Source organism: Vigna umbellata, chromosome 7 (assembly GCF_029865625.1).
Source record: "Vigna umbellata cultivar VRB3 chromosome 7, Vumbellata_1.0, whole genome shotgun sequence".
Taxonomy (NCBI): Eukaryota; Viridiplantae; Streptophyta; class Magnoliopsida; order Fabales; family Fabaceae; genus Vigna; species Vigna umbellata.
The window spans coordinates 21,072,394-21,144,482 of NC_142171.1; the positions used below are offsets into that span (position 1 = coordinate 21,072,394).

The 72,089-nt window shown below is 36.9% G+C and overlaps 2 protein-coding genes and 1 pseudogene across 2 annotated transcripts; 2 read left to right on the forward strand and 1 right to left on the reverse strand.

Annotated features, from left to right (window-relative positions):
* Positions 1–2,032: 2,032 nt before the first annotated feature.
* On the forward strand, positions 2,033–4,714 carry LOC124847463 (craniofacial development protein). The gene is made up of 3 exons (XM_047324963.2): positions 2,033–2,703; positions 3,510–3,627; positions 4,150–4,714. Exons 1-3 carry the CDS (start codon positions 2,132–2,134, stop codon positions 4,363–4,365), a joined length of 906 nt encoding a protein of 301 aa, XP_047180919.1. The 5' UTR covers positions 2,033–2,131; the 3' UTR covers positions 4,366–4,714.
* A 29,540-nt stretch (positions 4,715–34,254) lies between these two features.
* Positions 34,255–37,242, reverse strand: LOC148195402 (uncharacterized; annotated as a pseudogene).
* A 24,814-nt stretch (positions 37,243–62,056) lies between these two features.
* LOC148195403 (uncharacterized) lies at positions 62,057–63,267 on the forward strand. Its single transcript, XM_088095192.1, has 2 exons — positions 62,057–62,581; positions 63,250–63,267. The coding sequence occupies exons 1-2, from the start codon at positions 62,057–62,059 to the stop codon at positions 63,265–63,267; spliced, it is 543 nt and encodes a 180-aa protein (XP_087951318.1).
* The last annotated feature ends 8,822 nt before the right edge of the window (positions 63,268–72,089 follow it).

Consider the following 72,089-nt stretch of genomic DNA (forward strand, 5'->3'; position numbering starts at 1 on the left):
AACCTTTTCTCTTTCTTAATTGAAATTACAAAAAAATGTTTTAAGGGTTTAGGCACATGTGTGATCGCACGCATCGTCCTTGTGCTAAAAACCTTTTCGCTTTCTTAATTAAAATTACAAAAAAGTATGTTTTAAAGGTTTATGCACATGTGTGATCGCACGCATCGTCCTTGTGCTAACAACCTTTTCTCTTTCTTAAACAAAATACAAAAAAAAGGTATAAAATCTTCAAAAAAAAAACCCGAAAACATCAACAATTTTAAACAACAAGTAGTCTTGCTACCCAGAACTACGTGATCCTTGATTCTCCATCAAAAGTGGAGATACGTAGGAGCAAGGCTAGTCCTTGTCAGGTTCACTTTCCCAAAAATCCAAATTTATCCATAATCATTTTCCAAACAAAATTTTATAAACAATTTTCAAACAAATTTTCAAGCAGTTTTCTAAAAGAACTACGTAACCCTGATTTCTCATTTTGAATGAGAATACGTAGGAGCAAGGTCAATCCTTGTCGGGCTCAAAAAACTAAAAAAATATATTTTGATTATTTAGAATTTTATTTTAGGGATAGTTAAACATTTTGAAAACCACATCAAATTCGCGTATTTAGTTAAAGGTACTGCCTTAGGGCAGGCGTTGTAGGGTGCTAATACCTTCCCTACACGTAACCGACTCCCGAACCCAGAATCTGGTTTTCGCGGACTGTGTCTTATCGTTTTTATGGTTTTTCCGTAGTTTTCCAAAATAAACTATGGTGGCGACTCCAAATCTCTTTTCCAAAACTCGTTTTTCTTTTTGGATCGTCGTCCCGTCGCGATTCCGGTTGCGACAGTAGCCAGAAGTCCTCATCTAAGGGCTTCACCTTGGCCAAAGATGTTCATCTAAGGGCTTTACCTTTAGCAAAAACATTAGTTAACGGAATGGTAGCTTGAGGTAGGCAAACTATTCCACTACATAGGTGCAAGAACCTCTATAACTTGACATTCATACTACATCTGAATGAGTCAAGTCTATATTTATGATATGTTTCTAGAAAGTTTGTTTACTTGGCTTGGATTTATGATATGTGTTGAAGTCTTAATTATTCTATGATATTTCTGTTTACACTAGCTTATCCTTGCTTTTGTCTTTATTAGTTTGTGTGTTTTCTCTTTTGCGATAACCACCTTAAAATGGTGTGAGCTTAAGGATCATATCTTTTCAGTTGTTTCAGCGAGAGATTGAGGGTGAAACAACAACATAGATAAATTTTGTTCTCTAGATATATAATCTTCTTCATAAAAAAACATGCAATTCCTTAGTAATTATTATCTTTATAACTATTATCTTTATAACTATTACTTTAATAATTTTTATGTTAGTAAAACGGGATGTTATAATATGTGTTATTGAAATCAAACACAATATTAAGAATTTGGATAAGAAAGAAACAAAAATATGTCTAAAATCTTAATTATATTTACCAAATTATATTTTGTTTTGTGTGTTTATATAATTGATATGATTTTAGTTTTAATATAGTTAATTTGAAAAAAAAATAAAACAATGTTTTCTATACTTATATAAAAGAAACTTCTTCTTTTTTGTGTATGCATTTATTTTTCAAATTTATCTTTTAAATTAATTTATTTTAATTAAAATAATTATTTCATTAATTTTATCGTTTCATAATTTTTTTTTAATTTAACTGATTTTTTAAACTTAACTATTTTTTAATTATAAAATTACCTATAAAATAAGTATAAATTATTTATAATAAAATTATAAAAAAATTTATATTTAATTTTATAATTATAATAAAAATGATAATAATAATTTTATTATTTTTTATTATCATAAAAAAATAAACATACATTGATTTTTATAAAGATAATTTAAGTTTTAGATGTTTATTTGTATCCTTGTTAAAGTTCTCTATATATGATTTAGAGATTACATTTAAATGGATAGTAAAACCAAAATGTGAAACTCAATATATAAATGTTAAATTTGGGAATACTTAGTAAAATAAAAAATTTAATAGAAAATTAATTCATAATACTCAGATTTACTAATGAATTAAAAACTCAATGAAGCCAAAGAAAAAGATGTAAACCGTTCCTTTCCATTTCGGCTTTAGTCGACTAGCACCATGCCTATCTCCACAGGCCTCTTCTCTCGCCGGAACCCTTACCTCCTCCTCAAAACCCCTCGCAGACTCATTGCATCTCAAGCCCAAGCCCAAGCCCAAGCTCAGCCCAGCACAAAGCCCCTCCGCGTCCTCTTCGACGAAGCCATTGGCCATTCCAAGAAAAGCAGCACCTCCGACTCCGACGAAGAGCGAACCGAATCAAAATCCGCAACCGAACTGAAGAACAATCTGAAGCAGTTGGAGCAAGACATTAAGACCTTCAAAGAGAAAACATCAGGGATTCCTAAAAGGATGACCTTGTTTGCTGCGTTTACGAATAAACAACCTCCAACGAAACCAAAGGAGAATAAGCAACCTCCCACGAAACCAAAGGAACCAGTGATTGTCAAAGAGCTTTCACCCGACATGAAGATGTTTGCGCAGCACTTGTTCGAGAAGGGTTATTTTAAAGACGCCAATTTCTCACAGTCGAAGAAAAAATTTGATCATGGTTGGTTTACCAGTTTCTACGCATTAGGGTATATCAAGTTTGCCGCCCAGAGATTCGCCAGAGATAACCAGGAAATTGCCAAGTAAGATCAAACGAAGCCGTTACAACTTATATTTTTAATCATAATTATTAATATCGTATACTGTTCCGCTCTCGATGATGAATGAACATATGGAGTTTTTTCAAGCTCGGGTTTTGTCCTCAAATTGGTTTTTCTTATTGTTTTGATTTGGGTTTGGTTCTAATTCGTAGAGGGAGGATATTTTTCGTTATTTTGATAATATAATGTATCTGAACTTCAACATTTATGGTTTGATGTGTTAGTTTGGTGCTTGTCGTTTTAGTTCCTGATTTTTTCTTTGTGTTGTCTCTTTTTTAAATTGCGAATAAAAATAAAAATAGAGTCTCTGAAAGTGTGAATCACTGTCAAATCAGTGCAAAAATAAAAAAGCGTGGGACTACAGCTATAATGTATTAGCTAAGCAACTAACACTTTCAAGGAGTGAAGTAACCATTTACTACAAGAAAATGCTTTTAACTATGAAATGTTTAGCTAATATTATATTGTGGTGGAAAGATTACTCATATATCTTATTTGAGGATTGAGTTTGTTTTTCATATTTATAGATGATTTGATGCCTTATGGAAGAAAATCCTTAGAATTATTTAGTGCCCATTTAGCTGACTTGCATTGCTGAGAAAATGATCAAATTTCGGATTTCACATCTTTTGCATTGTTTTTGCAATATTGCAAACCTTTGTATAATGAAATACCAACATTTGTTTTCAGAAGGAATTGGCAGAACGGTAAATTATTCTTTTCCTTGGTGTTTCTATTTCATAGTTTTCCCCAAATGACTTATATTTATCATGGAATTGGATTGACAGATGGTTATCAGGAAGTGCCTTGAAGCAAGTGGCTACATTTGGTTGCTCTCACACCAGTAACAGTGCTGTCTTTCCAGCTAAAAGGCTGCGGAAGTTTTTTGAGGTCCCAGAAAACACTGTAAGGTTTATGGCATGCATGAAAGGCATAGCATGTAGTTGTTTATGGCATTGTTCTTGAATCAGGATTTTAATGTCACTTTGACACAGTCATAATAAAGGTCTGGTTTATAGGTTAGTATAGGTCACCAAAGTGAACTTCAACTTTGATTAAAGAACAGCATTAAAAATAGTTAAGAAACTGCATCAGATGGTTTGTTTTATTAAGTTGCTTGATTGAAACCTTATTGAAAAAGTATGTAAGTGTATATGTGTATAAGTTGTTTTATAAGTGAAAACAAAATAAGATTAAGGTTAAATTGTTTCATATTACTCATAAGTTTTGTTCACAAATATGTTAGAGAACTTGTTGAAATAAGCTGGAAACACCTTATAACTTATGGAAAGATTATAAGCTAGTTTTAAGGTCTCACAAATCTTATACAGATGCTTATGTTATGAGTACAAATGTTTATACACCTGAAGTTTTACCCTGTATTATATGTATCTGCTTAGCTATACATATGTTTTCTTTTGCCATCAGGTTTGCTGTAAATGCACCCTGCAACAAACATGCAAGTTTAGAAATCAAAGTGTATGGAATGTTAGCACAAATAATTTGGAATTAGTGACAGTTATGAAGGTTATCACTTCATATGGTTTAGAGTCAGTTCACCCCCAGCTGGTAGTGCCTGATGTGGTAAAGAAGTCAGTGAGTCAATTGCTGAAGGAGATTGTGAAACTGAGTCCAACCACTTGAGATTGCTTCTGATTGACCACTTTTTTCTCTTCATAATCTTGTGAACATGATCTTCAGGCCTTGCAGACCATTTATTGAGATTACTCTTCTTGCTACCCAAGCTAAAAGCTTCCAAAATGATACTCTCCTAAATGCTCCATTTCTGGTGAGTGACAACGTTTTCATTGGATAAAGAGCTTGCTTGAAATAGGCACAAATGTATGGACTGGAATATGGTGTGACTTTCATTAGTTATAAGTTTTGGTTTGGGATAAGGTGACGTTTTATTAGAAAAAAAATATTAAGAAAAAGATTATTGAATTCTTTGGTTCATCTTAATTTAAAATAATAGTGATATATTTTTTCTTGATTCTATTTTTAAAAATTTAATTGATTATTAAACATGCACACTCAATGAACGACAACCACAAAATAACATGTCCATTTTTGGTTTAACATGTAATTTTGGACTTAAACAGGCAATCAGTTTCTGCAAACATGGTCTTTGAGATGCCCGTTAAACCCTTCACACATTTTTTCAACGTCACCTATTTGATGGCTCCGCCACGAAGGCACCACCGGCCCCACTCACGGAAGGGCAGTTTGCGATGACAACGGACAATAAAAAACATGAAAACCATGAGAAGGTCGCATTGACGTGAATGCAAATTTCCATTTTGTGGTAGGAGGGAAGGCGGAGTAGGATTGAATCAACGAGGAAGATAGGTGGGTCGCACAATCCGAAAGATATTATTTTCTACAATATATTTTGAATTATGTAATTTAAAATAAATTTTCAGATTTAAAATATATTTTGAATTATATAATTTGAAATATATTACTTTTTAAAATACATCTTGGATTGTATAATATATTTCTGAATCTGAAAATTTACACAATGGAATATTTTGTCTTTTTGAAATACATTATATACAATCTAGAAAATAATCTTTTATTAAGAATAAAATGGCTATTATATGATGTATATGGGAATGTAAGAAGCAGTTATCCTGAAAACATAAACAAATCGGTTCAGCCCAACCTACATTCAAATTCATGAAATCACCTTCATATGACAATAAAGATAAATCCATAAAAATAATGGGTGCACAAAGTTTCTCTTCCCTGCTTTTTTTTATAATAATGTAACTTAAGTTGAATTAAATTCCTATCTTTATTTTATTTTTTTGAACATAAGTTTTTTCTAATTTAGTAGTGTATAATAAGGATCGATTTATAGTAATGAGCCGATAGGTGTCGAACGGCCACCCCAAGTAGAATAAGCATGCAAGACCTAAAAGTGAAAAACTTAGTGCATAATAACGCGAGACAAAACATTGAATATTTAGTATTAATAGTTAGATGATTGATTGACTATTAGAGATATCGACCGGTCGAATGGTAAATGTGGTTTAATCAGTTTGGAAATAGGTTATTGTAAATCAGCTTAATAATCATGTTTAAGGTATGCTCGTGCCTTAATTAAGTAAGTGGCAAGTAAAAGTTCATTATAATTTATTTAAATAGGAGATTCAAACAAGATAGTTTGTTACCTTATGACTACATTTAATACCTTTGCATTCAAACCATTTCTAATTAAGCATCAAAGTATTTTTTACAAATATCATTGGAACGATTTTGATGAATGAACAATGTTGGAGATCGGACGGATCAATCATAGGAGCAGTTGAAGACAAGATACTTGGAGTTAAGAGTTCTCAAGTAATTCCACAAAAAACATTTTTGTGTCATGGGGCCAGACGAGCTCTTATTTACTCACATGGTGATCATAAGGAACATGACGAATAACATTGTTTTAGAGAAAATCTCAAACGAGCAACAGATGGATCCTATGGAGATTATGAGAAATATGTAAAGGCAGATGGATGCTATAAAGAGGATGTATGAGGGAGAGTTGAAAGCCTTGCGAGAAGAAAATGTGTTACTTAGGCAAGAAAGGGGAATGATGAAGCTTGTGCCTTCCACCCCTAATGATGGCATACCCCTTGCCATGACCTAGCACATTCATGAAGAATTGGAGGCATATATGGAAGATGGGCCTAGACTCTTTCTCTTGGGCCATCTTAAGTCATCTTAGATCAAGACTAGAGAAACCCATGAGGCCCCTTGATAACGATTGAAAATACCGTTATCTATGATGTAATTTTGACACTAAATGCACCCTTTTCTACTTAGAAACCTGCTTGGAATCATGTTTTTCTATTAAGTTGTGTGAATAAGAGAGTTGAGGTTGAACTTAATGATTTTATGACTAAATTCCCTTGTTTTAGTAGGTTAATGAAGTGATTTGGAAGAGGAGTCAAAGTATGAAGGAGTCGGAACTCAAGGATTGAGCAGAACTGTAGAAAAAGAGAAAAAAACGCAGTACTGAAAAAATCCGCGAGGCTTGGGCGTCCCTTAGGGGGCTTGAGCGCCCCTTTTGGATGCTTAAGCGCCAGAAAGTACCGTTTGACGCCCGGGCGCCCCACTTAGAGCACTTGAGCGCCAGCGACATGGGATGAACCTTGCTTTTGTTTTGATTCAACTCTATTTAAAGGACCCAGATGCCCTAGGTTTTGTATCTTTGGCAGGAGGAGTGCAGCAACACACTCTTTCACTCTTTGGAGGCGGATTTGGATGCGGGAGCTTCCATCTCCAAATTTTAGGGTTTTCCTATCTCATTCTTCTCCATTATTCATCTAGTTTCACCATATCTATGGTGAACTAACTTCTATTTGTTGTTGGGGGATGATGTAACCTTGTGAACTCTCATGTATTTGAATTCATTCTTGATAATATATGTTTTTTCATTAATTGTTAGAGTAATTCATCTGTTACAACGCTTACTTTGTTTAACTCATTAAATAGCATGATTTATGAATTGTGTGAGTGTCGGGAGGTTCCTTACAATTCATGTTCTTGTTGAATTACTCCCAAGAGTAATATTTCTCAGGGAGGAAGGTATGATTCTTGGTCGATTTAAAGCTCTTGATCTTCACATTTAATTACTAGGAATGCTAGGAATTGCATGAACTAGTGATTAAAGACATGCTTATTTTGTCGAGGGATCCGGTTTAAGTGATTTAGTGAGTGACGTTAACATTAATGCATAAAGAAGAATTCTTACATACATGAGAGGGAACTTGACGAAATCTAACCCCAACAACATACTCATCTCATCATATTAAACAACATTTGTTCATCATTGTGCTACTCTGTTATCGATCAACTTGCATTCATATTTAATTTTCTATTTTTGCATTTGAAACCAATGATCTCGTTTTCTTTAAGTCTTAATTAATCGAGTTATCACACGACTGTCTAGTGCCGAGAGTCCCTTGGGATATGATACTTGGTCTTACCATTTTATATTACTTGTGCGATTCGGTACACTTGCCGATCGATCAACACCCCTCTAGTAACCTTCCTCCAAGAGTTGGCCCGACCTCTCTTAGAAAACCTTAAACACATCTTCCCTCACCATACAACTCACTAAAACCATGAGCTATCAACACCTTTCAGCACCACCAAATTCCGCTATCTTCATCCATGAACTTATGGCTTGATTTGCTTCTAGATTTGCCTTATCCTAGCTAGAGCATTGCCATCACCTAACCTACCTGAACTGACCAAGCAGTAATGTAACAAACTGGATCTTCTGGTTTAAGAGAAAAGTATCAATGGAAGCAAGCATCCTTACCCGTATGCTCCAATCATAGTTAACATGTTGGGAATGCATTCGTTCAACAACTATATTATGGAAGCCCCTCTGCTTGTAATTGGAGAATGTTGTTGTTTGAAAAGTATGATGGGTCCACTGACCCAGACAAACATGAAAGCATGTTTTTGATTTAGATGGCATTGTATGCGACGAATGAAGACATTTAGTGTAAAGCCACCGACACTACGTGCACCAGTGCACTATACTCAACATGAGCCGAAGCCATTGGGCAAGATATCCCACCCTTTTGTTTCCTCTCGTAAGAGGAAGCGTGACACTCAAATCTTTGTTTCCACACAAGAACCAAACTCCTTAACGTGTCATACATAATCATTTACTTACATTACCAATACTAAGAAAACAAGTAACCTTAAGTAGACCCTACATGGGTCCACCAATGCACACCAAAATTTGCATCGTACATAACTAGAAATAACATGCACAGAACCTAATCCTTTGGGCCTCTCTTTTCCAGGAGAACTCTTCGTGCAAAAAGCCCACCCAAGCCACGTGTCTTCTATCTAAAACACTATCATCACTTATTTATGGTAACAACACATCTTCAACTCTGCACCTATGAATAACAATAGGTCAGGTCAGACACAGATAGTGTGATACCTGAACCCGACCCGCATGTAAGAAACTATACACATATCTGCTTCGCTACCCGCCGGATACCCATATAAAAAAACCCGTAGATTTTTTTCAAGAAAATGGGCCAAACCCAAACCCTTTTTTAAGGTTTCTTCCTCAAGTTCAGAGTAGTGGTCCTTTTCCTCCCCATCTCGTGTGGTTCGAAAGCAGAGGAAGTCCTTAGCAGCCTCGACGAGGGACAACTACTTCTTTCACGACATTACAGCGATGCTTCCACCGACGTCCCAAGCACCGCCATCGCATCCATTTGGGAGACCGAGAGGAGCAAAACCCTTTCTTTCCCTTATTTTTCAGAAACGACAAACCCTAAGGTTTCTTCACTTCAACAGATATGGACATGGCAGCCACCTCTTTCGACCCTTCTATTGCCGCTCTTGCGTCAATCATCGTCGGTCAGTCGATCCTCTTCTTCACTAGTGCAGAATTGGCTTTTAACGTCCCCCCATAGACGTTCGTCCACAAAAGCCCCAACATAAATAATTGACCGGTGGCATATTCGTAAGTAAGTGAAACTCTAGACGTCCGTTGGGGGGAAGAACGTCTATAATATTATAGACGTCTGTGGGAGGGGCACGGACGTCTAAGAGGCTGAACAAATGAACGCTTCAACTCTCCTGTCAGCCCACTAAACGTCCGTTGGGGAGAGGGACTGATGTCTGTAATATTATAGACGTCCGGCCCCCCATATCAGACGTTTAGGGTGCTGCTAGGGTGGTTGAAGAATTAATTGTCTTCAGCCCCTTAAACGTCCGTTGGGGAGGGGGACGGACGTCTATAATATTATAGACATCCAGGCCCCTCCCCAACGGACGTTTAGTGGGCTGACAGGGTGGTTGAAGCGTTCATTTGTTTCAGCCTCTTAGACTTCCGTCTTGGGGGGACGGACGTCTATAATATTATAGACGTCCGGGCCCCTCCCCAACGGACGTTTAAGAGGCTGAAGACAATTAATTCTTCAACCACCATGTTAAGACCCTAAACGTCCAATATGGGGGGCCGGACGTCTATAATATTATAGACGTCCGTCCCCCTCCCCAACGGACGTTTAGTGGGCTGACAGGGGAGTTGAAGCGTTCATTTGTTTCAGCCTCTTAGATGTCCGGGCCCCTTCCACGGACGTCTAAAACCCCCCGCGAATATCAATTTTAAATCCCCAAAGACGTCATATTAGTGATGGCCTGGACGTCTATAATATTATAGACGTCGGGGCCCTAGAGTGTCGGACGTTTAATAGTATTAATACTAAAACGCGAACCCGCGAGCAGTTGCGCTCACTGTTCATCGTCTTCCCCGCGAACTCTGTCTGCGCCATTGCTTTTCCAAGTGCGTTTTCTCTCTTTTGGACCGTTTAAATTTACTTTCAATCCGATTACATTGCTCTGTGATGAAATATCTTTGATTTGAACCGATTAAAAATCATTTTCGGTGCGTTTTGGTGCACTCTCTTGCGTGTTCTTGGGCAGCTTCTTTGACTGTTTTTGGGCTACGTTTTAGGCCGTTCCTTCCTCGATTTCCCTCCCTTTCATTTGGTATCTACTTTTTAGGTTAGCTTGTTCGTTGATAAATTTTTGTATGCATGTAATTAGGTTTTGTGTATGCATGTTTTTTATTCTAAGGTATGCATGTATTATTGGCTTTTGAATATGCATGTATTAGTTGTGCTATTATAAGTATCAAATCATTGATAAAATTTCGGTTCAGTATTTCTGTTGTTCTCCGGATGCATATTTGATTGTGGTCATCGTTGACTACTCTCATTTCGTGTATTTCGGAGACCAATGCGAAATGCTGCCGAAATCTTATCAATTTTATGATGTAGACTTCAATGCACGTGTCTGAGCAAATTATGAAAATTAATATTTTTTAATGGGTAGGGCCTAACCTTGTGAGAGTTCAAAAACTTCAACTGATGATTTTACGAACATAGTATGGATCGAAGCTGGATGAACGAACGTCGCATCAGTGAAGAATATGATAAGGGTGTTTCGAAGTTCTTGCAATACGTTGAACAAAATGCTAAGTCTGTCAACGGGACATATTTTTGTCCTTGTGTTTGTTGTCTTAATCAAATACGACAAGACTTAGGCAATGTGCGTGACCATCTATTCATGTACGACATAATGAGGACTTATACCGTTTGGACTTGGCATGGAGAAGTACTGGACCAGCCTACCACGTCACGAGGAACAGATTATGTGGAAGAATGGATGAGTGACCATTTAGAGGACATGATACGTGATGTCGGTGAAGATAATTTTGGAAGAGCTAATTTGGATGATTCTATTATTAATGATTCAGAGCAACCGTTGTTCCCATGATGCTCGAACTTTACACGTCTGTCTTCAACTTTAAAGTTGTTTAGTTTAAAAGCAAGGAATGGATGGACCGATAAAAGTTTCACCAAGTTGTTGGAGTTGTTGATAGTTTTGGTAATGGATTATATTTTACATTAAGTAGAACTTTGTTTATATGAAACACATATATATTATTGCAAAATTGTTCTAGGACAATTTTCTGCTTTTCAGGTGTGGTTTTATTGCAAAAATAAATTGATTTTTTAAAAAAATATGCCCACTAGACGTCGGTTAGTGCACTCTCCGACGTCTATAAACGTCAGGCAGTGCACAAACGGACGTCCAACCCCAGCCCTACCACAAAACAATCCAGGCAGGTGGTCGCCGGGGGATACACCTCGGACGTCTGTTTAGACGTCGGGGGAGGGAGGAGACGGACGTCTCTGGGGACGTCAAACGGGCACGTGGGGACGTCTTTATGGATGTCCGAGGGTGTACGCTGGACTTCTGGATAGGCGTCAGGCCTGACACATCGGACGTCTATATAGACGTCCGATGTGGACCCCCGACGTCTAAGTAACATCACCCACAAAGACGTCGGGGGGAGGTCGGACGTCAAAAGGCCAAAAGAACGGACGTCTAAAGCCCTTTCTGCACTAGTGCTTGCAGGTCGTTCATGGCATCGAACTGCCGTGACACGTTCACGGTCCAAGCTCAATCTCTCTTTGTGTGCCATCGTCCCTACCTCGATTTTGTACGGAATGGAACACATGTTGTATTTGGATCGAAGATTTGTGGAGAATGGCTAGAGGAAACCCTAGGATTGAACTTCATTTTTTTTCTCTCCTTTTGTGACATTAATGCGATTGAAAGGCGAGTGTTGGAGAAAAAAATTGAGATTTAGGGTTTGACAACAGAGATAGAATACAACAACTACTTAGAAAATAATTTAAAGGACAAAGGATAAAATTGTAATTTAATTTTTTAGATGGGTAGCGGGTATCCACAGGTACGGATAATGTGATACCCGAACCCGACCCGTTAACAAGCGGGTATTACAATACCGGTTACCCGCTACCTGCGGGTACCTCTTACCCGTAGGTACTAAATACCCGTAGCGAATTTCATCCGCAAGTTCCCATAGGTATGAGTTTTTATGCCATCCCTATCTACACCTAATATTTAAGCATCCTATTCCATTGCAGTTCTCTCTGTTTTAAACGAAAAGGGACCCACCACAAGAATATCTATCAACTTTCTTTTAAAAAGAACCAAACCACCCCAAAAGAACACTTTTCCCCTATGCCAACTAAAATTCGCTCACCACCCCAAGCCAAAGGAGCTCACCTTTCCCTTTTCCTCCACGTAGGTCCCATAAGGGCCCCCTATCACTCTCATAAACTTACTTTCGCTCTTCCACACACTAAATCACACAGCTCAATCCCATGCAATTTCATGCACCTTCCTTCTTTCTCTCTCTTTCACAATAACTACGTCCCTACAATCCAAGTCTAACAAAAAATATACCACCATAACACCTCCACTCTCTTTATCTTTCCCTTATTCTCTTTTTACAAAAAATTGAAACCCATCTTCCTCCTTTAACTCCCAGCCTCCATTACACCTCTCTAGCGAGTTTTTTCCTTACTGACAACACCCTTACCTTCTTCCAAACTTCAACCCCTCCTTTTTTTTCATTCCTCTATAACCACTCACCTCTTCTACCTTTCTCTCCCAAGCTCATATAACTTAAAAACCCCTTTCTTTACTAAGACTCACACCCACTCACACTCATACTTCTTTTACAATTGCTGGTTAAAACAACCAGTATCGTCGAGTCGCGTAGCGGAATAAAATAGCGGAAACCGTGTTCGGTCAATTTAAAATATGGTTCCTTTAATTTTCTTATAAACGTTTTATCAAACAATTGATGTGCAGAAAATGTAAAGAGTATAGGGAGTAGAAAAAATCACACAAATTATTTTTATCTTGGTTCGAATCAAAAGATTCTACTTCTAGTCGTTAATCACTATGGAATTGATTAACCTTTTTCACTAAAAACAGTTTCACAGTTTGTACAAATTACAAGATAGTGAATGAAGATTAAGAAACGAGAACACCTTTTGTTAGATAAACGAACGGAACAATCTTCCTTCAACAAATGAACCGGAAGCAAGAACACTCAGCCAACTTGAAGAGAATGCTCCGACCTTTGACATACAAAGCGCGAGCTTCTCCTTTTCACAAGACTTGACAAGAGCAAGAATTAGCACTTGAGAACTTCCTCAGATTGCACTGTATTCTCAAAATCGCAAAGTTCCCTTTTCACTCACAAAAAGCTTCCCTTAGGCACACAACTTTAATACTCTCAAAATGAAAAGTTAAAGTTTAAGAGTTGTGGAAAACACTATTTAAAAGCTCGGGTTTCTACAGAGTCAGAAAATGAAAAGACATCTCCCAATCGCCAGTGGAAATCGAATATTGTAAGTGATAATCGATCATCTCCGAGACTTGGAACAGTTAGGATATTAACTCTTCAACCGTTCGGCTCCAGTTCTTCACCTCCTTCCACTGTTTGGTTTTGAGCCCTCACAACCTTTTGTCGTTCGGCTCTATTCACTAGTGCAAAAATATAGTATTATATCCGTTATTTTTGGCTTTTAACGACAAATTGGAGACCGACGTCATAGCAGGTGACGTAACTTTTATGTCGAATATCATGAGGTGACGTTAATAGGACAATTTCACGTCGATTATATCGAGATTTGACGTAAGCCTAACGTCGACATTGTGCAACGACGTGAGGTTACGTCTGTTAGTAAAGAGATTGACGTTCAATATGTGAATAAATATTTATATTTATAGTACGTCTTATGTACGAGGGAAGTGACGTAAACTTAACGTCGTTGCGGAAGATAATGGACGTAATGTTCACGTCGAATTTCAAAGAAGACGTCAATTTTTGAGTAATATTTGAATAAATATTTATATTAAAAGGAATATTTGACGTCAAGTATAAGGGGATGGATGTAAGGTTAACGTCGAAATTGTCTATATGGGACATTATTGTCGATGTTTGAACGTTAAATGGTTTGTACTTCGACGTTACCTTTAGTGTTTTTTTTTGGATTTAATTCCGTTTAGCTCATTCAACCAAACTTGAAATACAGAAACCAGTTTTCCAATTCATATATATTCAATTAATTAATTTAAACCATGCTATCATCAATTCATCAATTCCAATTAAATAGTAAAACTTAAAGAGGCTAATGCTATCATCAAAACTTTAAAGAACCCAGTTTTCCATTCATCTATTCACAATATTCATCTATTCACAATAATCTATTAACAGTTTAAAAGTTGCACAAGTAAGCAAATGCTACTATCATGAAAGGAAAAACCTAAAGCTATAGCTATTTAAAATGCTTATTCAAATATCGTGCCCAATCCTCTCTTATCGTCGTTATTACGGAAGTGGACAATGGAGAGGTAGTGTTGAACCGCTGCATAATCAGAGCAACTTTACTATTATATTCATTTTAATGTCAAAAGTTTATTGATATTTGTAAGATTTTCAAATGTAAATTTTTACCTCAGTCCATTCCCCTCTGATTTCTACTCGGATGATTGCCTTCATCCATGACATGATGTAGTAGCCACATGCCCAGGAATCATTCTACTTATTACACTAAACATGTGAAAGAACTTAGTCAAATGTAATGGTTTAAATTTGACTACAAAAATTAAAGGTTAAAGATCAACGAATTCCAACCTTAGGATATATGATTTCAAGTTGTTGTCCTCTGGTCCTAGTAACAACTCTAAACAAATTTGAAACATTTGAAACAATAGAAACATACGTTAATATATTAATATCATAATGAATTGATAAAAATGAATGTAATACTTACGTTTGTATCAAGGACTTCAACTCCACTTTAATCTTCCTATGAAGAAAACAAAACCATACAACTTGTGCTTTTTTTTGGAATGATCAGCATGAGTTGCCAATGGCCCCTGTCATGTACCAACAACTAGTGAGTTAGTTTATTGATTAAAATTTGATAAAAGTTGACAATATTGGGAAACACATACACATCAATGTATGGCACAATATATATCTCTCTGTTAGACTCAGTCATCCATGTTTGAATATATGATTTTCTGAAATCTAATGTGTTTCCAGATGGTTGAATGGTCTGAGGTTCAAGAAAGCCATAAACTGACGCCCGACCTGATTCAACTACGATGGTGTCCATGTACCTGTAAGAATAAAGTTAAGTATATTTATTAAAAAGAAATAATACTAATATACTAATTGGAAAATAACAAATAAAAAACTTACATGCACCATAGTTGTATGCATGAAATGTTGAGCATTTTTTCTCCACCAATGATCTCATAAGCATCATCGAAATTAATATACAATGGAACATGGCACTCGAGGCCAAATGTTCTTAACTCCCACAACATCTCTACAGGTCCTTTTCTCAACTTATTTAATCTGGAGGTCAATATGGATATAACATCATGGTCTTCTGCTTCCTCACGAGCCTCGTTCACAGGTTGAGCAATTGGTTGTTTCTCAGGACGGTAGAACTGCAACTCACATTTACAAAAGTTAGGAATCGTTTAATTATAACTTGAAATTTAAGATAATAAAAAGAAGAATATAATATAGGTTTCGCGAGCTTGGTTTATAAGCTGCTCTCGAGTTGTACCTGGAGGAGCCGCGGCCATTAAGCGCCTCAAAACATGCTCTTCCATCTCACGACGTAGAACCAGTTCTTCCTGCGGCGGTTCCGAGGTTTTTTCTGGCTCTGTCTCATCCGTGGGAGGAAAATTGAGATCAATGGACGACCACTTAGAAGAGCTGGCACCGTCGGCACCTACGTATAAAGTAAGGTGGGCCAAAATATGGCATGATCATAGCCTTAGGCCAAGCTATAAATGTGCCTAAGGCCTCCCCCACGAATTGGATTTCAGATGTAGGCAATGGCACTCGAGCCTGGAGGTCTCTTGGATCATCAATCATTACCCGTGCATGAGTGGGTAATAAAGGAGCACCATGAATGGTCTGGCCTCCTACAACCTGTCGTCCCACAACCACTATGCGCGGAGGATCCTCATCAACCAAAAAATCATACTGAATATTGTAATCAGTACGATCTGCAGTAGAGCATGAGCCTTTGGTGCTCACACGAGGTGCAGTAGGATCATCTGTAGGGGCATCCTCCTGTTGTGACTGTTGTTGTTGCTCTTGTTGTTGTTGTTGCTGTTGCTGGTGATAGTCACAAGTTTTTCTTCGAGCATTCTGAAGCATTCACCCATGCTTTCCTCTAATTTGACTTGCACCTGTTGCCTGATGCTACTAACCATTTCCTGAGTCACGACTTCTGTGCTTCTTGGTTTAGGGCCAAAGTAGTCCCTTAATCCAATAGCTCCTCCAACACCACGCGCACGACCTAGACGGTCTAGCCGACCTATGGCTGCTACTAGGAGGTCCTCCCTACCTTGTGCCACAAATGTGCCTTGACTCTATTGGTCAACCAAGTCATCCTGCATATGATAATGAAGCTAAACACATTAAAAAGTTTGTTACCTAATTTTTTATGAACTATGGTAATCAGTTAATAGTTTCCATTTACGATTCTCTGGGATATCTCCTGAGTAGACTGGGATGTAAACTGGCCATTAGACTTTGTCCATGCAGCCTTCCACAATTCATGTCTGGCTGGTGGAGGTGCTAGATCAGGTGACTCAAGACTTAACTCCTCAGCGCGACGTTTTCTCATCTTTTTCTCTAATAACGCATAATCACCACGTGACAGTATGTGTGGTGTATCATTAAGCTTCTGCCTCTGTTGGACGGCTATCCTTTTCACCTATGAAAAAGTGAAAATCATTAAGCATAAATAAAAAATTAACATCTTGTGTGACTAGAGCAAAATATTAAAAAACATACCCGCCACTCAGGAGTAAGTCTAGATTTTTAAACTGCACCCACTCCTCCTCAATTATTTTATATTTTGTACAAGGAGTGTCATTCTGTTTAAAGCCAAAGACGTATTGACGTGTCATTCTCATCTTGAAGTCCCTCCACCGGACTGCAATGTGGGATAAAATCTTCTTCCTTATCCTCTCATCATTAGGGATATTCCAATTTTCCTATTAAAAACAAAATTAATGTTAAAGCATGATCAACAAAAATAGGTCAATGATGGAAGTAAAACATCTTAAACATACCAAAATATCCTGCCATAGTAGATTTTTGTCAACCTGTGGGACATCATCCCAACAGGTAGCAACAGTAGGGACATGTGCTTCTGCCATCACTCCCAAGTAACTTTTGAACGATGTTGCATGTGCCCTAATAGGCACAAATGTTTGAGGATCAAACTCCACCGTCACTAGTTTCTCATTAACCCGACGGGATGTGACATTAGGCATCTGAGTCACAGATATACCCTCTCCTCCCATCGGACCTGATCCAGAGCTCGTCATACCTCTTTACAAAGTGTTAGTACATTATAGTTAGAACAGACAAAATAAATAAATTGTACAAGTAATTAAAACAATGCTAAGACACCTATTTATCCCATATGCCTTCATTGTGATCACATCGAGTTGCATGTATTTCATCGAGTACATCATCGACCTTATTTTCAATGGTTCTTGATGAGAAGGAGCTTGTCTCAAGTATATTTAGAGAGTCTTCATCATCAGTTGTGTGCATGGATCTGCCTTCCAATACCATTGACCATTTATGATTCATTGGGTCATTGACAACATATTTAATAACAACATGTGTTGTTATGCGTTGTTAAATGTGTTACATGTTCATAACTTTCATGTTTATGATTATTTGAGAACATGTTTATGTTGATTCTGTCATTGCTGCAATTCACTGTGTTTTACATGAAATCTTATCTGTGAATGCATGACATATGTTTTAGAGAAGGAAAACCACATGCACTTTTGTTGAACTTATAATATGTGGCAAAACAACAGTTTTAAGTCGACTTCATTATGCAGTAAGTCGATTAAAACTCGTGGCTTTGCACAAACTTTTTCAAAGTGTGCTGTGTGTATTTTTGGAAAGAAAGTTTTTCAAAACTACATTGAAGTGTTACAAAGTGGACTGTATGTGCAAGCTACTCGACTTAGTTAGTTATGTTTTGAAGTTATGTTAATGCTTATGATGTCTAACGACTATATTTTATATCTTTGACTAAACATTGATTGTGAGTTGATAACGGTTGAAAATACCGTTATCTGTTATGTAATTTTGATACTAAATGCACCCTTTTTGACTTAGAAACTTGTTTTAACTCATGTTTTTGCTTTACTTTTATGAATGAGAGAGTTAAGGTTATACTTGATGATTTTATCACTAAATTCCCTTGATTTTGTAGGCTATTGGAATGATTTCAAAGAAGAGTTAAAGTACCAAATAGTTGGAATACAGAAAAGTCAACCAGAATGCAAAAAAGTCAACCAGAGTGCGGAAAAGTCAACTAGAGTGTAGAAAAGTCGACCAAAATGCAGAAAAGTCAACTAGAGTGCCTGTTTTCTTGCACACCACGCCCGGGCGCCCTTTCAGGGGCGCTGAGCGCCAGTTTCTTGGGCTTGGACCTATTTTCTATTATTTTTATGTTCTATTTAAGGACTTGGACGTCTTAGGGATTGTATCTTTTGATGGCTTAAGCATAAAAACACATTTTTCATCCCTTGGGGTAGATTTGAGGATGTGGCAGTTCTCCTTTTCCTTGGGGGTAGATTTGGAGATGTGACAACTCTCCTCTTCTCTTTCTAGGGTTTTTCTATCTCTTTCATTCTTTCATTATTCATCTAGTTTCACCATGTCGATGTTGAACTAAACTCTATTTGTTGTTGGGGAATGATGAAACCTTTGTAAACTCTCATGTATTGAATTGATTCTTGATTATATATGCTTCTTTCATTAATTGTTAGGGTAATTCTTCTTCGTGTATTACTTTCTTTGTTTAACTCATTCATTAGCATGATGTATGATTTGCATGAGTACTGTAAGGTATCTTACAATTCAGGATCTGGAGAATTATTCCCAAAAGCAGTATTGCTCAGGAATGGGGTATGAGTTCTGGTTGTCTTAAGCTTCTAATCTTCAAAATTAATTATTTGGAATGCTAGGAATCGTATGAACTAATAATTAGCTTTCTTCGCCGAGGAATCTGGTTTTAAGTAATTTAGAAAGTGACATTGACATTAATGAAGAAGATGAATTCTTATATGCATGAGAGTGATTAGGTGAAATCTAAACTCCGACAACATATTCATCTCATATTTTCAACTTCATCCATTCATTCTAGTGTTTAGCCTCAATTGATCAAATTGCATTCATGTTTATTTTTATTTCATTTGCATTGAAAGCCCCAAAAATTGTTCATAAGTCTTAATTGGTTAAGAAATTACATAACTATTTAGTGTTGTGAGTCCTTTAGGATACGATACTTGGTCTTACCATTTTATATTACTTGGTACGACTCGGTACACTTGTTGGAGTCTTAACATGAGTCAACTATATTAAATGCTACTAACTATTATAACTGTTTGAGTATAGTTGACTCTGTTAGTAGCATAGTCGACTTAGGAGCGTCAGTTTTGTAGAAAAAAACTATATATAGACGCGAATTTGATTTATGTAGAGACTTTTGTGAATCTAACATTTTTTATTGAATTGTTTCATATTATTGTTCTCTGGTAAAACATGCTAAATCTCCAAGAATCCATCAAGAAAGATTGAGGTGTTCATTCTTTGGTGATTGCTTGACGAGAAAGAATCTGTGTGCATTGACTGATTTATCAACCTACACTTGAGGTGTCTGATACGTGATCAACTTCTTCTCTCAATCTTGTGAAGATTATGGCTGCCCTGTTGTGTCTACAGGAAGAGAACATGCGACGTTTTGGACTTTGAGGATTGTTCAAAGTGATTAAAGACCGCAGGAGAGGGTACATCTTGCTGCTGTTCTTTGTTTGTATATGCCTATATTTTGATTAGAGGGGTGGTGTTTTATATTTTGACATGGAGGTCGCTATGAAAGCCTTGTTGTAAAAACCTTGATCATTATAGTGCATTTTCTTCCTGGGATTGGAAGGACACTGGATGTATGCAGTTTGGCCAAACCAATATAAAAACCTACGTTTGAATTCTCTATCCCTGCACTTTTACTTTTCTAAGTCGACTTTACTTTTCACATAGTCAACTATTTCTGCTGCACTTAAAAAATCTTATTCCTTGCGATTCAAGAAACTTTTGAAAGATCATCCTTTTGTGAAAAAGATTTTTAAAAGACTCTAATTTTTGCGTTTCACCAATTCACCTCCCCTCTTGGTATTGAAACTAAGCCATTCTATTTCAACAGTGTTAGTTGGACACAATATCGTTCGACTTGTGTTTGACGCTGTTCGGTCTTTAGTTGTGTTCGGCCTTCATCTGTTAGAGAACGTTCGTCCTTTTAGCTGCTGCATGCTGTTCGATTTTCCGCGCAAACCAATATACAAGAATGCTTTTAAACTTAATACAACAAAGGTCTTCATATTCTTCACTTTGAAACATCATCAAAATCATTATCTTCAAGTCACCAATGCTCCTCATTGGTAACATTCTCCCCATTTTTGATGATGATAAAAAAATCCCTTGCTTAAAAGCATCTTTGTGTATCTGCATAGAATACAAACTTACAAACAGGTTAGTAGTAACTGCCCTAGAAGTATGTTCAGTGTGTTCTTCTCCGCCTTTTTGATCATAATAAAAAAGCAAGCATAAGTACTCCCCCTTAAATTGTTCTCCCCCTCAAAATATTCTCCACCTCAAAAAAAGAGTTGATGCATTTTAAATATTATAAGGGGAAAAGAGTAAATAATCTAGAGAAAAAATAAATATAACAAGATATCAAACTAACTTATATATCTCCCCCTAAAAAACAAGTTACCTTGAAAATATTTTAGGTCCTTTAAAAATATTACTCCCCCAAATGTAATATTCCTCTTAAAATTAAAAATAGATTCTTAAAAAAAATTAACTTCAAAAAAAAACTTAAGATAATCGATTATCACTTTAAATAATCTATTATTTGCAATCCAAATTCTCAAAATTCATATTTTGGCACCGAGATAATTGATTATTACACCTTGGTAATCGATTATATACGTTAATTTTTGAAAAACGTAAATTTGGATCAATTTTCCATCCTAAGACACATCTAACATTCAAAAATTATTTCAAAGCTCTTAAAAGTTACCAGGATACCATAGAGCTTTCTTTTCCTATAAAAAATTTAACATGCAAAACAAAACAATAGAGTTTTTGATGGAAGCGACCTCCAGCTTCAAGAATGGAGTGGTTTCTCGGACCAGAAGTGGCAGCGGAATGAAGATTGGTATGAAGGTGTTTTGTGCACGCAAGGTGTTTGTGCTAATGTGTGACCGTTTTTGGATGAGTGTGGAGGTACAATTCTAACTCAGATGGCTTTCCAAAAGGGAAAGGAGCTAGAGGAAGAGCAAGCTAAAAAGGCTCTAAGTTTGAACTCGAGAGAATGGCTGGATTTCTGCAGCATTTCATTAACATCTCAAGTTGTTCTTACAAGAAGAAGAAGCTCTCTTTTATAGAATAAGAGAAGCTCGGCTTAGCAAATTACAACTTGTATGAAGCTACCAGCTAGGTGTGTTTCACATGGTAAGTATTTAAAATGTGCTACAAAGTAAGTAAGATGCACAATTGATTGTGTTGCACGTGGAAAATGTTTAAAATGTGCTTCGAAGGGAAGAAGTTGCACGGCTTGGCTGAAAATGGATTCTTCCTTGCCTCCTTTGTGCTTCCTTGCTCACTAAGCTTCTTTGGCTATTTGTTTATGGTTTCCAAGCTTATTTTTGTCCTACAAAACAATGTAAATGTATTTAGTAAAGTAAACATGCTAAGACTTAGAAAGAAAAGATTAAGTCCTTATTCAACTTCCCTTTCTTGGTCTTAGAGTGAAGCTGATACTTCTTTGGATGGAAAGTTCCTAAAGGGTTGCCATTAGTTTTGGTCCCCATAAACTTATTTGGTTCCTTTGAGGTTAGAGGCAAATCATTTTATAATAGGAATCCAAGCATATTTTCCATTAGGAACATCAAAATGTTTTATTCTACATTTATTTGAAGTATGCCCCTTTTTAATACAGTAGAAACATGTGTCAACATTTGAATTTCTATAACAGTCAGTTCCTTTTTCAACCATACCCTACAGATTCTTTTAATTTGGTTCCTACTTTTAAGAACATTTTTATTTTTATAAATCTTATTAATAGGTATAGGCATTTCAACATTATTATTTCCTGTTGCCACTTCAAGAAAATTTTCAAGAATATCAATATTAAGCATATGACTCTTACATGAAAGACATTCAACAGGATGTTCAATATTTGAAGACTCTTTCATTTCTAGATTGCAGATTTTATTCCTTAAAATAACTTCTTCATCTAATGCCTTCTCATATTTAATTTTAAAATCCTTAAACTCATTTTTCAAATTTTTATGAGCAACATCCAATTTTTCAGATTCATTTAGAAATTCAATAAAAGCTTTTTGCAAGTCAAATTCAGAAGTTTCAGAGCTAGAAGAACTTACTTGGCTTGTAGTGTCATCAATATTTAATGTCAAACACAAGTTGGCTTCTTCATTTGAAACACTTGAACTAGTTGAGCTTGAGTCATTTTCTTCCCAAGCAACGTAAGCATTCTTCTTCTTGAAAGACTTATTTTCTGCGACCCTTTTGAGGTTTGGACAATCCGCATTAAACTACCTTTTTTCTCCGCAACCATAACACCTACAATTTGAAGAAGATCTTTGTTTCTTCTTCTGGTCCTTTCTAATTTGTTCCTTGCCTCTAGATTTCATGAACTTGTTGAATTTTCTAAACATGTGAATCATATCTTCATCGTCTGAGTCTCCATCTTCAGATTCCTCATCCTTTTATGAACTCCTAGTTTTTGAATTTTCAATTTTGAATGCCAACGTTTTCTTCTTTCCTTGGACTTCCTCGGTACTCAGTCTATTCAACTCAAGCTCGTGCTCTCTCAACTTTCCAAAAAGAATGGCCATTGACATTTGAGAAAGGTTTTGTGACTCCGAGATGGCAGTCACCTTTGGTTGCCAAGTCTTGTCCAATGATTTAATAATTTTTACATTTAATTCATCAACATCAAAATTCTTACCCAAACCTGTCAAATGGTTCACAATGTGAGTGAAGCGCTTTTGGACATCAGAAATTGTTTCACTAGGTTGCTGATAACAGTTGAAAAACTGTTATTTTCATGCTTAAAATTGACACAAAAAGCAACCTTTACACTTAGAAACTAGCTTGAAATCATGCTTTTCTTCATATTTTCAGAAATAAGAGAGGTGGACAGGTTTATGCTTGATTTCAGTGTTTTTGTGCAGGTTTTAAGGTGAATTTGGTGAAAGAAGTGAAGAAGGAGAGATATGGAATCAGAAAAGACATCAAAAAGTGCAAAAGGAGAAGCCGAAGTCACTGCTCAGCGGCAGTTTACCGCTGAGCGGCACTCAGGAGCTCACGGGATGACCACTGAGGGGCAAAATGGCCGCTGAGGGGAAGAAACGTGACACGCACTTACCGCTGAGCGGTATTTTACCGCTGAGCGACACTTTAATGGGCTTGGACCTAATTTTCTGTAATTTACGAATAATATATAAGCTTTAGGGTTTCCTAAGGTTTGTATCTTTGGCTGGAACAAAGTAAACACTCTCTCTTCCACCCCTTTGAAGGAGGATCTTGGATGCTGAGGCTTCCTCTTCACCTTTTTAGGGTTTTATCTTTCATTCTTTCATTGTAATTCATCTAGGTTCACCATGAATATGGTGAACTAAACTCTGTATGTTTGTTGGGGAATCAATGTAATCTTTTGAAGCTCTCATATATGGAATCTGTTTTTACATCTTTTAATTAAGACTTATGCTTTCTTTCATCATTAGTTAGGGTTTTTCCTCTTTGCTTAATGCGTGCATTGTTTAACTCATTCGATGCATGATTATTGGTTTTGTCGATACGGGCGCGTACGGGGAAGTCTAGATCCGGGGAATTTCTCCCAATATGATATTGGTTGTCGTTAAGCTCCTGCACTTATGAACTGATCATTAGGAATGCTAGGAATTGTATGAACTCGTGATTAGGAAGAAGCCTTCTTGAAAGGTACTTTAGAGAGTGGCATTAACAATGATGATTTGAATGTTGAATTCCTAAAATATATGAGAGTGGATAAGATGAAATTGACCCCCAACAACATATTCATACATAAATTTCATTGAAAGTGTTTATCTTTTGCTTTTGCCACTGATCAAAACTTCATGCATACATATTTAATTTTCGTCTTTTGCATATAAAATCCAAATATTTCGTCTTTAAGTCTTAGCTAATCAAGAAACCACACAACTAAACTAGGCCGTGAGTCCTTTGGGAAGAACGATACTTGGTCTTACCAAGTTTATTACTTGAACGATTCGGTCACACTTGCCGATTGAAAAACAAGTTTGTGACATCATATTTTGGTGTTCATAAATTTGTCCATCAGTTGCATTCTAAACATCTCGTACTCTTGGATGAGCGTGTTCTTCGTTGCGCGTTTCACATCATTAGTACCTTAATGTGTGACTTTGAGTTCCTCCCACATTTCCTATGCTGTCTTACAAATAGAAATTCTATAGACCTCATCAAGCACAACAGATGAAATAATATTACGAGCCTTAATATCAAATTGGACTCTTCTATTTTCCTCAACAGTCCAGTTAAAGTATGATGTTGAGATTGTTGATAGGGGAGCACAAGTTTAGCTTAACCCACAATCTTAGTGATATTTGAGTTTTTAATGATGACAACACATAATTAATAACACATGTGTATTCTGTGTTACATGTTCTATATTTATATGTCATATGCTTTTCTTTAATGTGTTAAATCTATTAAAGCATATCGGAGAACATGTTTGAGCTATGTTTGTGTTCTTCATTGCATATCACTGTGTGAAATATGTGATCTTATATGTATATGAATGACATATGTTTTCGGGAAAAGAAAAATCACAAGCACTATGGCTGAACTTTAAATGTTCGGCAAAACAACAGTTTTAAGTCAATTAAATTATAGGGTGAATCGATTGAAACTCGTGTGTTTGCACAAACTCTTTTGAAGTGTGTTGTGAGTTTTTCAAAGAGAAACATTTTCAAAATTGTGCAAAAAGATTTTACTTAATCGAATGCATGCACTATGTATTCGAATAAGTTAGTTGATGTTTTGAAAATCTGTTAAATGCTCGTAACAACTAACATAACGATCATATTTTTAAATATGTTGACCAAGCATTAAATGATAGTCAATTGCATTAATTTTACATTCAATAATTTGTTTGACTACTGCTAATTATGTTATAACTGATTGTTATATTCGATTACGTTAGTAACTCAATCGATTAAAATGCATATGATATGTGTTAAATTATAGATTGACGCAGATTTGAATTTTGTAAGAACTTTTTGGATTCTAACAATTTCATATCATTTACAGAAAGTTGTGATCTTACAGAAAGAGAGGAAAAGCTCCAAGAAACAAGATTGACTGTGGTGATCAACAACTTGTGATTTCTTGAAGAGCAAAACTGTTGTGTTTAAAAGACTGATCCAATCTAGATACTTGGGTGTTACTGCGTGATCAGATTCTGCAATCTCTTGAAGATTGGTTTGAGTTCCCTGTTATGACTACAAGAAGAAGAACGTGTGTGTTCTTGACTTTGAGGGTGCCTCAAAGGGGTTAGACGGCAGAAGAGGGGATTCTTGTTGCTGGTGTTGTTGTTGACTACCTATATTAGATTAGAGGGTTAGAGAGGTGTTTTATATTTTTGATGTGAGGTCTCTATAAAAACCTTGTTGTAAAAACCTTGATCTTTATAGTGCATTGGCTTCTTGTCGTTTGAAGGACACTGGATGTAGGCTTGGCCGAACCAGATGTAGGCTTGGCCGAACCAGTATAAAAACTCAGTGTTTGAATTTTTTGATCCCTACTCTCTTTTATTCAATCGATTACTTTTTGTACTTATTCGATTAAGTTTTCGTTACATTTAAAATCTTTTACTGCGCAATTCAAGAAAAGTATAAAGGAATCAATTTTTGTGAAAAATATTTTAAAAGCTTTTGTTTCTTACACTTCACCAATTCACGCCCCTCTCAGTGTGAGAAATTGAGCCATTCCATTTTAACAATTGGCACCATGTTGAAAGGCTTTTAGGTCGCACTAAAAGTCAACAAACCCTAGTCCCCACTAATGTAGTATAGGACAACCAGGGAATCAATCCAAAGACTCGGCTAGAATTAAGTTTAAAGTGTAGAATTAAATCTTGTATTTATTTAACACCTAATTAACTACTAATACATGGTGGGGAAAGGAAAAATTATCTATAATGTAAAAATATAAAACTAACTAATAATGCATGTATCTACTAAATCTAATCACTGAATGCAAGATAATGTGATGAAAACATAAACTATGTAAAAAAATATATGCACTGATAATGAAGAATTAGAATGAATGGTGTATGGATGAATAAATGCTGCTGGACGAGCGTCCAAGGAGATGACGAATGTGTGTGTCGCGAGCTTCTTCGAAGCTTCCTCCAGAGATGAACGTAGCGGAATGAAATGGAAGTTTGAGATTTGAAGGGGAAATTGAGGTTGAATACAAGGAACCCTAGGATCTAGGATTAATCGGTGGAGAACCGCGAAGTACAAATGAAACCCTAGGATTGGGAAGAGACGCGATTTGGACCGATTAAACGGTGGTAAATGGAGATTGAACGGTGGAAAAGTGGTTTTTAATGGTGGAACATGGAGTATGATTGGTGGAAAATGGTGGTAGAGGGTGGAAACCCTAGAAGAAGATGAGGAAGTGTGGTGAACGAAGAGAAGATACCTTCGAAGACGCGTATGGAGAGCGGATCTATGGTTGGAGACAATGGAGCTCTCGAGAGCGAGAATGAGACGCGCTGAGATATGGATGGATGCGCGAGAGAAGAATGGAAGTCGCGATTGTGATGTGAAGGAGAATTGAAAATATGGCTGCTGACGCGTGCCGAAGGAGGATGTGGCGCTGATGCGTCCACGGTGAAGGGTGATGTGTCAGCGTGGAGTGTGAAAGAGAAGCACGGTGGAAATTGGAAAAATGAAAGTGAGAGAGGTGCTTGGAAGGTGGCTAGAGGGAGTCTTTGAACTCTCTAGCCTATGACTTTCAAGAGAGAATAATTTCTGATTTCAGAAAATTCAATTCTCATTAATCTCAAAAGTCCCCATTACAATAGAAAAGTTGGGTATTTATAGTAACCCATGCTCCTTACAAACTAACCTATGAAAGGTAAAAATACAAAGAAGGACTACGTCGGGCAGGATTACATCAAATGCAAAGAAAGAAAATTAATGCATGAATCCTAACCTAAAATGATATAAAATGCAATACAAAATTAAGAAGAACAATTAACAACACGAAACCCCCATGGGGTAATCTCCTTAGGGAATGAAAGAAGAACAATATAGAATGAAGTGTAAAATATAAAACTAAATTGTGACTGTGATAGGAAAAGGTAAACAGAATATTCAACACCATATAGCATCTGAAAAACAGAAAAGAAAAGCACAAAACTAATTACCTAATATTGGGACAAATTGGAAGATAGTATAATATCAAACACAATCTTGGCAACAAGAATAATTTGAAGCTTCAGAGCATACTATGTCTCAAGAAGACATCTTGAAAAGTTAGGCCCTCTTTGGGGTCCTAAGGTATTTGAATCAAATACCATTGATATGCACAGTTTCCTTTAAATCTCAAATCAACGTCAATTGCCTAAAATTGTACTTGTCCTTATACTATAACAAATTGCCCAAACCAACTGATCCAAAATCAAATCCCATACTAACCTCACGTTAACACTAACCTATAATGAAACTGTAAACGGAAATTCAAAGGAAATCATAAAGGAAAGGAAACAAACCCACAAGGAACTCAGAATCTAAAACTGAATTGTAAAGTTATTGAATGATAAAGCATAGAAAGTAAAATCAAGTGCAGAATTTAACAGAACAAACTCAAAGGTAAAGTGAATCGAAACTGGAACATAAAAGTGCTTTATTGAAAAGTAAATTCAGAATTTACAAGATACTAGAGTTTCTCAGAGAGCCAATATCTGTCACCCAATAGAAGCTCCAAGAACTCCAAGGATCAAAGTTTCTACCCTACGAAAACTGGAAATTCTAAAACTAAAGCCAGAGAATGAAAACCCTAAGCTAGATACACCATCTGTCACCCAGTGCACATCTAAACCTGGGAATGGAGCTTGTGACCTACCACTCGTGCTTTACAAAGTTACAAAAGCCCCTTTTATAGGGAAAGTTCAAAGGCAGAAAAAAAAACAATAGGGGGAAAAAAGAGGGAAGAATCACCAACTGTCTTTGGAAGCTTCTCGAGCAGCCTTCAACAAACTCTAAACCACTTTGATCTTCAATCGTCGACTGCTTCGCACGTGCCTCCAACCTCCATTCTGACCGATCAACATCTTGGGCTGGCCTCCTTTAGTTAATTTTCTGGATCATCATCCTTTGGGCTGTAAAACCCCTTTCTCTCACGCTCTCTAGAGGCTCTCTCACGAACCCTAGCTGCTGTGTTATTCTTCTCTCATTTGAACTTTGCTCGAGAGAGACTGCTTTCTCCTCCAAATGAAGTCCCGAGCTCAACCCCCAAAGCTGCCTCCTTTGAAACTCATCGTTTCACTTAAGCCCATATCCAGGGAACCGACCCACATAAGAGCAGCAACTTCCAATGTCCAGCAGCGTAGTAACTAAGAAGGACCCAATGTAGAATGTTCCAAATAGCTCAGCATTAGCTGCCCAAATTGTGCAATTAGATTAACCCCTATTTTTCCAGTGCAGCAATGCAGCGATGCAGAACAACAGTAGCGGCCCAAATCCAGCCAATGCATTTAGCCTAATTGCACCTCTACTGACAAATGGTCCAAACCCAATTCCTAAGGCCCAATCTGCAACAAAGAAAAATCAGTCCAAAACTATAGAAAGAAATGAAATTTAAGAAATAAAAAGAAATGTTTTTATCAAAAGATTTTCTAAAAAAAATATTAATTCTCTAATTATTTACAACTACCAAAAATACTCCTAAAAACCTATTTTTAACTCAAATTCTATAAAACTAAAGAATTAAGAGGAAAACATAAAACTAGCCTAATTATAAGAAATTAAAAACTAAAGAAATCTAAGAAATGATTTTTAACAAAGAAAAATATGTAAATCTAGAGTGTTATCACACCAGAGCTGGTTTTCATAAAATATTTGAACACCTAATCGATTACTATTTCCGTTTAATCGATAGATCCTAGAAAATGGCTTTCAATTTTCAAACCTTTGGTGAAGGTGCATCCACAAATAGACCACCACTATTTGTTGGACAAAACTATGCCTTTTGGAAAATAAGGATGCAAACTTTTCTTGAATCTATGGATAAAGGAGTTTGGAATGCAATTCTAAACGATCCATATGAGCCCACTCAAATTGTGAATGGAAAAATTGTTTTGAAAAACATTTCAGTGTGGCCTTAGGATGAGAACCGTAGAGAACAATATGATGTTAAGGCTAGGAACGTAATTCCTTTTGCACTAACTATGGATGAGTTTTTCAGGATTTCCCAATGCAAGAATGCCAAAGAAATGTGGAAAGTTCTTGAAGTGACACATGAAGGTACTGACAAGGAAAAACGTGCTAGAAAGAACTCTCGTGTAGGAATATGAGTTGTTCAGGATTAAGGCCGGGGAGACCATCTATGATGTGCATAAGAGGTTTACATAGATTGTCAACCATCTAATGGCTCTCGGGAAATATTTTGAGAAAGAAGAGATTAACATCAAAATCTTGAAGAGTTTAAACAGAAGCTGGCAGCCAAAGGTAACTGTTATTTTGGAATCTAGAAATTTAACTAACATGAATATGGAAGCCCTTTTTGGCAAGCAGCATGAATTAGAAGTTGGAAGGCTTAGAGAGGAAGAAGAAATTGAAGAATAGAAATTGATTGCTCTCAAAGCCACAAGCAAGAAATCCTCTGTTGATGGATTGACAAGTGTACCAAATCGCACAAGTAATATAAAATGGTAAGACCAAGTATTGTATCCCAGAAGACTCTCGGCACTAAACAGTTGTGTGATGGCTCGATTAATTAAGACTTAAATAAAATGAGATCATTGGTTTAAGATGCAAAGACAAAATATTAAATATGAATGCAATTTGATCAATAGCAGAGTAACACAAAAATGAACCTCCTAGCACTCATGCAATTCATAAATATTGCGATGAATGAGTAAAATAAAGAATGTAATAAGCACAGATGAATTACTCTATCAATTAACGAAAAAGCATATGGAATTTAGCATCAATTTAAATACATGAGAGTTTAGAAGGTTACATCATCCCCCAACAACAAATAGAGTTTAGTTCCCCACAGACATGGATAAACTAGATGAATAATGGAGAAGGATGAGATAGCCAAACCCTAAAAGTAGAGGAAGGACGCTTTCACATCCAAATCCACCTTCAGAGAGTGGAAGAGTGTGTTGTTGTGCTGCTCTAGTCAGAGATACAAAACCTAGGAAGCCTGGGTCCTTTAAATATAATGAAAGCATAACAGAAACAAAGCCCAATCCCGGGAGAATGGCTCTCAAGCGTCCAACTTAGGGCGCCCGGGCGGCGAGTAGTGGTCTTCCACACTCAAGCCTCTTAGAGATCGCCCAAGCCTTCTACCTCCGGCGCTCAAGCGCTCCAAAAGGGGCGCTCGGGCGGTAAGCGACACTTCCTGCGCTTAAGCCTTCCAGAGGACTTCCGGCAGTTCGTGTTGTTGCCGCTCAAATGCCCAAAAAGGGGCGCCTAGGCAACGAGCGGTGGTTTCGTGCGCTCAAGCCCTCCAAAAAGGGCTCCCAAGCCTCGAGCTTCCTTCCTTCTAGTGCTTTTTCTGGACCTTTCTAAGCTCTATCTCCTTAGCACTTTATCCCTGCTTTCCATATTAACTCAATTTCTATGAAAACAAAGGGAATTAGTCATAAAATCATCAAATTCAACCTCAACTCTCTTATTTACACAACTTAACAGAAAAACATGATTTCAAGCAAGTTTGTAAGTAGAAAAGGGTGTATTTATGATGAGTCAATATTTTCTTGATTTCACTTAGCTTATTGTGCTAGATTTAATCAGGGAATTATGCTTGAATGTCCAGTATTTCCCCATTTTTGCTAATTGTTCTTAATTTGACCATAAATTCTAATTTTAATTAATTTGAATTATCTAAGGCTAATTATTTTCATCATTGCTTGAAGGAAAAATTTTGGAGATACATTTTGGGACATCAGGAAGAATGCAAATAAATTCAAGACTCTCCTAATAGACATTTTAGAATTAATTAAATTGTAATTTAGTAGCGTAGAATGTTTTTGGATTAACTTTTGTAAATTGGCAAAATGAACTAAGCCCAAAAGTGGGGGTGGATGACTTGGCACCCTAGGATTTTTGTGTGGATCCCACCCTCATAAAAGAGAGACACACGACCTTGGACCATCCGCACGCACTCATTTTTCGGTTTTGAAAACTGTTTTCAAGGGTTTTTGGATAATGAAGAAGCACACTCTTTCTTTCATTTTTTTGGGTTTTTTAAGCACTTTTGATTCAATCCTTTTATTGTTTCTATGCTTGAATGTTCACGCTGTTTGAGGGGGAGAATGAAGTATTGTTTTATGTTTTTATTTTAAAGTTCCTTGGAATGAAAAGAAGCAAAGCAAACAGTGACATGGCTATTGGAAGGAGACGTCAACACTGCCAAGTTGTGAATAAGAGAAGAACTCTTCCTTTATTGCGTTGATTCTTGTGCTGGAAGCAAGGAAGGAGGAGCTGACTTATTTTGGCTTGAAGAGTAACTCACGAAATTTCATTTGGCTTGTGCGTGGATGTAGACATTTGAGGCAGAAGCAGTGCAGCGGGTTATCTTTCTTTTAAACAAAATAAAGGCCAGTGACAAGCAACACGGTGATTTTAATATGAAAGTGGCACGGTCAAGCAAAGTAGAAGGCAGTTGACACGTCTTGGGAGGAGGAAAAGCGCGTGATTTCATTTGGAGTGAAGAAATGCATTTGTTTTCTTTTAAAAGCTACGGTCAAGATGCTGTAGGAAGAATGGATTTTCATCATCATTTTATTTGATTTTACAAAAGGAGTATGCATGGATTTCAATGAAAGAAAAGAGAAGTTGTTTTTGTTTTGGGATATGCTGCAAGCGGTGATTTTTATTTAGCTTTGAATGAAGAAGCACGGTGCACTCATTAGCTGGATAGGCCACGGCCTGGGTGGATATTTATTTTAGAAGTTCATCTCATTTTTGCTTTGAGAAATGACGTGCTGGAAGAGGATGAGTGGTGTCACGGCCTTGGATGGAAAAATGGTGTAGCACGAATTTTATTTTACAGCAGCTTACTCACTTATTTAAACTAACTCTTCAAGCGTTTTCTTTTTGTCATTTCTGTGATGAATTGCTTCTGATGTTTAGCTTACAAGATTGTGCATTTAATGTTTTAGCTTAAGTGTTGCATTTCTATAGTTTGAATTGTGTTTGGATATTTATCTGTTGCATTGTTCACTTTAATGTTTCATGCACTTTAATGCTTTCAATTATGTTCGATTGTGTTTAATTTCCATTTTAATTTAATCATTTGCATTCACAAAACCCTCCCCACTACGTGTTCGACTTATTACCTGAACCACATTTGGTCCTTGAGAGACGACCTAGGAGTCACTTCCTAGCACTATACTGCATTCTTAATGCACATCAAATTTGTATGGGCCGCAACAGCCCCATCAAATTTTGGCACCGTTGCCGGGGACCAAGGATTTGGTTTTAGGTCTTTTGTTGTGTTAGTGTGTTGTGTGTGTGTTAGTATATGTTTTGTCGTGTATGTTTGAGTATGTGTGTTTTTTTTGCTTAGGTTGTTTTATGTGTTTGAAATTTTTTTGCTATCGTTTCATGGTTGTAGGGTGTTGTGACTTAACACAACCCCAAACTTAGAACTTTGCTTGTCCTCAAGCGAAGCAAATTATAACTTAGCTTTTAAGAACAATCATTACAATGACTCAACTTTTTTCAAAAAAATTTCTTCCAGACAAGAAATCACTTTGATCAACTCAGCATATAGATGTCAGTTAAGATGTATAGATGCCTTAATCAATTAAAATTAGTGTGATGCTCATGTACTTCAACAGATGCTATCTTTAAGGATGATCTATCAACCAAGCAGAGATGCAATCAGAAATTCAAAGAACTACTCCTCACCAAGAAAATTGTTTCACTCAAGCACTCAAAAGTTTATCACTCAACTCACAGGTGTATAGTGAGGTGTTGGTGTCTGTTTGACTCTGCTATCACAATGTCACACAAATTAACTTTGCCTTTCATTTAACCACAATCAAACAGACTCACAAGCAAGTTTTCATCACAAGGGCTTTTCATGGCTTGTAACTTTGCCTTTTCAAAACATGCATAAGGCTCATGGTTCAAAGGGCAAACTAAATTGTTTTCTTTTTCAGTGGATAAAATCATGTGAAGGCTAAAAGAATCAGGGAAAGCAAAAGATGGCCTTGATCATATGAAACTTGCAAGCCAGTAGTTCAATCACATCAAATTTGGGAATAATCATTCATGCTTCCAAAGTAATAGCAATTATTCACAAAAACTCTGAAGCCCAAAACTCACACAGGTAAACTCTCAAGTCCCAAAATTCAGAAAAAAGACCCCACTTAGTTTCTCATTCAAACTTTACCTCAAGCATCTGTTTCATACTCTATGAGTTATCACCTGTATATCAACATATCATGCATAATCTCAACATCAATCCACACACTAGAATATCACAAAGCAATACCCATCACAAAACAATCATAGGTGAACCAAAGCATTTTAGTCCATTAAAGCAAAGCACAATATAAAGCAAATAATTAAAAAGGAAACTAATAAAACAGAAACAAAATACAGTCAATAAAAGCAATTAACACAAAAACAGAAAAATAAAATAAATCATGGTCATAACAAAGATGGCACCCTTCAGTAGGTGCCAAATATAAATCATCACTCCTCATCAGAATCCTCATCCTCAACATCCTCATCCATGACTGAAGCTTTAGCTGCTTCAGCTCTATCATCCTCATGTGCTGTGTCAGCGGGCCATGCCACATAAGTTGCAAATTCATCTTAAGACATGAACAGTCTCTTAGGGAATGCGGGCGTCAGTGTCCTCAGCAGATCCTGCTCGCCCTTGTATACGACAACCATCCTAGCATCCAGCAGAGAATAGTACATGTCCCGCATCTGGAAAGGAGAGACCTCATGAACCGGCTCCTAAGCTGGTGATGGCGTCCTCCTGTGTGCCATGGGCTGCTGTAGTGGCTGCTTTGGATGGTCTGGCTCATCCACTGCACAATAGTGAGTAAAGTAAGCTACGTCCAACTTCTTTCTTGGACGCTCCAATGGTGGCCTTGAAACATTAATGCATGCAGCCTCACAAAGGTGGGTGATCAATGAAGGATGTCCCAGGGGTGCCTTGCTGGTTGCACCACGGGAACAACTCTAGATCTTATCAGCTATGATCTCGCCTATGTTAACATTAAGGCCTCTAAGAATACAGTAGAGGAGGATAGCCCTATGAACAGTGATGTCAGAAACATGAGAGCAGGGCTAGATATTGGCATGAGAGAATGTCATCCAACACTTCGCCAGAGGCGTCAGATGGGGTCTAGTAAGGTGGACGGGTTCCCCATACCTGTTCCTCTGAAAATGCCCTCTAGGCACACATAAGGTTCACTCCACATCCTCATAATCTACCCCTTCCAGCAAATGAAGCAAACTGACATTGTTGCCCCTCGCACTCTATACTAAGGAAGCAGTTAATAGCATCAGCATAAAAAATAATCCTCTTACCCCTCACGTAGCTGAAGTACGTCTCATCTTCTCCTCCCAATGCTTTAGCAACGGGAATCGCGACGGCACGATGATCCAAAAAAAAGACGAGTTTGTTAATCCAAAAAAAAGACGAGTTTGTAAAACGAGATTTGGAGTCACCACCATAGTTTATTATGGAAAACTACGGAAAAACCATAAAAGGATAAGGCATGGTCTGTGAAAACCAGATTCTGGGTTCAGGAGTCGGTTACGCGTAGGGAAGGTATTAGCACCCTACCACACCTGCCCGAAGGTAGTACCTTTAACTAAATACGCGAATGTGATGTGGTTTTCAAAATGTTTAATTATCCCCAAAAATAAAACTCTAAAGACACAAAATATAATTTTTCGTTTTTTTAGTCCAACAAGGATTGACCTTGCTCCTACGTATTGTCATTCAAAACGAGAAATCAGGGTTACGTAGTTCTTTTGAAATTGTTTGAGAAGTTTGTTTGCAAATTGTCTAAAAATTTGTTTTGAAAGGATTTTGGATTTTTGGGAAGTGAACCTGACAAGGACTAGCCTTGCTCCTACGTATCTCCATTTTTGATGGAGAATCAAGGATCACGTAGTTACAGTTGAGATATTGTTTATTGTTTGAAAATGTAGATATTTTCTAATTTTTGAAGATTATATGTTTTTTTAATATTTTCGAGAAAAAAAGGTATTGAGTACAAGGTCGACGCGGACGGTCACACGAGTACTTGTACCTTTGGAATGATACTAAAATATTTGTTTTTTTAAGAGAAGAGAATGGTCTTAAACACTAGGACGATGCGGACGATCACACGAGTGCTTAACCTTTAAAATTACTTTTAATAATTTTTAATTATTTTTTTCAAAGAAAGAGAAAACGTTTTTTAGCACAAGGACGACGCGAGCGGTCACACCTATGCTTAACTTTTAAAATGATATTTTTGTTATTTTTATTTATTTTTAAAGAAGAGAGAAAGGTATTGAACACTAGGACGATGTGGACAATCACACGAGTGTTCAACCTTTAAAACTATTTTGGTTATTTTTTAATTATTTTTGAAAGAAAGAGAAAAGGATGTTTAGCAAAAGGACGACGCGAGCAGTCACACGTGCGCTTAACCTTTAAAACATATTTTTGTTATTATTTTTAAGAGGAAGAGAAAAGGGTTTTTTAGGACAAGGACCACGCGAGAGGTCACATGTGTGCTTAACCTTTAAAACATATTTATTATTATTATTTTTAAAAAGAAAGAGAAAATGTTTTTTTAGCACAAGGACGACGTGAGCGGTCACACGCGTGCTTATCCTTTAAAACATATTTTTATTATTATTATTTTTTTAAAAGAGAAAAGGTTTTTTTAGCACAAGGACGGCGTGAGCGGTCACACGTGTGCTTAACTTTTAAAACTTATTTTTATTATTATATATATTTTATATTTTTATGTATTATTATATATATTTTAAAATATATAGATATTTAAAAAAACAAAAAAAAACAATGAAGTAAAATAATAAATAAATAAAAGATGTAGAGGTACCTAAATGAGAAAATGGGTGTGCCCAAACCATTTTTTTTAGACAGGATGGGCTTAAGCCTAAACAGAATAGGGGTGCGATATACGAACAGGGGGTATCAAATAGACACAGGATCAAAGCCTAAACCCTTATTTAGAGTTATCAGATTTAACAAAATGCTCGAGGCCCAACTGAAACGAAATGCAAAGGGGTGCAAACAGTAGTGCAACACGTCTGGAAGAAGATTTAGCCCACCAGCTAGGCCCAAAACTCCTTCTTACATAGAAAACTATAGGGGTTCAACCAATTTCAACTCATTCCACCATTCACAATCAACACATCAGAGACCCAGGGTCTCTTTCTTTGATTGAACTAGCTTAGGGTGGGCTTGCCTCCCTTGAACACATGCAACACTACTTCTTCGAACCAGCCACCGTGCCACCACCTTCTATTAGTCTCGGTGTCGGCGGCGACCCTAAGCGCCACCGGAAGTGCTGCCGGCTGCGACGCCACCGCCTTCCCTCTCTCTGCGTCGTTGGCGACACCAAGCGTCACCGGAGCTACTGCTGGCCGTAGAGTCACCGCCCTCTTTCTCTCTTCTCTTCGACTTTCTCTACAATGGGTCATCCCGCTACAATCTCGAGGAAGATATACAACGTAACATTATCCTTGTGTGTGCCTAGATATTGAACTATGTTGTCATGCTGGAATTGACTCAAAAGAGATATTTCTTGCCGAAGCTAGAAAATACTTTGTTCGCTCTCGCCTCTATGACCCAATAAGGACACCTCCTTTACAGCAAAAAAGCTTCCATCGTATGTGAAGGCCTCGACAACAACTCTGCTGCAAATGGCTTCATCCCCCACCGAAGCGAAACTGTGCAATAGAGGGGGATTTGGTCCAACCCCACTCCTTATTGCATTCTCTACAGCGCACCGAAAACTATGAACACCATGGTGTGTTTGGGAATTTGGTGTAGTGGTGCCCTGGATGGCATTCTTTCAAGACTCAAGAAATTTAAAGAAACACTAAGGTATTGAATCTGGTTTTGGTTGTTAGTTTCATTTGAAGCAAGTGAAGGTTGAATAGAGCACGAGTATCTGTTGGTTTCATTTTGCGGTGTTCTCTGTGTGAGTTTCTCGCTTAATGATTCAATTTTATTGTTGATTGGAGTGAACAGAGGCGCTGAAGGCCGTGGAAAATCGGAGAGCTCGTGATGGTCGGTCACAGCTCCACTGTGCAGGGGTGCTTAGGGAAAGGTGATGAAGGTGTTCGGTAAGAATGTGGAATGGAGAAAGGGGAAGACTCCTACCATAATACATACTTAAGCAAAGCGACTTCAAGCATAAAATGAAATATAATGTAGCAAGCTTACATGACTATGTCTACACGAGTGAGCAAGGTGTGCTTACCTCTTGGAGCTCTGCTTGCCTTTGTCAGCTTCGTCTCCGGTGATCTCTCCCCCTTTTGGCTGGTGTCTTTCTTTTTTCTTGGTGAATCGTGGAAGCTCTCACCAACTCCCCTCCCCGTCCTTTCTCCCGACAAAAGTTTTCTTTTTTTTATACTAAAGACAAAATGGAACGTTCCAAACCTTTTTCCCTTTTTCTTCTTCTTTTTTATTATGTTAATTACATTTAACCATATTAATCGTCTTAGAACAAAACTAAAAATAAAAATAAGAAGTAAAAACAAAAATTAAAATGGAAATGATAAAAGGAAAAGTAAAATAAAATAAAATAAGATAGAATGAGAAAATGTGTATATTATTTAGTCAATCGGACGAAATTGGGTGTTGACAACTATGTCAACATTGGCGGGAGAGGGGTAGACTGCCAGGTGACCCTAGTCTCTATTGTTCAGCTCCCTTTCAAACTAGGGAGCTAAGGATGGTATGGAGGCCACCTTCCTTTCCATTAGCAATTTTCTTCCCTCCTCTTATGGGAAGTATCTTTCATGAGTAGGGTTTCTGAACTTTGTTGAGTAAAATTGCTCCTTCTCCTTCCTCTTTGTCCCCTTTTCTTTGGAACCAAGGGTTTTAATTCTTTTTCCTCAAGAAGATGTCATTCCTGCATAGAATCAAACAGCCAAAAAAAATAGAACAATCAGAAAAACAAACAAATCTACCACTGCCGGTTGGGCGCCCCTTAGGGGGCGCTTGAGCGGCGCGCGGTGCAGCCAAGCGTAACCTTGTTGTTTCTTCCCTTTTCCAATTCAATTTTAACCTAGTTTAGATTAAAATTGGCACAATTTAATCGGTCCAAACAGTGGGAAATCAAGCATAGACAGTATAAAGCATAAAAAATCAAACTTTCTCATCAAAATCCTTCAAAATTCAACTTTAAAATGCTCATTCCACAAGAACTTACTTGGTTGGAGACAAGAAAAAAGAAATTGAAGCTCAATTTAAGTGCATAAATGTGTCCCCTAGAAGCCACACAATCAAAAGCCCCAATTTTTGATGGTTGAGAGGTGCAAATTAAGTGAGAAATAGGGTTTTTGGTGGAAAAGTGAAGGGGGAAAGTGAAGAGAGGACTTGGGAGAGGTGTTTAGGGAGGCTAGAGCGAGGAGAATCTGAGAGAGGGGGCTTGTGCGAACCCTAGAGAGGTGTTTGGGCCGAAATCCCGCTCAAGCCCCAACTTAAAAACCAAGTCTGCAGTCGCGCCACCTGGGCGCCCCTCAGAGGGCGCTGAAGCGGCGAGCGACACTTTTCCCCCTTTACTTTTTAGCTTGTTTTGGGTGGTCCTGGCCTTGAGTTCTCAGATTCAACTTAGGATTTTTCCAGTTTCTTTTCCCTAACCCTCACGACAACACTCAAATCAATCAAATAATCTCTCTTCACCCCTCAAACCTTTAGTTATTACAGGTTAAGCACACTAGACTCAAACAAACAGAAACAAACAAAATAAAAATGCATAAATACTGGGTCGCCTCCCAGCAAGCGCTTCTTTAACCTCACTAGCTTGACCCAAAGCAAACACAAAATAAACAGAAAAAAATTCAAAACTTAAAGAAACAATAAACAAATAAAAGTTTGTAAAACACTGGGTTGCCTCCCAACAAGCGCTTCTTTAACGTCACTAGCTTGACCCAATAAGTTAATGATATCTCTGATTTTGGTGTTGTCTTTTCCTTCTCCACACCAATAGTCCTTCAGTAACTTCCTGTTCACCTTCTTGATTCTCTTGGAAATTGGAGATTTAATCTCTATCAGTCCATCAGTTCTGAGTTCTTTCACAACCCACAACTTTTTGTTGAATGTCAGTGGAATGCCTGGTCTAAATTCTTCATGTTTCTCCAGGGAGTCTTGATGAACACTTTTTCCTTTGTTGTCTTTTTCTTCCTCTTTCACCTGTGATAAAAAAACATTTTTTACCTTTTTTACCTGGCTTGACAGCTTTAGTACTGGCCTCTGGTGTATCTCCACTTGAAGTCTTGAGACTATTCTTCTTCACCTGGATTCGATGCTCCGCATTGAAGACATTGAAGATCACCTCCTCTTCTTGGTCTTTAAGTGTTATAGTTCCACCATCAACATTAATGACAACCTTGGCCGTTTTCATGAATGGCCTACCAAGAATAATAGGGATCTCCAAATTCGATAATGACCACACCATAGGGCTTTTTGGTGGATCCATCAGCCATAAACAAAGTCAATCTTGTAGGTTTAACTTCCAGACCACCAATCTTTTCAACAAAAGATAAGGGCATCAAATTGATATTGGACCTTAAATGAATTAGGGCTTTCGCTATTTTAGGACTCCCAATAGTGCACGGAATAGTGAAACTTCCTGGATCTTCAACCTTAGGAGGAAGTGTCTTTTGTAAGATCACACTGCACTCTTCCTGTACCTATATTGTGTCCTCCACTAAACATTTCTTTCTTTTCAGGAGTTTCTTCAAAAACTTAGCATATTCAGGAATCTGTTGCAATGCTTTAGTCATAGGAATTCTAACCCCCAATTTTCTAGAGATTTCCTCAAAGCACCCTGATTGTCTCTCTTTTTCTTTTTTGGGGCACTCTTGAGGGTGATTGAAATTTTTATCTAATTTTTCTTTTCTTCTCTCAACCTCTTCTTTTTTCTCTCTCTCAATCTATTCTTTTTCTTTTTACTTTTCCTTGATCTCAAATATTTTTTCAACTTTTTCTTTTCTCGCACTCTCTTCTTTTTCTTTCTCACTCAACTTTTCTCTTTCTTTCTCTCCCTCATCTTTCACACTCACAATAGCTTTGCATTCTTCTTTGGGGTTAACTTCAGTATTAGCCCCAAAACTTTCTGATAGGCATGTCTTCTAACTTCTTGGCCATTTAACCAACCTGCATCTCCAGGTTTCTTATAGCAGCTTCAGTGCTTTTCTGAGTGGAAAGAGTTGCCTGCATGAATTGTTGGAAGTCTCTTAAAGGTTTGTAGTTCTGTTAGTTAGAGAGGGTTGTGTCGGAACAATCGGTACCGATATAGAGTCGGGCAACGGAATAAAATATAGATAGCGGAAAGCGTGTAACGATCACAACACAACGGAATAAAATATAGATAGTCGGTTTCAAAAATTGATTTTCTTAGCGAACTTTTATCGAACAGTTGATGTGCTAAAAGTTTAGGGATCACTAAAATCAACACAAAATTTTTATCCTGGTTCGAATCAAAAGATTCTACGTCGAGTCGTTAATCACTATAAATAATGATTTACCTTTTTCACTAAAAATATAGTTGTACAGATTACAGGATAATGAAATGAGCAAAGAATAGAAAACACCTTCCTTCGAAAAACGATCTAGAAGAGTGCAACAAGTAACTTCCTTCGACAAACGAACTGGAAGAGCTTCCTTCGACGCATGACCCGGAACCAACAGCTCTGCCAACTTGAAGAGAACTGCTCCGACCTTTGACACACAAAGCGCGAGCTTCTCCTATTAACAAGACCAGACAAGAGTACTCTATCACTTTGAGAACTTCCTTAGACAAACTGTATTCTCAAAATGGCATAGATCCTTTTCACTCAAAGAGAGCTTCCCTTAGGCACATAGCTCTAATACTCTCAATTGAAAAGTTTTTTTCTAAGAGCTGTGAAGACCTCTATTTATAAGCCTAGTTTCGTGCACGGACAAAAACTAAAAAGACCTCTCCCAACTGCCACTGATAATCGATTAACATAAGTGATAATCGATTATTTGTGTCCGTTAGGGGTTTTCAAAATGTGATAATCGATTATCCTGAGCAACAATCGATTATTCCAGAGACTTGGACAGTATTAAATAAAACAGTGATAATCGATTATTCTGTGTAATAATCAATTATTTGCGCGAGCAACTGTCTTCTAAATTGGCTCTTGATAATCGATTATTTGCGCAATGACTCACTAAATACGAAAACTTCTAACAGTTTTTACATCATTACAATTTATCCTATACATTTGTTTCTACAAAATGCGTTTAACAAAGATGCATTTAGAGTCTTCAATTCTTCACCTTTTATCATCATTAAAACTTCACAGTAGCTTCAAGATACCAATGCTCCTCATTGGTAACAATCTCCCCCTTTTTGATGATGATAAAAAATATCTTCTTGTTAAAAGCATTTCTAATTTCCTGCACAGATTTTTTACTTACAAACATACAAACATGTTAGTAATATCTACACTACTTAAATTAGAAGTTTTCTCCCCCTTTTTGATCATAAGCAAAAAGTAAAAAAGTGGAAAAAACTCCCCCTCAAAATTTTCTCCCCCTTAACAAATGAATTGATGCATTTCAAAACAGAAATAAAATTGAAATTTCATAACATGAAAGAACAGAATACCTCATGGAATATAAGAAGAAATTCAACTCTAATTAAGAAGTACAAACAGTATTAATTAATCCATAATAGAGATAAAGACAAGATATCTAACAAACTCATATATCTTCCCCTGCATATAATAATCCCCTTTTAAAAACAGACTCAAAAAAGATTTTAAAAAAAAGTTTTTTTTACGCTGTGACTTAAGATAATCCATTATTACCCTTGGTAATCGATTATTTACGTTAATTTCCAAAAAACACAAATTTGGGCCAAATTTTCAACTTAAGACACATCTAACATTCATAAATTATTTCAAAGCTCTTAAAAGATACCAGGATACCATAGAGTCTTCTTTTTCTTTTGAAAAATTAACCTGCAAAACAAAACAATAGAGTTTTGGTCCCCATAATCTCATTTGAGTCCTTTGAGGTTAGAGACAATTTACTTTATAACAGGAATCCAAGCATATTTTCCATTTGGAACATCAAAATGTTTAATTCTACATTTGTGAGAAGTGTGCCCCTTTTTCATACAATAAAAGCATGTGACAACATTTGGGTTTCTATAAGACATAGTTCATTTTTCAACCCATACCGTACGTGTTCTTTTAATTTTGTTCTTACTTTTAAAAAGACTTTTATTTTTATAAACCTTTTTAACAGGTATAGGCATTTGAACATTATTATTTCTAGTTGCAACTTCAAGCAGATTTTCAAGAGAATCAATATCAAGCACATGACTCTTACATGAAAGGCATTCAACAGGATGTTCAACATTTGTAATTTCTTTCATTTCTAAATTGCATATTTTATTTCTTAAAATAACTTCCCCATCTAATGCTTTCTAATATTTAATTTGCAATTCTTTAAACTCCTTTTTCAAATTTTTATGAGCAGCATTTAATTTCTCAGATTCATCAAGCAATTCAAGAAAAGCTTTTTGTACATCAAATTCACTAGTGTCAAGGCTAGAGCAACTTACTTGGCTTGCAGTGTCATCAACATTAGCTGTCAAACATAAGTTTGCTTCTTCAATAGAATCACTTGAACTACTTGAGTCATTATCAACCCAAGCAATGTGGACCTTCTTCTTTTTGTGCATTTTCTTGATAATTGGACAAACGGCTTTTATATGGCCTCTTTCACCACATCCATAACATTTAAAGCTGGATGAGGAGCCTTTATTGTCCTTCTTTTTCTTCAAGAGTTGGCTTTTAGATGATCATTGTTGGCCATTAAGCATAGATTTTCTTGCTCATTTGAATTGTTTGAGCTTGAGGAGCTTGAATCGAACAACGTCAACTTAACAACACCTGTGACTTTATCATGAGTGCCTCTTAAAAATTCCCACATTTCTTGAGCACTTTCATAAACAGAAACTTTGAAAAATCATCAAGGGTCAGTACAAACAAAATTATGTTCCTAGCCCTAACATCATATTGTGCCATTCTATTTTCATCCATAGTCCACTGTAAAAATGGTTTTTCTACCTACATATCATTCACAAAAATAGTGGGAACAATTGGTCCATTCATAACAACTTCCCAAATACCCCTGTCAATAGACTCCAAAAATATTTGCATTCTAATTTTCCAAAATGCATAATTTTCCCCCATAAACAAACGAGGTCTATAAATAGAAGAACCCTCAGCATTAACTTGGTTATGACAGCCCATTTTCGAAAAATTTGAAAAACTATCAAAGCAAGCTCTGATACCAATTGTCGGAACAATCGGTATAGATATAGAGTCGCACAACGGAAAAAAATATAGATAGCGGAAAGCGTGTAACGATCACAACACAAGATAAAATAGTCGGTTTCAAAAATTGATTTTCTTAGCGAACTTTTTTATCGAACAGTTGATGTGATAAGAGTTTAGGGATCAAGAAAATAAACACAGAATTTTTATCCTAGTTCGAATCAAAAGATTCTACGTCCATTCGTTAATCACTATAAATAATGATTAACCTTTTTCACTAAAAATATAGTCGTACATATTACAAGATAATGAAATGAGCAAAGAATAGAAAACACCTTCCTTCGACAAACGAACCAGAAGAGTGCAACAAGTAACTTCCTTTGACAAACGAACTGGAAGAGCTTCCTTCGACGCACGAACCGGAAGCAACAACTCTGCCAACTTGAAGAGAACGACTACAACCTTTAACACACAAAGCGCGAGCTTCTCCTATTCACAAGACCAGACAAGAGCACTCTATCACTTTGAGAACTTCCTTAGACAAACTGTATTCTCAAAATGGCATGGATCCTTTTCACTCACAGAGAGCTTCCCTTAGGCACAAAGCTCTAATACTCTCAATTGAAAAGTTTTTTTCTAAGAGTTGTGAAGACCTCTATTTATAAGCCTAGTTTCGTGCAGGGACAAAAACTGAAAAGACATCTCCCAACTGACACTGATAATCCATTATCATAAGTGATAATCGATTATTTGTGTCCGTTATGGGGTTTTGAAAATGTGATAATCGATTATTCCAGAGACTTGGACAATATTAAATGAAACAGTGATAATCGATTATTCTGTGTAATAATCGATTAGTTGCGCGAGCAACGCTCTTCTAAATTGGCTCTTGATAATCGATTATTTGCGCAATGACTCACTAAATACGAAAACTTCTAACAGTTTTTACATCATTACAATTTATCCTATACATTTGTTTGTACAAAATGCATTTAACAAAGATGCATGTAGAGTCTTCAATTCTTCAGCTTTTATCATCATCAAAACTTCATAGTAGCTCCTCATTGGTAACAGGTTGTTGTTGCCACTGTTGTTGCTGCTGTGGTGCTCTATTAACTTGTCCACCAGTTTGCGCAAACTGAGTTTGTCCCATGCTAGGATGAGATTTCCACCATTGATTATAATTGTTGGGACGAAACTAGTTGCACATGTAACTAACTTCTTCATTGATATACCATTGATTATAATTGTTGGGACGAAACTAGTTGCACATGTAACTAACTTCTTCATTGATATTCTCAGGCACAACACGTTGACCATTGATATGATCACCACCACATTGTTCACAAAGTTGTTGTTGAACTTTTGAAACATTCCGACACTCCTTTGGTGGCTGAGAAAGCTTCTTTGTCAAAATCTCCAATTGTTGAGTTATAATCTTGTTTTGAGCAAGCAAAGCATCATAAGATTGTAAATGTAGAACTCCCTTAGATTGTGATGGAGCTCTTCTTTCACTGTGCATAACATTGTCAATGGTAGCCATGTTTTCAATTAACTCATTGGCTTCCTCTGGAGTCTTGCATTTGATATTGCCTCCAACTAAGGCATCTAGCATCAATTTGGTTTGTGAACCAAGACCTCCAAGGAAAAGAATGACTATTGTTGCTTCATCAAAACCATGAGTATGTGTCTTTCTCAGCAAGCTCTTGTATTTATCCCATGCTTGCCCTAATGTCTCTTCCAATTTCTTGTCTGAAAGAAGAGATTTCTTGCTTTCGTTTGTTGATTTTTTACTATGGGAAGTATTTGTTTAAGAACTTTGCATCCACATCCTCCCACTCAGTCAAGCTATTTTCAAGAAAGAGTTCAACCACAGTTTAGCATTGTCTCCCAGTGAGAAAGGGAACAAGCTCAATCTAATAGCATCATCTGGCACTCCATTCAATTTCACAGTATTACAGATCTCATTAAAAGTTGTCAGATGCTCATATGGACTTTCACTTGACAGTCCATTGAATTGGTTGCTCTTCACTAGATGCATCAACGCAGTCTTCATCTCCATACTTGCGGCATTGACCCTCGACTTTGCAATGCTGTTAAAATGATGAGGGCCAACAACTGTTGCATAATCTGCTAAAGTACGATTGTCACCATTGTTATCCATGCTTTCCTGATCAGATTGTAAGGCTTGTGAAATTCTTTCTAGAGAAGGTACTCTAGATAATCTCTTTCTTAGCGGCCTCCTACTAGTCTCTAGCCCTTCAAGAAGAGGTTGAACACTTTTGTTGCTCCTTGTTCTAACTGTATCCTGCATAAACTAGACACAAAACCCTAAAAGTAATTTGTTAGCACAAAAACAAAAATAAATGACACCAAAAAAATAAAAAATAAAAATTAAAAATTAAAAACAAAAATAAAGTCAAAGTTAATCATGAATCATACAAATAGAATAGTTTAAACCGTGAGTCCCTGGCAACGGCACCAAAAACTTGTTAACAACATTTTTGATCCCCGGCAACGTCGCCAAAATCTTGTTGATGGATTGGCAAGTGTACCAAGTCGCACAAGTAATATAAACTGGTATGACCTATCGTATCCCGGAAGACTCTCGACAATAAACAGTTGTGTGATGACTCGATTAATTAAGACTTAAATAAAATGAGATCATTCGTTTAAGATGCAAAGACAGAAAATTAAATATGAACGCAGTTTGATCAATAGCAGAGTAACACAAAAATCAATGGTTGTTGTTTGTAATGTGATGAGTCTATTGTTGGAGTTAGCTTTCACCAAGTTCCCTCTCATGTATGTAAGAATTCTTCTTTATGCATTATTATTACCGTCACTCACTAAATCAGCTAAACCCGATCCCTCGGCGAATAAGCCTATCCTTAACCACCAATTCATGCAATTCCTAGCATTCCTAGTGATTAAATGTAAAGATCAAGAGCTTAAGACGACCAAGATTCATACCCTCATCCCTGAGAAATGTTACTCTTGGGAGAATTCAACTAGCACCTTAATTGTAAGGAACCTTCCGACACTCATGCAATTCATAAAACATGCGATGAATGAGTTAAACAAAGCATGTAATAAGCACAGATGAATTACTCTAACAATTAATGAAAAAGCATATGGAATTAAGAATCAATTCAAATACATGAGAGTTCACAAGGTTACATCATCCCCCAACAACAAATAGAGTTTAGTTTCCCATAGACATGGAGAAACTAGATGAATAATGCAAAAACATGAGATAGCAAAACCCTAAAAGTAGAGGAATGACACTTTCGTATCCAAATCCGCCTTTAGAGAGAGTGGAAGAGTGTGCTGTTGTGCTGCTCCAACCAGAGATACAAAACCTAGGACGCCTGGGTCCTTTAAATAGAACGGAAGCAGAACAAAAACAAAGCCCAAGCTTGGGAGAATGGCACTCAAGAACCCCACTTAGGGTGCCCGGGCGGCGAGCAATGCTCTTCCGCGCTCAAGCCTCTTAGAGATCGCCCAAGCCTTCTACTTCCTACGCTTAAGCTTTCAGAGAACGCCCAAGATTCGTGCTGTTGTCGCTTAAGCGCCCAAAAAGGGGCATCCGGGCGGCGAGCGGTGGTTTAATGCGCTCAGGCCTCCAAAAAAGGCGTCGAAGCCTCGAGCTTCCTTCCTTCTGGTACTTTTTTTGGACCTTTCTGAGCTTTATCTCCTTAGCACTTTATCACTACTTTCCGTATTAACTCATTTTCTATCAAAACAAAGAGAGTTAGTCATAAAATCATCAAATTCAGCCTCAACTCTCTTATTCACACAACTTAATAGAAAAACATGATTCCAAGAAACTTTCTAAGTAGAAAAGGGTATATTTAGTATCAAAATTATATCACGGATAACAATATTTTCAACCGTTAACACTTGGCGTCAAAAGCCTATCCTTAATTATTAGACCACAATGTCTTGCATCCCTAATAATCAATTCTGCATTATGAAAAGAAACTTAAGGCAACCAAACGTTTTATCCCTATGTCTAGGCAATAGTCCCTCTAGGTGAAATTTTCTAGATCCTGGTTCCTACGTATTTCCTAATAACAAAGAAAGCCATACATCATGCTATGAGTAATGAAGACATAACAACCATTGAGTAAAGGATAGAATCACTAACAATTAATGAAAGAAGAATAAAATAATTGAAAACATATTCAAATACATGAAAGTTTAGAGGTTACATCTTCCCCAACAACAAATAAGTTTAGTTCTCCATTGTCATAGACAACCCAAGTGTACAATGATGGAAGAATGAGATAAAAACCCTAGAAAGAGAAGAGGATAGTTGTCGCATGCCAAGTCTTCCTCCAAAGGGTCGAAAAGTGTATTTCTAAGCTTCAGCCGTCAAAAGATATGAACCCTAGAGCGTGCAATTCCTTAAATAGATCAAAATTAGATCATGGGCCCAACACGCTGGCGCTCAGCGCCCCTACTTAGGACAATCGGGTGAGCTTGCAAGAAAAGTGGTGCTGAGGGCCCTGAAAGGGGCAATCAGGCGCTCAACGGTTCATTGAAACTGGCGCTCAGTGCCACTGGAAAGGCACCCATGCGTGTTGTGGTGCAGAGTAGGGCTGAGAGCCCTAGAAAGAGAAATCAGGTGCCCTGCGCTGACGCTGTGGGCCCTAGAAAGGGTCAACCAGGCGTGATTACGTGAGCTCTTGCGCTCAAGGCCCTAGAAAAGAGCAACTAGGTGTCCTGCGACCTTTTGTAACCTTCTCTTCTTTTGCTTTTCCTGTTCTTCCTGGGTTCCAAATCCTTGATACTTTAACTTCTCTTCCAAATCATTCTAATAACCTACAAAATCAAGGGAATTTAGTGATAAAATCATCAAGTATAATCTCAACTCTCTTATTCACAAAAATAAACGAAAAAAAGAGTTTAAGCGAGCTTCAAAGTCAAAATGGGTTTATTTAATATCAAAATTGCATCACAGATAATGGTATATTCAACCGTTATCACAACCTCAAACTTGAAATGTTGCCTGTCCTCAACCAAAATGTAACTTGGCTTAAACAAAATAACCATACTACAATGGTTTAGACAAGTAAATCACTCATGTTTGCCCATCCTAGAAAGATCAGTCAAGATATAATCAAGCTTCAACTATGGTGCTCACATAACAAATAATACATAACAGATGCAAAAGACCTTATGAGTGATCAACAACAAAGCAAAATGTTATCCTTTAGTGCATGGAATCATTCCTCAGAAAGTGTTTCACTCAAGCTCAAAGGTGTATAATGAGGTGTCTCTTTCACTCTACTATCACAATGTCACACAATTCGACTTTGCCTTTCATTTAACAACATCAAACACATTCACAAGCAAGTTATCATCACAAGGACTTTTTGAGGCTTGTATAAAGGTTGGGCTAAGAAGAAAACTAGTTTTAATGGACAACAAAGTTCCTTGAGTTAAGAGAGTGAACAATTTACTTCATAATTTAACATTAATCTTTCTTTCTATTTTTCACTTGGGAAACCACTTCTCAACTTAATCCCAACTTTTTATTCATTGAGCACATCCTTTCTATTCTTCTTTCTTTCTTCTCTTGCTTTTCTTGCTTTCTTTGCTCAATGCTATTTTTCTTTTCACTTTTTCTAACAACCCCAAACTTGAACCATTCTCCAATACCATACATGCATACTCTACTCAACTCAAGTCAAGGATTTCAAGGGTTTTCTCGCATTAAGCTCAAGGTTCAAAGGATAAAATAAATTTTTAAAATTTTTGGGGCTTGACTTCAATTCCACCAATCTTTTTAAGCATAGATAGGGGCATCAGGTTGATGCTAGCCCCCAAATCAATAAAAGCCTTCCCTATATCATGATTTCCCATGGTGCACGAAATGGTGAAACTCCCAAGATCTTTAAATTTTGGAGGGATTGCCTCATAAAGAGAAACGGAACAAGCTAAGTCAAATAGCCTCATCTGACACACCATTAATCTTCACTGTAATTCATATTTCATTAAACATGGTTAGATGTTCATATGGATTTTCATGAGCCAATTGATAATAGTTGAAAAATTGTTAATTTCATGCTTAAAATTTATACTAAAAGCAACCTTTAACACTTAGAAACTACCTTGGAATCATGTTTTTGCTTATATTTTTGGAAATAAGAGAGTTGGACAGGTTTATGCTTGATTTCAGTGTTTTATGCAGGTTTTAAGGTGAATTTGATGAAAGAAGTGAAGAAGGATAGAGATGGAATCACAAAAGAACTCAAAAAGTGCAAAAGAAGAGAAGCCACAAGTACCGCTTAGCGCCATTTTACCCCTGAGCGACACTACTTAACACTCGTTGGCACCGCTGAGGGGTGAAAGTGCAGCTGAGGGGAAGAATTCAACACACGCACTTACCGCTGAGCGCCATTATTTTGGGCTTGGGCCTACTTTTCTGTAATTTTTAGAATAGTATATAAGCTTTAGGACGTCCTAGGGCTTGTATCTTTGGCAGAGTATGAAGCAAACACACACCTTTCCACCCCTTGGAGGAAGATCTTGGATGCTAAGGCTACCTACTCAACTTTGTAGGGTTCTATCTTTCACTCTTTCATTGTATTTCATCTAGTTTCATCATGAATATGGTGAACTAAACTCTTCTTGTTGTTGGGGAATCAATGTAATCTTTTGAAGCTCTCATATATGGAATTTTGTGTTTAACATCATATTTATGATACATGCTTTCTTTCATCATTAATTAGGGTTTTTCCTCTTTGCTCAAAGCATGCATTGTTTAACTCATTCGATGTCATGATTATTGGTTTTATTGATATGGACACATACGGTAAAATCTAGAACTGGGGAAACTCTCCCAACAGTAGTATAAACCTAGACATAGGAATATGATGGTTGGTTGCCGTTAAGCTTCCGTTCACTATAATGCATGATTAATTGCTAGGGAGACAAGACATTGTAAACTAGTGATTTTGATTAGGCTTTCTTCGCCGAGACATCGGGTTTAAGGTAATTTAGAGAGTGACATTAACATTGATTAAAAGAATGATGAATTCCTAAAATATATGAGAGTGGATAAGATGAAATTGATTGCCCCAACAACATACTCATCCACATATTTCAATTCATGTGTTTTGTTTCTTCTTTCCCATTTATCATCACATGCATACATGTTTACTTTTTCTCTTTTGCATTTGAAACTTATAACTGTTAAAATCGCTGCAACGGAATTATTAGCGTGGAACAAACCAAGAGGGGGGGGGGTGAATTGGTTATATACTTTTATTGTGCCTTTTATTATTTTTCTCTTAATTTTTCTTACTGGGCGAATGATTAAATATAAATGACAGAGTAAGGGAAAGAGAAAAATTGCACAGGTGATTTTATCCTGGTTCAGATCACTCGGATCCTACGTCCAGTCGCTTATCTCAAACAAGATAAACCTTTTTCACTAACACAAAACACTTACAAATATTAGTCACAAAGAAAAACAATTTGTAAGAGTTTAGAAATACCACCTCTCTTGAAACCACAAGAGACGAACTTACACTTCCTTTGAATCTTCACAAAGGATGACCACCTCCTTCGAATGCTTCACGAAGGATGATTCTCTTCCAGGCACTTCCTCGGATACACCAAGGATGAACAAGCTATTCCTCTGTCACCGTAGTAGCACTTCAGGACTTTGCAGACAAGAGTTTCCTTAGCTTCAACAATCACTGAGTTCTCAAAGAGTTCAGATGTCTTTTGCACAAGGGAAGAGTTGTTTTTGAGATCAAGAGTGAGCCATCTTATAGACTCAGCCTAATACCCTTCCATTCTTCGAAAACGGGCCATCTAACGCATTTAATCGATTAACACAAGTATTAATCGATTAAAATGAGTACAACGGCTAGTTTTTCAAATCTGAAATCCCCAACGGCTAGTGTTAATCGATTATTCTCAGGAATAATCGATTAACTAATCGATTATTATTAGCTTTAATCGATTATTACAGGGGCAATTGGGTTTTCAGTGCCAGCCTCGTTTTAATCGATTAAAACTGGGTTTAATCGATTAAAACAGCTTGTGGATGATTCTCAACAGTAAATAAATCAAATATAAGTTACAAGAATCAACCCTAATACATATTTGAGCACTATTACATCAACTTTGATTATTATAAAAGCTTTATAAAATACAGAGATCTTCAATTTGTCTGTATGGATCTTGACTTGTGCAAATCTGTTCATCATCAAAACTTCATCTTTGATTTTTGCTAACATTCTCCCCCTTTTTGATGATGATCAAAAATTCTTCTGAGTTTAAAGCTTTTTAATAATCTGAAACAACCACAACTTACGAAAGGAGAGATTAATAGAAAAATAAAGAAATAAAGAGTTTAAACTATCTTCTCCCCCTTTTTGATCATAAGAAAAAAAACATGTGCTCCCCCTTAATAAAAAGAAATTATGCATAGAAGAAAAAGAAAGGAACAACAACTTTTTAGTGAATTTAAAAAAATGCATAATTATAAAGATAAACAACAAAACAAACAAAGAGGATCTAGAACTCATCACTTGCGTCACTATTAAAGTGACGCTCTAATTCTGAAATCTTAGTGTCTAGATGCCTGAGATGAGTACATATTTCTTCATGGCGAGTGTTTTGAATGTTCATCATCTCATTTTGGAGGCGAGCCATCTCAGTCATTTGTCTAGAGAGACTCTCTAGACTATATTCCTCGTGCACATGAGATGGGCCAACAACATGTGTGGGGTCAGGCATGGGGATATCCGTAGCTTCATCTTCATTTTCTTGCCCACCAATGGGTGGATGTAGGAGAGTCCTTGTTTGATAAAACCCATTTGCCTCAGGGAGTTATCTCCAATCTTATGACCCGGAAGGACAATCTCATGATGTTCATTTGTGACATCTACTCCTTTGTACTCACAAATTTGGGAAACAAGAAGAGGATATGGAAGAGGTGCAACATCTAACCTTTTGGCTTTGAACATTATTGTCTGAATCAGGTGAGGCCAATTGAGTGGAATGCTCTGAAGTATTCCATACATAATGATGAGATCAGTCTCAGAGCATTGGGCATGATTGGACCCTCTAGGGCACAAAAGCCACACAATAAGGTATGCAAGAGGCGTTCTTCCATCTTGAGTCCACCAGCAAGGAAGAGACGAGCATTGTGTTGTCGAGGATTGCGAAGAAATGACTGGTACACCATTATCTTGTTGAATTGAGCAAAGTCATTCGGAATAATTTGAGAATTTTCTAAAACAGGGACTTTTGCTACATTTGTCCAAATGTCATTGTCCAAGACAATGTCCACACCTTTCACCCTTGTGTGGAAAACCCCATCACGAATCTTTAAATTAAAATAGAAGATGCGCACAAGATCCGAATAGTACCTTCCACGGAGTTCCATTATGTGTTGAACTCCTTGTTCAATGATGAGATTGGGAAAGGAGAAGTTGTAGGATGTATACCAAGCGAGATCAATGAATTTTTGTTTGATGAGCTTCCTTTCCTTCCAGAATTGAGAGAATGACTGTTGATCTTGCTCATCAGAAAGCCACCCTTCTATGGTAGCATCTCTTCTGCGAACATTACTCTCCGAAACTCCACTTGTTCTTCTTCTCCTTCTTCTTGAAGATTCAGCCATTGAGATGAAAAGCAAAGATTTTGGTGAAAGAAAGGAGAAAGCAAGAGGGATATGCTCAAGATTGGTTTAAGTATGGAGAGTGGGGACCAAGTGGGGTATAAATAGGCTCAAAAATGCTCCCCAACGTTCAACTTTTGGGTTTTTGCCCGTTAATAGCCGTTGGCAACGGCTAGTTTAGCAAAAACTGCACAATTTTTTCGAAAAAAAAACAGTCTGGAGCGCATTTAATCGATTAAAATGAATTTTAATCGATTACGTAATCGATTAATACTTGGATTAATCGATTAAACCATTCGTAAATGTATAGGTAACGCTTTTAATCGATTTACACGCAGATTAAACACGGTAAGCAACGAAAAATGCAATATTGAGTCCAAGAATGCCTATTTTACTAGTTCTAATATGCCTAGATCTCTTCTAAGCTCAAAAAATCTATCCGTAGGCAATGCTTTGGTGAAAATGTCTGCTAATTGATGCTTAGAATCTATGAATTCCATTTCACAATCGCCTTTTTGGACATGGTCTCTAATGAAGTGATGCCTAATTTCTATATGCTTGGTTCTAGAATGCATGATAGGATTTTTGGTAAGTTTTATAGCACTTGTGTTATCACACTTAAGCGGAATATGATCTAAATGAATATCATAGTCTTCTAATTGTTGTTTCATCCATAAGATTTGTGCACAACAACTACCCGCAGCAATGTATTCAGCTTTAGTGGTTGACAAGGCTACACAAGCTTGTTTCTTAGAGTGCCAAGAGACTAAGGAACTACCTAAAAAGTGACAGGTGCCACTAGTGCTTTTCCTATCTATCTTACAACCTCCATAATCAGCATCAGAAAATCCTACAAGACTAGGCTCAGCTCTTGAAGGATACCATAAACCAAAGGATGTTGTCCCCTTAAGGTATTTAAAAATGCGTTTTACTGTAGTAAGATGAGACTCTCTAGGGCTTGACTGATACCTAGCACACACACATACACTTTGCATGATATCAGGTCTACTAGCAATAAGATATAATAGAGAGCCAATCATACCTCTGTATTTGGTCTGACTTACCTCTTTACCTATCTCATCTTTGTCTAAGTAGCAGGATGTTCCCATGGGAGTTGATGCTTCTTTAGCATTGTCCATCTCAAACTTTTTAAGGATTTCCCTGCAATACTTGATTTGAGATATAAAGGTTCCTTCCTCCATCTGTTTGATTTGAAGTCCGAGGAAGAAAGTAAGTTCTCCCATCATTGACATCTCAAATTCTCCCTGCATGGACTTAGCAAAATTCTCGCAAAGAGTTGTGTTAGATGAACCAAAAATAATATCATCTACGTATACTTGAATAATTAGAAAATGTTTTCCAATTCTTTTAATAAATAATGTTGAATCAATTTTTCCTCTGTTGAAACCATTTTCTACAAGAAAATTGCTAAGACGTTCATACCAAGATCTAGGTGCTTGTTTTAAACCATATAGTGCTTTCTTTAGTTTGTAGATGTGATTTGGGTTTTTAAAATCCTCAAAACCAGGTGGTTGTTCAACAAATACATCTTCCTTGATATAATCGTTTAAGAAAGCACTTTTAACATCCATTTGAAATAATTTAAATTTCATTATAGATGCATAAGCAAGAAGTAGGCGTATTGCCTCTAACCTGGCAACTGGAGCGTATGTCTCATCATAATCTATACCTTCTTCTTGACTATATCCTTTTGCCACAAGCCTAGCTTTATTCTTGGTGATGTTTCCTTCTTCATCCAGTTTGTTTCTGAACACCCACTTTGTTCCAATTACTTGATGAGTGTCTTTTCTGGGAATTAATTCCCACACTTGATTTCTTTCAAACTGGTTGAGTTCTTCTTGCATTGCGATACACCATTTTTCATCTTGAAGGGCTTCTTTAATATTCTTTGGTTCAATCTGTGACACAAAAGCAACATTCATACAATAATTTACAATATTACTTCTTGTGTTTACCCCTTGTGTGATATCGCCAATTATGTTGTCCAAAGATAATCCTCTAGGTTGTCGCCATATTTTATTTAAATCTTCATCTTGAGGATTGTCATGATTCTTCTCTTCATTTGTCTCCTTTGATGAATCTTCACGTGTTCCTGCATCAGATTCTTCTGACTCAAGAGGTTTTGCCTCAAGGTCCATAATTTCATCAAAAGTAACATGTATGGATTCCTCTATTGTGAACGTTTTCCTATTAAAAATTCTATATGTTTTGCTTGTTAAAGAATATCCAAGAAAAATTCCTTCATCTGCTTTTGAATCAAATTTTCCCAAATTTAGTTTTCCATTGTTTAAGACATAGCATTTGCATCCAAAAATTTTTAAATGGGAAACATTTGGTTTTCTATTTTTGAAAAGCTCGTAGGGAGTACGTTTTAAAATAGGTCGAATTATCATTCTATTTAAAACATAGCACGCAGTACTCGCAGCATCAGCCCAAAATTGCTTAGGAACATTATTTTCATTTAACATAGTACGAGCAAGCTCCTCTAAGGATCTATTCTTTCTTTCTACAACTCCATTTTGTTGGGGAGTTCTAAGTGAAGAAAAGTTATGAGAAATACCATGTTCTTCACAAAAATTTTCAAATAATTCATTTTGAAATTCACCACCATGGTCACTTCTAATAGTTTTTATTCTTAGATCCTTTTCATTTTGAACTAAAACAGCAAACTTTTTAAATTCTTTAAAAGCTTCACTTTTAAGAGTGAGAAAAAAAGTCCAAGTGTATCTTGAAAAATCATCAACAATAACCAAAGCATAGTAGTTCCCACCAAAACTTTTTATCCTTGAAGGACCAAATAAATCCATATGTAAAAGTTCTAAAGGTTTTAAGGTAGAAACAATATTTTTTGAATGAAAGGAATTTTTAACTTGTTTACCCTTTTGACATGCATCACACAATTTATCTTTTACAAACTTTAATTTAGGTAAACCAATTACTAGATCTCTAGATATAAGTTTGTTTAATTGTTGCATGTGTATATGAGCAGCACGCCTATGCCATAACCATGGGTTTTCCTCTTTAACAACTAAACATGAAATATTTTTATTTGATGCATTTTCTAAATCAATTAGATAAATATTATTATGTCTAACTCCTTTTAATGCAATTTCCGAAGAATCATTCTTAAAAATTGTGCAAGAATTCTTCTCAAAGGTTACCTTGAATCCTTTGTCGCACAGTTGACTTATGCTAATTAAGTTATGCCTTAGTCCTTCTACATATAGCACGTCTTTGATCATCAAGGTGTCTTTACTTCCTATATCCCCTTTTCCGAGAATTCTTCCTTTGTTGTTGTCACCATAGGTAACAAAGCCTTGTTCCTTTTCTTTAAAATTTGTGAACTTCGTCTTGTCTCCTGTCATGTGTTTTGAGCAACCGCTATCGAGACACCACATGACTTTTCTTGATTTCTGTAATACCTGCAAAAAAGAACAAACAAGCTATTTTAGGTACCCAACTTCTTTGTATGGGTCCTTTTGGGTTAGATTCAAATTATTTAGCAACCCAAACATATCTTCCACTAGAAACACCAAAGCGTTTAATTCTGCATTTGTTTGAGGTATGGCCTTTTCTCATGCAGTAAAAATAGGATACAACATTTGTGTTTCTGTTAATCGTTCCTTTTTCTACCCATGCTCTGTGGGTTCTATATTTATTTTTAGGAGCAAATTTCTTAGCAGCTATATTTTCAGAGATTTTACTACATTCTCCAGTAGTTGTGTTTACAGAAAAATATTTGAATTTTATGCAAGATTCACATTCATTATTAGCAATATATTTTTCTTTTTCATAATATAAAACTTTACTTTTCAAATTTCTGATTTCTTCATCTTGATATAAAAATTTATTTTTCAAACTTCTGTTTTCTTCAGACAAATTTGTAAACTCAGTTTTCAAAACATCATTTATTTTAGAGAGATTTTCAGAAGTAAGCTTCAAATTTTCATTTTCTTCAAGAAGGTTGTCAAATTCAGATTTTAAATTCTTAAAATCCTTTTTCAGCTTTTTATGAGAAATATCTAATTTTTCAGATTCAATTAATAATGCAGCATAAGTTTCATCCAATTCATCTTCATCAATGTGACTATCATTATCAGAATAGTGTGAATTACTTACTTGGCTGACATTATCATCATCTGCCATCAAACAGATGTTTGCTTCTTCATCTGAGTCGCTTGAATATGAAATGGTCTCATTGTCGTCTTCCCATGCAATGTAGGCCTTCTTTTTCTTGAAAAATCTTTTCTCCTTTTTGTCTTCACCCTTCTTTTGATTTGGGCAGTCTGCTTTTAAATGCCCCTTTTCTCCACAGTCGTAGCATCGGTAATTTGAGGAAGATACTTGATTATCTTTCTTTTCGTATCTAAATCTTCCCTTACCTTTAGACTTCATGAACCTGTTTAATCTTTTGATCACAAGACTTAGATTTTCCTCTTCATCTGAGTCTTCATCTTCCGATTTACCTTTGCTTCTTTCAACCTCCGACTTTAATGCCAAACTCTTCTTGTTGTTTTTGGCTTTTGCTTCTTCTTCATCAAGTCTTCCAAGATCTAGTTCATGTTCTCTCAACTTTCCAAAAACTGCCGCCATAGTCATGGTGTTGAGGTTTTGTGACTCCGAGATTGCAGTCACCTTTGGTTGCCACGACCTGTCTAAAGACTTCAAGATTTTAATGTTAAGTTCATCGGTATCAAATGACTTACCCAGTCCAATGAGATGATTGACAATGTTGGTGAAGCGTTTTTGAACGTCTGAAATTGTTTCTCCTTGCTTCATCCGGAACATTTCATACTCTTGGATTAAGGAGTTCTTCCTTGCCCTCTTTACATCATTTGTTCCTTCATGCGTCACTCTGAGTACGTCCCACATTTCTTGAGCAGTTTTGCAAACAGAGACCCTGTAGAACTCATCAACAGTCAACGCTGATGCAATGATATTCCTGGCTTTTACGTCATTCTGAAATCTTTTCTTTTCTTCAATGGTCCATTGACCACGGGGCTTTGGTTCCTGTGTATTATTAGTAGGAACAGAAGATCCAGACGCAATAACATCCCAAATTTCAGTATCAATAGATTCAATAAATATTTGCATTCTTACCTTCCAGAATGCATAGTTCACACCTGTGAATAGTGGGGGTCTATTGATTGATGCACCCTCTGCAAAGGTTTGATGTGATCCTGCCATTTGAATGACTATCAAAGCAAGCTCTGATGCCAATTGTTAAAATCGCTGCAACAGAATTATTAGCGTGGAACAAACCAAGAGGGGGGGGGGGTGAATTGGTTATATACTTTTATTGTGCCTTTTATTATTTTTCTCTTAATTTTTCTTACTGGGCGAATGATTAAATATAAATGACAGAGTAAGGGAAAGAGAAAAATTGCACAGGTGATTTTATCCTGGTTCAGATCACTCGGATCCTACGTCCAGTCGCTTATCTCAAACAAGATAAACCTTTTTCACTAACACAAAACACTTACAAATATTAGTCACAAAGAAAAACAATTTGTAAGAGTTTAGAAATACCACCTCTCTTGAAACCACAAGAGACGAACTTACACTTCCTTTGAATCTTCACAAAGGATGACCACCTCCTTCAAATGCTTCAAGAAGGATGATTCTCTTCCAGGCACTTCCTCGGATACACCAAGGATGAACAAGCTATTCCTCTGTCACCGCAGTAGCACTTCAGGACTTTGCAGACAAGAGTTTCCTTAGCTTCAACAATCACTGAGTTCTCAAAGAGTTCAGATGTCTTTTGCACAAGGGAAGAGTTGTTTTTGAGATCAAGAGTGAACCATCTTATAGACTCAGCCTAATACCCTTCCATTCTTCGAAAACGGGCCATCTAACGCATTTAATCGATTAACACAAGTATTAATCGATTAAAATGAGTACAACGGCTAGTTTTTCAAATCTGAAATCCCCAACGGCTAGTGTTAATCGATTATTCTCAGGAATAATCGATTAACTAATCGATTATTATTAGCTTTAATCGATTATTACAGGGGCAATTGGGTTTTCAGTGCCAGCCTCGTTTTAATCGATTAAAACTCGGTTTAATCGATTAAAACAGCTTGTGGATGATTCTCAGCAGTAAATAAATCAAATATAAGTTACAAGAATCAACCCTAATACATATTTGAGCACTATTACATCAACTTTGATTATTATAAAAGCTTTATAAAATACAGAGATCTTCAATTTGTCTGTATGGATCTTGACTTGTGCAAATCTGTTCATCATCAAAACTTCATCTTTGATTTTTGCTAACAATAACAATTTGTTCTCAAGTCTTAAATAATCAAGAAATCATATAACTAACTAGGCCATGAGTCCTTTGGGAGAACGATACTTGGTCTTACCGAGTTTATTACTTGATTCGATTCAATCACACTTGCCAAGGGTTAAACAAGTTTTTGGCGCCGTTTATTTGTGTGATTGGATTATCTTTGACTTGTTTAACTAGTTTATTTGTGTGATTATTGATTCGATTCAATCACACTCGTGGTTTAACTAGTTTATTTGTGTGATTATTGATTATCTTTGACTTGTTTTTGAATTTTGAATTTTAAATTTCGAATTTTGAATTTCTGTTTTTATTTTTCTGTTTTTATTTTATCTTCTTATCTCTTATTTTATATCTTCTCTATCTTTTTGTGCTAACAAATTTTTCTAGGGACTTGTTTTCTTGTGTATGCAGGAAGCAATTCGAACTAGAAGCAAGAAAACCTCGAAACCTCTTCTTGAAGGCTTAGACGAGAGTAGACGGAGGAGAAGAATCCGTACATCTAGAGAACTTTTCCCTCCTCTGGAAGATCTTTTTACAACCATCACCACAAGGTTCTCACCATAACACTCAGGAGATGGAGAATAATAATGTTAGATGGACTCTTGCAGATTACACCAATGTGGTTGGCCCTCAACATTTTAACAGCATAGCAAGACCGAGGGTCAATGGAGCCAACATGGAGGTGAAACCAGCGTTAATCCAACTGGTTAAGAGTAATCAATTTAATGGGTTATCACATGAAAGCCCATATGAGCACCTCACAACCTTTAATGAAATTTGCAATACAATGAACATAAATGGGGTGCCTGACAAAGCAATCAAACTTAGCTTGTTTCCTTTCTCATTGGGAGGCAATGCTAAGCTTTGGTTGAACTTTTTTCCAGAAGTGAGCTTTACAGAGTGGGAAGCTATGGTGACAAAGTTTTTGAACAAATACTTCCCACAATCCAAGGTCAACAAAGGGAAGCAAGAGATCTCATCTTTCAGGCAAGGCATGGAGGAATTACTAGATCATGCATGGGACAGGTACAAAAGCCTATTAAGAAAGACTCCCACGCATGGATTTGACAAAGTAGAAGTAGTCCTATTCTTCCTTGGAGGTCTTGGTTCACAAACCAAGTTGATGCTAGACGCCTCAGCTAGAGGCAATATTAAATGGAAGACTCCAGAGGAAGCAACTGAAATAATTGAAAACATGACTACTAATGACAATGAGCTGAACAGTGAAAGAGAAGCTCGTATTCAACAAAAAGGAGTTCTACAGTTGCAATCCAATGATGCCTTGTTAGCTCAGAACAAGATAATAACTCAACAATTGGAGAATCTCACAAAGGCACTTGCACAACTGCTAAAAGAGTTAAAGACTGTTGCATAGGTTCAACAGCAGATGTGTGAACTATGTGGTGGTGACCATATCAATGGTCAATGCGCCTTTACAGTGGAAGCTTTAGAGGATGTTAACTTCATGGCCAATCAATTTCCATACCGTCAGGGGAATTTCAACCAAGGGTGGAAACCACACCCAAGTATTGGTCAAGGACAAAGTGGGAAAGCTGGACAATCAGGGCAATTTAACAAGCAACAACAACAACCAACATTATGGCAACAAATGTGTCTACACTTAATGAAAGATCAATAAGGATGGAAGAAACTCTTCAGCAATTCATACAGGCAACTACATCCACTCAAGAGAGCATTGAAGCTGCTATTAAGAACTTGGAGATGCAAGTGGGTCAAATTACTAAGAAGTTGGAAGAAAGGCTGACAAAAATTTTGGGGCTAATATTGAGGTTAACCCCAGGGAAGAATGTAAGGTGTTAGTGAGTGTAAATAGTGAAACAGTTGAGTTAGAAAGAGAAAAAGAAAAAGAAGAGAGAAAAAAGAAAGAGAAAGAAAAAGAAGAGAGAACAGAGAAAGAAGAGATAAGAGAGATAAAGAGTGAAGACACTCTTCGTTTTTCAATAGATCATGAGAAACAATTTGATTTTATAGAAATATTCAAGATGTTGGATAATGATGTACCTTTGAAGGAGATATTACAGAACACTGCAGTTTATACAAAGCCTGCGGAAGAAGTCTCTACAAAGAAAAGACGTAGAGAAGATGAGACAAAGGAGTATAAAGCTATAAAAAAGAAGCCACTCCCTCCAAAAGCAAAAGATCCAGGAGGTTTCTCCATTCCATGCGCTATAAGGAATAAAAGGATAAAGAAGGCTTTACTTGATTTAGGATCAAGTGTTAACTTGATGCCTTATTCCTTACTTGAGATAATTGGTGATCTTGATGTGAAGCCTATAAAGATGAATTTATTAATGGCATATGGATCCTCAAAGAATCCCTATGGTATAGCAGAGGATGTTATAGTTAGTGTAGGCAAACTACAGTTCTTGGTGGACTTTGTGGTGATGGAGATGGAGGATGAGAGGGTACCCATTATTCTCGGAAGACCGTTTATGAAAACGGCCAAAGCCATCATTGATGTGGATGAAGACATAGTGGTGTTCCAAGACCGAGAAGAAAGAGTTATTGTAGATGTCTTCAAAGAAGAGAGGCAGATGCAGGAGGAAGAAGCTAGTCATAAAGCTACATATCAAGATGTACTCATGACTAGCCTTGAAGATGAAAAGCCAAATGTCAAAGGTAAACATTGTTTTTGGTTTCAAGTAAAGGAAGAAGAAAAAAAATGGGAAAGAAAGGTCCATGATGACTGGATACAAGAACAACCCCATCTTGGTAAACCCTTGAAATTCAAAAACAAGTTGTGGGTAGTGAAAGACTACAAAGAAAATGAGGTGATAGAGATAGAGTCTCCACGTTCCAGAAGAGTCAAAAAAGTGGATCGGAAGCAGTTGATGAGTTGGTGTGATATGAACATCAACCATGAAGATGGAACATGAGCTTTATTGGGTCAAGCTAGTGACGTTAAAAGAGCGCTTGTTCGGAGGCATCCTAGTGATTTGAGGACAATTTTTCTTTTGATTTTATTTTGGTTATGTAAATTTTTATAAACTTGGACATTATTTCTGTAAATTTTTTTGGGTATAGCATCTACTGAAGGATGCTAGGTGGTTAAGTATCTACTGAAAGATACTAGGTTTGACACACCTACTGATGGGTGTTGGTGACGTTAAACAAGAGCTACCTAGGAGGCAACGTAATTGACTGATTGTAATTTTTGTTGTTTGTTCTGCTTTAGTTGCATGATAGGGATTGAATGCATGAGTAATTTGAGAACTTAATTGCAGGGAGCAAGTGAGGGGCATGAGTAGAAGGAACCTAGGTTAAGCTAGGAAGAAGAAAAGCACAACATGAAAGTGCCGTTGAGCGGTGGTATCGCAAAATGGGCTTAGGTTGCCCCTTAGCGGAACCCGAGCCCATTAGGGTATTTTTATACCCTAAGTCATGCCTTGGCCTCTATTTTCAGATTCTTCTCTGCACACACACTCCTAAAAACTTTTCCAAAGGTTCTCTACATTTTTCCCTTCATTCCTTTTTAGAAAATCTCCCTTTCACTTACTTTCTAACTAGTTTTCCATCTAAGTTTGGGGTTGGGAGAGAGCATCATTGTTCTTCACAGTTTAAAAGCATTTCCACTCATCTAGCATCTCCACCCAAGTAAGTCAAGCATTCTTCATTCTAGGGTTCTTGAGCATGAATATGATTGTTGAAGCATGAATTTTTAGGGGTTTTGATTCCTATGCATGATTTGATGAATTAATTGATGTTTAAACAGACTGAACTGATTGATTTTGATCTCGAAGTATGAAAATTGTATGTGGGTGGAGTTAGGAAAGGTCAAAAGAGTGTTTTTCAAAAATCTACAGAATCACCACTCAGGGGTAAATTTCCGTTGAGCGGCACTCTGACAGACTTTGGTTTTTGGCTGAATTTTGTGCTGGATTGATGCACTAGTGGCACTGAGGTGTGATTTTGACCCTCAGCGGTGGTTTAGCATGGATTTAGGGTGTTGTTTTTTGTTTTCTAATGATTAAAAATATGTCTTATGGTTTTGTAATCTGTATTTGATGTAGGAATGGCATCCTCTCAGGCAAAAGAGTGAAGACCATGGCATCCAAAAGGAAAGAAAAGGAACCAGAACAACCCCACTCTAGTAGGTTCCTATCTCGCAAATGTGAGAAGCATTTTAAGGTGATCCAAGATAGGAGGCTCCTTATGGAGAAGAAAGTTGGAATGATACCTAACTTTGCTCCTTAGTTTAGAGAGCAACTGTTGGGAAGGAATTGGGGGAAGCTAGCCACATACCCTACACCAGCCAATATAGCTGTGGTGAAGGAATTTTACACCAATGCAAGGAAGATTGGTGATTATCCGGCTGAGGATTACCTAGGCTATGTTAGAGGCCACGCTATTAGGTATGATCCTGACTCTATCAACAACTTCTTGGGTACTGAATGGGTTGGTGAGCAGTGTCAGTTTGCCCTATGTATGGAAGAAGTCATTGATTTTGATGATGTGGAGAGTGTGCTATGTATACCTGGAGGACATTTTCAGAGGAACAAAACTGGTTTTGTGGTGAACATTAGGAAGACTGACTTGAACCCTCTTGCAAAGTATTGGATGGCATTTTCTCATGCCAACATTCAGCCATGTTCTCATCTTTCAGACATCACTCTTAGCAGGGCACTCCTCCATCAGGAATTTGAATGTCAACATTGGACAGGTAATAGCTAATGAGATACGGATGTGTGATAACACAATAAACAGCAAAGCACCCTAAGGACATCCTTCTTTGATCACACACCTGTGCAAGATAGTTGGGGTGGATACTTCTGCTCCACCATTTGAGAGGCCAAGGAAAGCAATTGATGAGGCCTATTATAGACAGTACTGTGGAGGTGAGGAGGCAGCTCAGCCAGTTCCACCACACCGTCCTCACAGAGAAAGAGGACAAGCACAAACTCAGGCATCTATAGAGCACATGAAGCAGAGCCTTTCCACATGAGGGACATGTATATGTCTCTTAGAGGTGCACAATTGTACTCTATCCACCTAGGGCATGTGGCCATTGCTGAGATGATTGTTGGAATGTATGGTACACCTCCAGCACACAGGTGGACTATGGATGAGTTAAATAATGTGGTAGCTTGGCCAGAGGAGCAGGCTCAAGGCGGCAGAGCTGGAGCAGTTGAAGCTTCAGCCATGGAGAAGGATGAAGATGATGCTGATGATGAAGCATTTGAGGATGCTGAAGATGAGGATAAAGGAGGAGGATACAGATGACAGCACAGACTGATGAGGAGTTGAGATAGCATTTACTGATGGATGCTTTCAACACTAGAGCAGGATTTATTTTATGCTTTATTTTGGTTTTATATTATTGAACTTATTTGCTTCTGTTTTTAGAATAGGGTTTGATGTACTCAATTGGAAACTTTGTTTGTTATGATGGTTTGCTTATGAATGTTGTTTGATAAGTAATGCTTGATGATGCTTTCATAATGAGTGATGTTGAGATTGTGCACATTATATGCTTATACAGATGGTTCACAAGCTTTATGAACAAATGCATGATGTTGTGATTGTGATTATGATACTAAGTAGGATGTGTATATGTGGAATGTGAATGAGCTTATATGTGAGGCTTTGAGCTCTAGAGTTGTTGTGATTGAATGCTATTACTTTGAAAGTATGAATGACTTTGCCCAGGTTTTCTATGATTGAATCAATTGCTTGTTTCCATCATATGATCAAGGCCATTTGTTGGTAACCCTTTTATTAGCCAAATGCATGATTTTAGCCCCACAAAAGAGAGCACTATGTGTTATATCCTTTGAACCCTTAGCCTTGAACATGATCTGAAAACCCCTTGCGAAAAGCTTTACCTTGAGTTAAGTAGAAAATATCTGGTGGTATTGATAAATGTTCAAGTTTGGGGTTGTTGGGAAATTTAGAAAAAGGGAAAATAAAAAGCATTGACCTAAGAACTAAGTATGTGAAAAGAAAAAGAAAAAGAGAAAGAAAAGAGAAGAAAAAGAAAAGCTCAATGCAAAAGGAAAGTTGGGAATAAGTAAGAATGATTGTGTTAGATGATTCTCTTAACTCGAGGGTTTTGTGATCTAGAAAAACCAATTTCCTTGTTAGCCTAGCCACATTATAAGCCATTGAAAAGTCCTTGTGATGATGCATGTTTGTGAATGTATTTAATTGTGGTTAAATGAAAGGCAAAGCCAATTCATGTGACATTGTGATAGTAGAGTGAATGAGTGAATACCTCTTATACACTTGTGTGTTTAAGTAAAACACTTTATCTAGTGAGGAAAGATTCCATGAGCACATGAACATCCATGCTTAGTTGATTGATCATTCATGAAAAGTAGCATTTGTTGGATATTAGGTGATTGTGTGAACACTAAAGCATGTGCATGTCTTGATTGAGGTCTTTGTCATGAGCTTAATTGAGTACTTACTTATCTTGAAAAGAGGATTTTTGAATGGGGTGAACCATTCTATTGATTGGTAGAAGATTGAGTTACATCTTGTTTGCTTGAGGACAAGCAAAGTTCTAAGTTTGGGGTTGTGATAACAGTTGAAAAACTGTTATTTTCATGCTTAAAATTGATACTAAAAGCAACCTTTAACACTTAGAAACTAGCTTGGAATCATGTTTTTGCTTATATTTTTGGAAAGAAGAGATTTGGACAGGTTTATGCTTGATTTCAGTGTTTTATGCAGGTTTTAAGGTGAATTTGATGAAAGAAGTGAAGAAGGATAGAGATGGAATCACAAAAGAACTCAAAAAGTGCAAAAGAAAAGAAACCGCAAGTACCATTCAGCGTCATTTTATCACTAAGCGGCACTACTTAACACTCGTTGGCACCATTGAGGGGTGAAAGTGCAGTTGAGGGGAAGAATTCAACACACGCACTTACCGTTGACCGGTATTTTACCGCTAAGCGCTATTATTTTGGGCTTGGGCCTACTTTTCTGTAATTTTTAGGATAGTATATAAGCTTTAGGACGTCCTAGGGTTTGTATCTTTGGCAGAGTACGAAGCAAACACACACCTTTCCACCCCTTGGAGGAAGATCTTGGATGCTAAGGCTACCTACTCAACTTTCTAGGGTTCTATTTTTCATTCTTTCGTTGTATTTCATCTAGTTTCATCATGAATATGGTGAACTAAACTCTTCTTGTTGTTGGGGAATCAATGTAATCTTTTGAAGCTCTCATATATGGAATTTTGTGTTTAAACATCATATTTATGATACATGCTTTCTTTCATCATTAGTTAGGGTTTTTCCTCCTTGCTCAAAACATGCATTGTTTAACTCATTCGATGTCATGATTATTGGTTTTATTGATATGGACACATACGGTAAAATCTAGATCCGAGGAAACTCTGCCACAGTAGTATAAACCTAGACATAGGAATATGATGGTTGGTTGTCGTTAAGCTTCTGTTCACTATAATGCATGATTAATTGCTAGGGAGACAAGACATTGTAAACTAGTGATTATGATTAGGCTTTCTTCGCCGAGACATTGGGTTTAAGGTAATTTAGAGAGTGACATTAACATTGATGAAAAGAATGATGAATTCCTAAAATATATGAGAGTGGATAAGATGAAATTTATTGCCCCAACAACATACTCATCCACATATTTCAATTCACCTGTTTTGTTTCTTCTTTCCCATTGATCATCACATGCATACATGTTTACTTTTTGTCTTTTGCATTTGAAACTTATAACAATTTGTTCTCAAGTCTTAAATAATCCAGAAAGCATATAACTAACTAGGCCGTGAGTCCTTTGGGAGAAAGATACTTGGTCTTACCGAGTTTATTACTTGATACGATTCGGCCACACTTGTCGAGGGTTAAACAAGTTTTTGGTGGCGTTTTTCGGTGTTCATAAATTTGTCATCACCAATACATTGAATTGATTGCTCTTCACCAGTTGAATGAGAGCATGCTTCATCTCCATGCTTCCGGAATTGAGCTTTCAATGCTATTAGAATAAAGAGGTCCAGTGACCGCGACATAATCTCTCAGGGTACGTGATAAACAAATTTTTAATCCTCGGCAACGGTGACAAAAACTTGTTAACCCTCGGCAAGTGTGCCGAATCGTATCAAGTAATAATAAAATGGTAAGACCAGGTATCGTTTCCCAAAGGACTCATGGCCTAAACAATTATGTGATTTATTGATTAAATTAGACTTGTGAATGCATTCTTGTAGGTTTAAATGCAAATACTGAAAATTAAATATAAATGCATGTGTTGATCAATAGGATTGAAAGAAGCAAAGGTGATTTATGTAAATTATGGAATGATGATGTTGTTGGAGTTTTCAATTCATACTATCCACTCTCATGTATTCAAGAATTCATCTTTCTTCATTAATGTTAATGGAACTTTCTAATTTACATTAAACTCGATGTCTCGATGAAGAAAGCCTATTCCTAATCACTAGTTTACAATGTCTTGTCTCCCTAGCAATTATTCATGCATTAGATTCGCACAGAAGCTTAAAGGCAACCAATCATCCTATCCCTATGTATAGGCAATATTAATCTTGGGAGAATTTCTTTAGTTCTAGATTTACTCATATTTGTCCATACAAATAACATCAATGATCATGCAATTGAATGAGTTAAACAAAGCATGCATAGAGTATAGAAGAAACACCTTAACAATTAATGAAAGAAAACATATAGATTAAAGAACCAATTCAATACATGAGAGTTTCAAAGGATTACATTGATTCTCCAACAACAATGAAGGTTTAGTTCACCATAATCATGGTGAAACTAGATGAAAAATAATGAAAGACAGAACCCTAGAATTTTAAGAGTGGAGCTTGAGCATCCAAAATCCTCCTCTTTCTTTAAAGTCGTTAGCTTGACCCAATAAGCTCAAGTTCCATCTTCAATGTTGGTGTTCCTCTTTCTTTCATCACACCAACTCATCAGCTGCTTTCGGTCCACCTTTTTGACTCTCCTTGAATATGGAGCTTCAATCTCTATCACTCCATTCTCTTTATATTCTTTCACAACCCACAACTTTTCCTTGAATCTTACTGGTGTACCAAGTTTGAGTTGTGCCTAGATCAAGTCATCATGAACCTTCCTTCCTTTGCCATCTTTTTCTTCTTCCCTAACCTGTGACAAGAAACAATGTTTACCTTTGAAGACCGGCTTTGCAGCTTTTGAACTAGTCAAGAGTGCATCCTTACATGCAGCTTTATGACTAGCCTTCTTCTCTTGAATTTGTTGCTCCCCTTTGAAGACATTAAAGATCACATTTTCTCCTCGGTCTTGAAGCACTATTATCCCATAATCCACATTGATTATTACCTTTGCCGTTTTCATAAAAAGTCTTCCAAGAATGATTGAGACCTTCTCATCCTCCTTCATCTCCATCACCACAAAATCTATCAGGAATTTTAGTTTGTCTATGTAAACCACCACATCCTCCGCCACACCATAAGGTTTCTTGGAAAATCCATCCGCCATTAGCAAAGTCACCTTTGTTGGCTTAACTTCAAGATCACTAATCCTTTTAAGCAGAGATAAAGACATCAAATTACTGCTTGACCCTAAATCAATTAGGGCTTTCCTTATTTTCTCCTTCCCTATGACGCAAGGAATAGTAAAACTTCCTGGATCCTTCACTTTTGGAGGAAGTGGCTTCTTCTCAATAACACTGCAATCTCCCTTTTCATCTAGATATTTCTTCTTTATGGAGACTTGCTTCATGTGCTTTGCATAAGCTGGAATTTGTTGCAATGCTTCATTCAAAGGTATTGTAATCTCCACTTGCCTGAAGATATCCTTAAAGCGCCCATATTGTCTCTCTTTTTCAATATTTTCACTCCCCTTAGGATAAGGAAGAATTTTATCATTTTTCTCAATTTTTTTCTCTCTCCTCTTCGTTTCATTCTCTTTTTGCTCAACCTCACCTATTCTCTATTCTTTTTCTTCTCTTATTTCTAACTCAACTCTCTTTTTTTCTTCATTCACCCTCTCATCATCTGCACTTACAATAACTTTGCACTCTTCCTTAGGGTTAACCTTAGTATTAGCCCCAAAACTCTTGGCAGGCTTATCCTTCAAATCCTTAGCTATTTGGACAACCTGTATCTCCAAATTTCTAATTGCAGCTTCAATGCTTTTATGGTTGAAGATGGTCACCTGAATAAATTGTTGAAGAGTTTCTTCAAGATTTGATGATTTCTCATTTAATGCAGATACTTGTTGCAATATTGATGGTTGCTGTTGTGGTTTATTGAATTGTCCTGCTTGTCCAGCTTGTCCATTCTTACCTTGACCCATGCTTGGGTGTGGTTTCCACTCTTGGTTGTAATTCCCTTGGCGGAATAGAAATTCATTTGCCATGAAATTGACATCTTCTAAGGCCTCCGCTGGAAAATCACATTGACCATTGATATGGTCACCGCCACACAGTTCACAAAGTTGTTGTTGAACCTGTGCAACATTCTTTAGCTCCTTTGGCAACTGAGCAAGTGTCTTTGTCAAATTCTCCAACTGTTGAGTTATGATTTTGTTTTGCACAAGCAATGCATCATTTGATTGCAATTGTAGAACTCCCTTCTGTTGAATTGGAGCTCCTATCTCATTATTCGTCTCATTATCATTAGTAGCCATGTTGTCAATCAATTCAGTGGCTTCCTCTCGAGTCTTGCATTTAATATGACCTCCAGCTGAGGCATTTAGCATCGACTTGGTTTGTGAACCAAGACCCCCAAGGAAAAGAATGACTACTGTTGCTTCGTCAAACCCATGAGTGGGCGTCTTTCTAAACAAGCTCTTGTATCTATCCCAGGCTTGACCTAGCGTCTCCTTCATTCCTTGTCTAAAAGAAGAAATCTCTTGCTTCACTTTGTTGATTTTAGATTGTGGGAACTACTTGTTTAGGAACTTTGAAACCACGACTTCCCATTCAACAAAGCTAACTTCCGGAAAAGAATTCAACCATAACTTATCATTGTCTCCCAATGAGAAAGGAAACAAACTAAGCTTTATCACTTAATTTGGCACATCATTGATCTTTACAGTGTTGCAAATGTCGTTGAATGTGGTGAGATGCTCATATGGACTTTCATGTGATAGCCCATTAAATTGGTTGCTCTTTACCAATTGTATCAACACCAGTTTCACGTCCATGTTTGCAGCATTGACCCTCGGCCTAGCAATACTATTAAAGTGATGAGGGCCAACAACATTGGTGTAATCCGCCAGAGTACATCTAACATTGTTCTCTTCGGCCATCTCTTCAATGCTTTTGTTAGATCTTTATGGTGAGAGTTGTAGAAGTGTTTCCGGAGAATAAAATAGTTCTTTAGAAGTTCGGATCCTCCTTCTCTTTCTACTTTCGTCCAATCCTTCAAGAAGAGGTTCCGAAGTTTTCTTGTTCCTAGTCCTAATTGTATCCTGTATACAAAAGAACACATAATCCTAGAAACAATTGTTAGCACAAAAAGATATAAAAGATAACTAAAAGATAAACAAAAAAAGATAAAAACAAAAAGATAGAAAGATAAAGAGATAAAACAAAAAGAGAAAAAGATAAAAAATTAAAAAATCAAGTCAAAGCTAATCAGTAATCACACAAATAGAATAGTTAAACCACGACTCCCTGGCAACGGCGCCAAAAACTTGTTAACCCTCGGCAAGTGTACCAAATCGTATCAAGTAATAATAAAATGGTAAGACCAAGTATCGTTTCCCAAAGGACTCACGACCTAAACAGTTATGTTAGTTGATGATTAAATTAGACTTGTGAACGAATTCTTGTAGGTTTAAATGCAAATACTGAAAATTAAATATGAATGCATGTGTCAATCAATTGGATCGAAAGAAGAAAATATGATTGATGTAAATTATGGAATGATGATGTTGTTGGGGTTTTCAATTCATCCTATCTACTCTCATGTATTCAAGAATTCATCTTTCTTCATTAATGTTAATGTCACTTTCTAATTTACCTTAAACCCGATGTCTCGGTGAAGAAAGCCTACTTATAATCACTTGTTTACAATGTCGTGTCTCC

Bases quoted from the DNA above. Each gene is read 5' to 3' on its own strand.
- LOC124847463 (XM_047324963.2), top strand. From the start codon at position 2,132: ATGCCTATCTCCACAGGCCTCTTCTCTCGCCGGAACCCTTACCTCCTC. The intron at 2,704-3,509 runs GTAAGATCAAAC...TTGGATTGACAG, and splicing joins GATAACCAGGAAATTGCCAA to ATGGTTATCAGGAAGTGCCT. The intron at 3,628-4,149 runs GTAAGGTTTATG...TTTTGCCATCAG, and splicing joins TTGAGGTCCCAGAAAACACT to GTTTGCTGTAAATGCACCCT.
- LOC148195403 (XM_088095192.1), top strand. From the start codon at position 62,057: ATGTTGGATAATGATGTACCTTTGAAGGAGATATTACAGAACACTGCA.